The sequence below is a fragment of the Sminthopsis crassicaudata genome, chromosome 5, assembly GCF_048593235.1.
Source record: "Sminthopsis crassicaudata isolate SCR6 chromosome 5, ASM4859323v1, whole genome shotgun sequence".
Taxonomy (NCBI): Eukaryota; Metazoa; Chordata; class Mammalia; order Dasyuromorphia; family Dasyuridae; genus Sminthopsis; species Sminthopsis crassicaudata.
The window spans coordinates 99,514,429-99,586,042 of record NC_133621.1 but is presented as its reverse complement, the minus strand read 5'-3'; the positions used below and the strand labels follow the sequence as shown (position 1 = coordinate 99,586,042).

Below are 71,614 nucleotides of genomic sequence, written 5' to 3'. Positions count from 1 at the left end.
TTTAAACTAAAATACAAACTGCAATCTCTTCTCTTATTTTCCTATGTTCCTTATTCATCCATGTTCTCTTTCCGCAGGGAGACTCAGGGGGCCCTCTGGTCTGTAATGGAGAACTTCAGGGTATTATCTCTTGGGGCTTTGGCTGTGCTATAAAGAACTACCCTGGAGTATATACTAAGGTATGCAATTATGTGGATTGGATTGAGGAGATGATTATTGCCAACAGCTGAAGTCTCCAGAACCCTCTTCTTTCCATCTCCAATTGGGCTCTGACTTAGCATCGTAAAGTCAATAAAATAATTACCCTTTCATTGCCTATGTCTTTTTTTGAAGTTCCTTTACTCTCCATAAGCTTCTTCAGGTCAGATAGGTGGCAACACAATCCTGTCAGAGGACAAGAAACTTCCTTAGAGAGACCAAGTTATTTATTACAATATCTTCAAGCCCAGAGCACAGTATAAAGACCACATAACCTCATATGTAATCATCCATGTCAAAGTTACTGCTGCTTCTGGTCTCCTTTGGCCTACCTTGTGGTAAAAAATAATGTTTTCCATGAGTTGCATAGCCAAAACTTTCTGAATCCCTAAAACTATCTAATTGAGCACTGTCTACCTGTTTCTTTTTTACACTTGACTACAAGAAAGATGGCTTTTTTAAAACTCCATTTTAGATGATCTAGTCTTGTGCTGAACCCTTATTATATGTTAATTTCTTAAATTCTGAAAGATCTCCAAGGAGAAAGATTCTATTTTCTTGATAATCCTATCGATGTTTCAAACTCAACAAACCCAAAATATCCACCCCTTTTCCAATGTCTTTACAAGAGCACCACCATCCTTCCTGTCTCCCAGCTTCTTAAAATTAATATCATTATTAACATTTCCATTCTTATTCATCCCAAGTATAAAATCAGTTGTCAAGTTTTGTTCATCCTATCTCCATAAAATTTCTCATTTCTATCCTTTTGTATTCTCCTCATAGTGTCACTTCTCTAGTTCAGATGCTTATTAGCACTCATTTGGACTATTGAAATAGATTCCAAATTGTTCCTTCTACCTTAAGTGGTCCCTTATTCTCATCTATTATTGAAATTATTAACCACCTTGACTCAATGAGTTTCCTAAAGCACAAATAGGACTATGACTCTCTCCCATCAATGAACTCCAATTGCTTATCATCTCTAGGTCAAATATAAACTCTTTTGTTTGGCATTTAAAGTTCTTTACAATCTAGTTTCAAATTGTTTTTCTAGACTTATTACCCATAGCTCCCTTTCAGGTAGTCCATAATCCAGCCATACTAGTTTTCCAACTATATCTCATACATAACACTAAGTCTCCCATCTCTGCTCTTTTGCAATGACTGAAATAGACACCATCCTCTGAGTCTTGGAATTGCTAGGGCTTTTTTCCCCAAAAAAAACCATATTAAACACCATCTTCTATATGAAACTTTTCTTTCCCTTTCCAGTTGCTAACATCCTCCCTGAGTTATGTGTATATACACACATGTGTATGTAACATATATCTTCACATGTATGTATACATCTCACTATCTATACCTGCTTACATATATGCACACGTGTGTATATACTATTAGGGGTGAAAAAATGAATATATATATAATGAATATACATTATTAAAGTATATATGACAGCTCAGGGATCCTCAATTTTAAGAATTAAAAGGGGAAACTTTTAAAAGCACCTGTTAGTTCTAATATCTTCAAAGTGATTACATTCTGACTTGTTTCATGGGACTATTTTATGTCAAAATAAGAATAAAAGCTAACATTTATATTATACATACTATGTGCCAGAAATTATACTTAGCATTTTATAATGGTTGTCTCATTTGAATGATCTTTACAACAACCTTGGGAGGTACATGCTATTATTATCCCTATTTTACAGATGAGAAAACTGAGATAAATAGAGGTTAAGTGACTTTCTCAGTATCATAACACTAGTAAGTGTCTAAATAGGGTTCTACCTCAGGTCATCCTAATTCCAGGCTTAGCATTTGATTCAGCTATTGAACTACCTCATGCCTCTTTGACCTGCTTTTATCTGCCAAGTCTTGGATCCTGCCTTCTTACTCTTTCAACCAACTTTCTCTTCAGTACTGGATCTCCTGGGTTGGTAAACCCATATTGTAAAAACACCAATGAAGACAACAAAATTTTGTCCCACCTACCATTCTTTTCCCCACTCAGAAAGATCAAAATGAAAGATTTTCAGAACAATAAGCTCCAAACAAGATTTATTTAAATAAGCAATGACTATTAAATGAGAAAGGGAGTTAAAAGCACAAAGGTAAAGTTAGTGACTTGAATTATTACCATTTCTTTTGGATGATTAAACAATATAACGCAGTTATTATGATGAAGAGATCAAAAGAGACCAGAAATCATATCAGCCAGCATTTAATATCCATTGCTAGCTGTGAGACAGGGATGCCATTACTGTTTGAGAAAAATAAATTCCTTGCAAAACATGACATGGATTAAGGATGGTAATAGAAGATTACAAGAAGTAACACCTTTCCAAAAAAATGGTGGAGAGGAAAATGAGTTTGCAAAAAATGTGTCATGAGGTTCTACTAAGCCAACCCATTCTAGATACATTAATTGATCAGCATGTAAGAACAACCAATACAAATGTAATCAATGTTTGCAGGTCTTCTGAAATGACCTAGTCTCATAATTGATGACAGTTGAATCACCAGAGTATCTGAAGAGTCAAAATTGCAAATGACCCAAAGGAATCAACAATGGAAACAAGCAGGATTTAGCGTATTGTCACTGATGACTCACTTATAAAGTGTCACAAAAGAGATCATTTAGAAAATGTAAGATCAGAAAAAGAGACTAACTTGTCATGTAGCAAAACTGAGAAAAATAAATAGAAGAAGGTGAATTCCATAAACTAAGTGATCAAAGGAAGGTTACCAAGGATGGAGCCTTTAAGAAAGATTTATTGGAAAAAAAGAACATGAAGAATCATGCAGAATTGTAAATGGGTTGAACCTACAACAATGGAGTAGAATATCCACACAGACAATATCATAAATCAGTTGAAATATTGAATTGCCCCTAGAAATAATAGACATAAGATTTTTCAGTCAAACTTCAATCTCTTCTCACTTTTTTTTAGAAGATTATTTATTCATGTGTTCATTCATTCATTTAGGAAGACAATCATTGTTAAGTGACTTGCCTATGGTCACACAACTAAGTGTCAAGTGTCTAAGGCCGAATTTGAATTCAGGTCCTCCTGACTCCAAGACCAGTGCTCAATATATTGTAGCTCCCAGCTCTCCCCCCTTCACATTTTTTACCAAAGATAATTTTTTATTAAATGTCATAGAATCTGAACAGGGCACAGATTCTTTTTTGATTTAGGCACCCTGAAGATGGATTTCTATCTAATTGTATCCTCTTTATTTTTGTATTTGCATCCCTAGTACCTAACACAGTGGTTAGCACATAGTAAGTGCTTAAAAATGCTTTTTCATGCATTCATTCCTTTGTTCTCTTTTTTCTCCTATTTCTCTTTTTTCCCTTCTGGGGACTTAAAAGTCATTCTACTTTGGCAGTCCCAGGCAGGGAAATGCTACAATCTTCCTTGCTGTGAGTTTTCTAACATTTAAATAACACTTTATTCCAATTGTTTCCATGAATTCTATACATTCACAAAGATGCTCATCTCCTGTGATGATATCATGTCTGTTTTGTTAGCTTTCTCTTTACACTAGTTGTGATGGAGTACTCTAATGTATGTTTTAGACCCAACCCCATGAATATAGTCTAAAAGAAAGCATTAATTGCTCAACTCTCTATTAAGGCAGGGTAATTGCCTGCACCTATAAGCCAAATGGTCTTTCCCCTTTCCTCATTAAAAAACATGGTTTCAGAAACTTAGCTAGCAAGTATATTCTAAAAAACAGAGATAGTTCTGCCATGCCTTTTCAATAGTTTCATTTTCCTTTGTGTCTCTAACTCAAAGACCATCAGCAACCTAAAAGGCTCTGAGTCCAGTAACAAACACTGGCCATGTAATGACTGGAGTGACACTTTTTTTTCCACATACAGAGACCACTGAAAACATACACATATATACACACATATGCATAATAAGGTATCATTCATTTACAATATTTTAAGAGCTCTAATATTTCTATTTATCAAATATTGATGTGCATATTATCAGAACTGTTTACAGTCTCAAAAATCAAGGTAACAGATAAGATGTCCCAACTCTTCCTTCTTCTAGTATACGGACTCTCTCAAAGTTCTCCCAGATCAAAACTCAAAATATCTAATTGGAGAATGACTAAACAAGTTGTAGCATATGAATATAATGGAATATTATTGTTCTATAAAAATGTGAATTTCAAAAAATCCTTGAAAGATTTACATGAACGGATGTTGAGTGATGGGAACAGAACCAAGAGAACATTGTATATAGTAAAAGCAACATTTTGTGATGATCAGTTAGGATAGTTACAAAATACTTAGCTCAATACAGTTATCTAAGACAATTCCAAAAGACATTTGATGGAAAATGCCATTCATATACAGAGAAAGAATTAAGGAGTCTGAATGCAAATTGAAGAATGCTATTTTTACATTTTAAAATTTGTTTTTCTTTTATGTTTTGATCCTTCTTTCAAAATGTGACTGAGATGCAAATATGTTTAACATGATTGCACATGTATCAGATTGCTTGCTATCCTAAGGAGAGGGAAAGGGAGAGAGAAAAATTTAGAAGTCAAAATCTTATAAAAAGGAATGTTGAGGGACAGCTAGGTGGCTCAGTGGATAGAGCACCAGCCCTGAAGTCAGGAGGACCTGAGTTCAAATGTTGTCTGAGACACTTAACTCTTCTAGCTGTGTGACCCTGGGCAAGTCACTTAATCCCAATTGCCCCAGGGGAAAAAAAAGGAATGTTGAAAACTATCTTTAAATGAAATTGGAAAAACAAATACTATTAAGTGCACAAAAATCTTGAAAAAAATTCAAGGTATATATTTATTAAACACTTAGCCTAGGTTGGGTCCATAGTACCTAGCTAGAATAAGTACCCATGTCTCTAATTCAATAGGTAAAGAACAATTCTGGTAATCTGGAGTTCAATCAGTTTGTATTCTAGTCCAGACCAAGTTTATCATACTGGATACCCCAGTAAGTATGGACTCTGACTAGTCCTCAACTCCTACACCATATACCATTGCCTTCTCCTTTGCTCTGGTCTATCATGAAGAGGTTGTCTTTGTCTTAGCCACTTGCACTCTTATACCCTCCAGTCTTCATGAAGTCTCCTTTCAGATCGTGTCTCAAATTCTCTCATCTTCAGCTCTTCTTATTCAATGGCTCTTCCCCTGCTGCCAACAAACACGTCTAAGTCTTTTTGAACCTAAAAACAAACAAAACAAAAAAGTGTTCACAAGTTACCACCTTTGCTATGAGCTCATAGTGGCTGAAATGGGTCTTAAAGTGATAGATTCAAACCCTCCTATCTATATATAAAGAATTCCCTCTCAGAAAAGTGAATTGATTCACTTAAAGTCATAGAGATAGTGATAGTAACAGAATTTGAACCCTTTCTCATTTAATAGGTTTTCCACTCTCTGATAGGGTTTTTTTTTTAATTTTATGAACCAAAAACGAGAGCAAAGTCTCACAAAAGATATCCTTTTTTACAAAGACTTGTTAGAAATACATTTGTCTTGGTACCAGGTTTCCTGAGAAAATCTAGAAAATATGGCCATTTCAATGATGTCTCAAGCACTCCAAATCCAGGTTTAATCACAGTAATTGATAAGGAGAGAAACGATTCAGAAGAAACTACTGCCCTCTCGTACACATAGAAAATAGCTGAGAACAGAAATTAATCTTTTTTCATATTTGGACAAAAAGCCCTCGGTAACAATCCCATAAGTGGTGATCCAAAACCTGAAAACAACATAATAGCTATCACCACCACCACCACCACCACCAACACCATCAACACCATCACCATCTCCTCCTCCTCCTCCTCCTCTTCTTCCTCTTCTTCCTCCTCCTCCTCTTCCTCCTCCTCCTCCTCCTCTTCTTCTTCTTCTTCTTTCTTCTTCTTCTTCTTTCTTCTTCTTCTTCCTTCTTCTTCTTCTTCTTCCTTCTTCTTCTTCTTCTTCTTCCTTCTTCTTCTTCTTTTTCTTCCTTCTTCTTCCTTCTTCTTCCTTCTTCTTCTTCTTCTTCCTTCTTCTTCCTTCTTCTTCCTTCTTCTTCTTTCTTCTTCTTCTTCTTCTTCTTCTTCTTCTTCTTCTTCTTCTTCTTCTTCTTCTTCTTCTTCTTCTTCTTCTTCTTCTTCTTCTTCTTCTTCTTCTTCTTCTTCTTCTTCTTCTTCTTATCAATATAACATTTTAACAGCCTCTCTAGGCTAGAGAGGAAAAGGCAGAAAAAATATATAAAGAAAAGCCTCAATGGTTAAAATGCTGAGGGAAAAGAGTTAACCACAAATACATCCCAACTGACACATCCTTTACTCCCAGAATACATAGAAACTTTTATAAGGGCAATATTGTGAAATACAATGATATGCCAACATTCACACTTGAAAACATAACTTGGATCCATTTTCTCTCTTTAAAAATAAACCTGTTCTGCTCCACAAAAAAGAGCAGGACTAGAGGCAGGCTTACAGTCCCAAGATAACAGCAATAGTCCTTTATCCTGCTTAAATGGTCCAACAACATGCCATTTGAGCACACTGCTAGAGACTGAACTCGATTAATCTGGGTGCAAGCTATCAGCTTCCCCTTGCTTTCCTGGGATTCCTATATTATAACTTCTAAAATACTTCCTTTTAAGGTCCCTCCTCACTTTTTCTCTTCCATGAGAATGGGGTGTAGTCTAGCTTCCCAACATGTATCTGGGGCAATTGGCTCACAGCAGCAAGCACATGGACATTTTCCCACAACCCATTAACATGTATCCTGGTTACCAAATTATTTACAAACTCTCTCAAGGGAAACTGCATGGTGCAATGTAAAGAACACTGAATTTTTAGTCTTCTGGTTTCAGATGCTATCTTTGCACTTTGCTATTCTTTGGTGTGACCTTGGGCTAGGCACTTAGCTAGGGTCTAAGTTTCCTCATTTCTTAAATAAGAATAATCATTTCATCTGAATCAGATGATCTAAGAAGTCTTTTCCAGCTTGAAACTGCTGACCCTGGGATGATCTTTTCACTATTAGTTGGCTGCAATACCAGAAATTAGCTATTCTCTGGAACTAAAAACAAAAGCTTCTCACCTCCAATCTCCTACATCCAGAGCTCTTGTTCTTGCTTTGAAGGTCTAAACACTGGTGTCTTAGTGCTTTCAGGATATGGTTAGAAAGAGAGCTAATTGCTGGCCTCTAACATGTTCTTATTATTGATCATGTCTTTACAACTTCCCCATCAGGGCAGATATTTAAATTTAAGTAATTTACCCTTTAGGAATGTCTCACTCTTAGTGGCACCCCTTCATAATCCGGCCCCTTCCTACCTCTCCAGATTTCTTACACATTACTCCACTCTACATAGTCTATGATCTAGTAACACTTACTTTCTGGTCTTCCCTCAGGATAATCTTTTTTTTTTTAAAGTATCTTTTTTTTTTCCAATTCCATGCAAAGATAATTTTTAACATTCATTTTTTAAAAATTCTGAGTTCCAAATTTTTCTCCCTCCTTCCCTTTCTTCTCTTTAAAATGATAAGCTATTATGTTTTATATATATATATATATATATATATATAATATCAATGTCTATTTCTCTCTATATATGTGTATATATATATGCAACCATGTAAAATATTTGCATATTAATCATGATATTAAAGAAACCAGCCAAAAGGGGGAAAAACATGAAAAAATAAATTAAAAACAGTATACTTTGATTAGCATTTGGACTACATCAGTTCTTTTCTGGATATGGATAGCATTTTCCATCATGTGTCCTTTGGAATTAAGAAAATTTCTTGACTGGGAATTTCACTGATTGTCCTCCATGCCTAGAAAGCTCTTCCTCCTCTCTTCCCAAATTCCTTCAAGTCTTGGCTAAAAACTCACCTTCCTTTCCCAGTTATCCCTAAAGCTATTGTCTTTCTTAGGAGATTATCTCCAATTTTTTGTTTGTTTATTTGTTTTGTGTCTATCCTCAACTGGGCTCTCACTGGTATGTTTTATTTATGATCAGTTGCTTTTCTTTTAAAGGTCCTCATATAGCCATTTGCAAACTTTCTCCTTTCTAAATCCTCCTCTCCAACTAAAACCAGCATTCTCTCAACCAATGACCTTGCCTTCTACTTCTCTAAGAAAATTGTAGCCCAAATGCCCTAAGTTTTCTCATTTCCCTTTATTTATACATCATAATCTTTCTACTTCTGCACTCATCCCTTCTTCCTTTTCTTTCTTCTCAGCGGACTCAGTAGAATTTCAGTCTTCTTTGCTGATTCATTGATATGCTCTATCTCACAAAGTGTAAGTGAGCCTCAGAAGCATTACTGTCCTAGCCCCTTTCTCTCCATACACTCTCTCTGTGAGTAACATTATCTATTCTTCTGGGTTATATTCACTACTTTTATTCATCTGACTCATATTTCTATAAGACATATCCAAATATACTATTTTCTTTATACCCTAGTGCCATGTTTCCCACAATCTGTTAGACTTCACTTGTTTGTACCACCAACACTTGAAATTTAATATAACCCAAGCTATTTATTATCTTTTCTCCTCTACACATACCTAATGTCTTTTGATGACTTCACCGCCATCCTCCAAGTCACCAAGCTAAATACCTCAGATTCATCCTACCTTGTCTTTCACATCATTACCATGACTCATCAATTCTATCACAGCTCTTTCAGATGTGTTCTTTCTACTCACTCTTACTAATCACCACTCACCTAAATCCTAATATCCTTCCCTAAAAACATCCTCCTATTTGTGTGAGTATTCATAGGAGTGTCTCCTATGAAAGAATATAAACTCTTGAGGGAAAGGACTGCTTCATCTTTGTCTTTGTGTCTTTGCAGTTTCTTGCACAACTAATAAATGCTTGTGGCTGATAGATTATTATACTATCTTGTTATTCTTCCTTTTTTATTCCTCTCATTCTATAATGTAACTTTTAAGTAAATTCTAAAATAATCTTTGTAAGATATATGCTTGAAAATGTCTTTTTATTGCAAAACCTTTGATGACTAGGTAGGAATTTTTTTCCCCTGAGGCTGGGATTAAGTGACTTGCCCAAGGTCACACAGCTAGGAAGTGTTAAGAAGGTAGGAATTTTTAATCTTTTTTTTTTTTTTTAACTTTTCTTATTTTTTTTTTAATCCTGTAGGATAAAAGACATACTCTCCAGCCTTTCATTTAGGTGAGTTTACAATCTAGATATTCACTCACCATTTCTTTGATAACACAGACCAGAGTTTTTAAAAGAATATAATTCAATAATCTTTCAGGAGGGAAATGGATATTTAATGAAATAGAGGACTTTCAAGCATTCCTAATGAAGAGACCACAGCTTAATGGAAAATTTGACAGCACAAGTCTCAAGAGAAGAATAAAAACAGAACATGAAAGAGTAATTATAAGAGTCTCCATAAAGTTTTACATAAACTGTTTACATTCCTGTATAGGAACTAATTCCTAAGAATGTTATCATTAGTAGGGTAATTAAAGGGAGTTTATATAGAAAGGAGATATGAATCAATTTTGTTGGAATGATTTGAAAAAAATTAAATGTGAGAAAGAGGGATTCACTGGGAAAAGAGGGAAAGGAGAAGTAGAATGAAAAAAGTGTCTCACATAAAAGCTGCACAAAGAAGAATTTTACAGTGGATGGAAAATGGTGGGAGTGGACAATACTTGAAACTTACTGTCATTAGAATTAGTTAAAAGAGGGAAAATATATATACTATGTTGTGTATATATACATATATTATATGTGTATATATGTAAATGTAGTTATATAAAATATAACTTAATAGAGAAAAATAGAGTAAGGGGATAAGAAAAAGAGAGGAATGACAAAAGGAAAAACAGATTATAGGAAGCAGTAGTTAAAAGCAAAATAGACTTTTGAGGAGGGAAAGAATAAAAAGAAAGAGAAGAAGAAACAAGAAAATGGGATTGAAGGAAATATAGTAAGTAATTATAATTATAAATATAAATGGGATGAGCTCATCCATAAAATGGAAACAGATAGGATAATATATTAAAAGAGAAAGAGAGAGAGACAGAGACAGAAACAGTGATATGTGTGTATATAAGAAATAAAAAATAAACTCTTTTTGTAGTAGCAAAAAAAAAAAGGAAATTGAAGAAATTGAAGAGATGTCCATCAATTGGTGGTAAATGGCTAAACAAGTTGTGATACATGATTGTAATGAAGTACTATTGTTCTATGGGAAATGCCTAGGTTAATGATTTCAGAAAAACATTCTGAGACCAAATCAACTGATGGAAAGTGTGAAAAACTGAGAGATCATTGACAACAAAGTTGTAATGATCAATTGTGAAAGATTTAACTACACTGATCAATGATCAAAGACAATTCCAAAGGACTGATGATGAAAATAGTCCTATCCAATTACATATTTGATGAGAATTGATGAACTTTGAATACAAAGTAAAGTATATTTTCTCATTTTTTCTTTTTTTGCTTTTCAAAAAAAATGTAGCTAACAAGGAAATACATTTTAAATGCTTTCACATATAATTAATATCCTATCACTTACCTTATCTCAGTGAATGGGGGAGAATATAGGAGAGAAGAAGAGAAAATTTAAGAAAAGAATGTTTAAAATAAGTTTTAAATTTTTTAAAGAATCAAATTCGAGTTTACTGAGGTACAATTTGTAGATTTCTTTTTCCTTTTATGAAAAGTGGAAGATTTGATCTTGTTCATTCTTATAGTATCTTTCCCATTTCTCCATGGTTCTTCAAATATCACTCCTCATTGACAATTCCTCATGGATCATTAGAAAGATAAGAATAATGTTTGTCTGGATAGGTGGTAGCCACAGGAGTCAGGGGCTATCAAGAGAATCTCTTGCATTCTAGAGAGGATGAGTGACTATTGGAAAGAAGACTGACACAAGCTTGGGTGTTGGACACATTGCCCAGAATGGAAACCAGTTTAGGCTATTTTTTCCTTTAAAAGATTGAAACTGTATTTGAGTTATAATTAGTTTAAGAAATTCAGGCTCAGTTTTCAATGTAGCTTCTTGGTCTGCCATTTACAACAAGTCACATTGAGCTCCAGTTGGCCTTCTGATGTTTGACCTGTAGATATCCATTTAGAAGTAGGAGAGTTGCACTCAGATAAATTATAAAGTTCTCTCTGAATATTCCTCCCTTGCTATAATTGCATTTATCTCATTTAGTTAATAGTCATTTCTTCTATAAGTATTTTCATTTAGCTCTAATAGCAAACCTAAAGTATCAAAAGTTGTCCTGAGTCACATATTGCCTGAAACACTATCCAGTCAAGCCCCCCCCTCCCAATGGCATCTATTCCATGGAATCATGGTAACTTGATGAAGCAATGTCTCTAATGCCATCTAGTTTCCTGATCCCCTGATTTGAAAATTATATCTTAGAACTCTTATAGCACTTTTCTTCTTATCCATTTATATAATTTTTTTAAAATTTTATACTTTGGAACTTTGCGTGTACTATGTATGATATTTACTAGATTGAGAACTCTTGGATAGGCAAAGATAAAATCTTATTTTTGTTTATATGATTCTTTGAATATGACAAATACTTAATAAATATTTCCTAATGTGGTATTTTATAGATTCTTAGATTTCTTGATATAGATTATTTTTAAAAACAATTTGTTAGAATCATTCACTGACTTCTATTGAAGAATCCCAGATTCATGAAATAAAGCATCTTATATGACATTATTCAGTCCTAAGAAATAATTGCCAATACACCCCAACCATCAACCATCATTAAAACAACAAAAATGACACCAGCATTAGGAATCTAACTAAATCTTGAGATATTTAAAAATTGAGTAAAATTCAATACTAAATTTAATAAGGATAAGTGTTTTATACTTGTGTTAAAAATTAATTTCACAAATACAAAGTAGAGGAAATGTGACTGCTGTTGAGTTGGTTTTTAGTTATGTTTGATTCTTTGTAACTCCATTTAAGGTTTTCTTGACACAGATATTGGAATAGTTTGCCATGTCCTTTTTCAGATCATTTTACACAAGGAAACTGATTTTAAATGATTTTGCCCAGGGTCACAAAGCTAGTAAGCATTTGAGGCCAGATTTGAATTCAGGAAGAGGAGTTTTTCTGACTCTAGACGCAACACTCTGCTCATTACATCAACATGACTAGTAAGCAGTTAATCTGGGGAAAAAAAATAAAGCTCTATGGTGCTTAGTGTATAGTGAGCTGGAGGCAATAGAGTAACAGGGAAACCAAGACAGCCAAAAGTAGGATTCAGTATAGAAAGAAAGTAGTCTTGCTGACCTCTGCTCTGGTTAAACCATATCTACAGTAGTGTATTTAATTCTGAGCACTACATTTTAGGAAGGATTTTAATAACTGGGAAGGCTCCAGACTAGGCAAAGAGCTTTGAGTCTCTAACAGTGGGTAAAAGTTGCAAAGAGCTAAGTTTAGTCTTGATGAAAGGGAAAACCTTATTTAAAAGTAGAGCAAGACAAAGGGCAATCTCCTGTCTTAAGAAGTCACTCTTAAGAAGTCACAGATTCCCTACACTGGGGATCTTTAAGCCAAAACTTAATGACCATTTGTCTTCTTCATAGTAGAAGAGACTTTTTTTAGTTGTCAGCCTCTCATGTTCCTTTCAACTCTGCAATTCTCTGATTCCTCTTTACTAAAACATAAAATTATTCACTATCATGTTGGCAAGGAGACTAAACAACATAATTGGATAATATATTCGTTACTACCAAAGTATATTTATCATAAATAGACATATGGCATATAATGTAAGTCTTTTAAATATAACAGGTTATTGTAAATAGAGCAGATTGCCAATGCTAACATGTCATTATGCTCATAAAAGACTTTATTTGCCTGGAAGGAACATGTCTTCTAAATCTGTTTGGGGGAGGGAGGGGACTCAATTTGAAAAAGTTTCTCCTGGTTAATTAATGCTTTGTAAGAAGAACCTCAGACAAACACAAAGTAAACAATTAGAGATTTCAGACCTTTTTTTTTTTATCAAGTTAGAAACAAGACAAAGTTTCCCTCTTCCATTCCTTTCCATTTCATCAGTTGATACATAATTGTTGCTTAATTTGGGAAAAAATGATTCCAAAGTAACAAAAATCAATTTACCTGCATAAAAGTCATACATCATTAATCTACTTGCATGTAATGCTACAATTTATTTACCCAACTCATCAAAAGATGCTTACAGACATTTTGGCTACTTACCAGAAAATATCAGACATCAAAATGAGCTACTCCAAATCTAAACCCTCCAGCCTGTAACTGATACTTCTCGGAACTTCCAGTTTTATCTACTACTGGCACTATGCCATGTACAACATACTCTATCTTACCTGGAATATGCACTATCTCATAGTTTATGAATTGTTTTGATTTGCTGAAGTCATTTCTTCACCTGGTTTGTTGATATTGTTCTCATCTTCCAAGATCCACCTCGAATGTTACATTTGTCATGAAAATTTCCCTGATTTCTCAGCCAGAAATTATATTTCCTTCAATAAACTCTGTCTAATGGGGATGATTAAACAATACCCCTCCCCATATTCACTCCCATTTATTGGCTTATAGGCTGCTTCTTATGGGTCATGTGGCGGATACAGCTGAAATGTTCCATTGAGATGATACAGCAATCTCTAGTCCTGTGATGGCAGCAGGGGGAAGAGAATACATCAAAGAGAATTGGCTACGGAGCCAGGAATAGTCACCTATTGAATAGAATGTAAAAGAAATGCCACTTTCTAGAAGCAGAACTCAGAATATAAGGAGTGAAGTAAAGAATAAGAAGGCTAGAAAAGTGGCCAAGGGTCAGGTTGTGATGAACTTTTAATGTGAAAAAGAAGTTTATATTTCATCTTCTGATAATGGGAGACACTTCTGATTAAGCAGAAAGGTGACATAATCAGACCTACATTTTAGAGCAGGTACTTTGACAGCCATAGTTCTTGCTATAGTCCATTGAAGGGGTGGTGAGAGGCTAAACTATTGTTGTTATTATTGTTGATCCTTCATACTCATAACATCATGAGTATGTTATTTTAAATTGTGCATGAATTGGATTTATGTAAGGCAAGACTATACAAAGTCATCAGCCTCACTCTCTCTTCTGGAGTCATCAAAGTTCGGTGGTAAAAGAAAGATTAAAAAGACTGGTGATGGCCCAGGATGCAAGGATCACTGTGTACTTAGAGAGGAAGCTAGAAATTACAGGATTTGATAACTGATTTTCTATGGAGAAAGCAAGAATAAGAATTAAAGTACGACACCAAAGACATAAATGAGATCATGGGACCCTTGGCAGCAGTAGGAAAATGAAATGAAATGAAAATTAATCATTTTATCATATGCTCAGACATCATCTACTACTCTTACATCTCATCTTGGAAATGGAAATTCTTTTGGAGCTGTCACAACACTTTGCTTACACCTTCATTAGGTATTCACTGGGTCCTACTTTGTGTTATAGAAATGTGCATATGTTGTGTCATTTTCCCTTTTCAGTTCTTTAGTGATCAAGGACCAATAATGTTTGTGTCACATCATGTGAGCAATGAGTTCTTGAAGCAAAAAAGATTTCATTCCAAGCACAATAGTTCTTTCTTAGAACCTTAGATGTCTTTCTTAAATTAATTACAAAAGACTTGAGTTCTAAATGTCACATATGTGGTAAAGAATTTAATGGGCATTGTAAAGGGTAGACTATGATATATAGTAAGAAAGGGTAGAAATAGTTTTACCTACATGCTGCTAATGTATATACTGCTAATAGAGCTGGGAAGTGTCTGTATTGCATATTTGGATTTTGCTGCTTTATTCTATGCTTGAATTCCATGCATATGAAAAAATTCAATGAAGTTGTTTTTATATTATCAGTTCACACTTAAAACTGCCTGACAGTTATAAAATTAGCATTTTTTAAACTGGTGTTTACTTTTGTTGGTTTTTTTCAGCTGCAGAGAAAAAGGGTTTTCAATCCTATGTACAAGACATAGAAGACTTTCCAGAGGTCACTGAAAACATTGATCAGGACAGTTTCAATTTAGCTCTGTGGAGAGAAGGCATGCCTCATAAGATATAGAATAGTTATAATGAAAATTTTGATGATAAAAATGTCTAATATTTATATAGTATTTTAAACTTTAAAAATATTTTATACTGTAATGGGGATGGATAAGTGCTCAAATCATTTCCTGATATTCTCTGAATGGTTATGATTTGAGTGACACTGTTGAAGCTTAGGGTTAGGTGTTTCAAAATGGCAATACTATGTGATGATGAAAAAATTTTCTAGTAGGCTATAGAGTGAGAACTTTTGGTTCAGGAATTGTTAATCCCAAATTGAGGAGACATAGAAAAAGGATAACATGACCTTTTGTTGCCCCTTCCCTTCGTGGCTGTAAACAAGGCAAAAAACCTGCTTTGGGCTGCCTCCCCACAATCAGGTCAATGAAGGGAGACTACTTCTACTGTAAAATAGGGTCATCAATAATATCTGCCTCCCAGAGTTGTCGTGAAGATCAAATGAAATAATTTTTGTGAAGTGCTTGCTTAGGACTGCTTGGCACATAGTGGGCCCTTAATAAATGCTTATTCTCTTATTTTATTCCTTATAACAATGGACATTGATATAGCACATTATGGTTTAAAGCACTTCATTCCACTAATTCTGTGGCCTAGATAGTCTCTACCTTTTTACCTTACTATGCCCATTTTTTTAATAGTTGAAGAAGTTGAAATGATCCTCGATTATACAACAAATGAATATCATGCATGGAAATCAAATTCAAAGATCAGATTATTTGTAAATAGGTATCAGTAAATATTTGCTGAATTGAGAAACTCAAGGAAGAAGCTATAGGACCTGAAAATGAATTTCAGATTATCAAGATAGCCAAATAAGAGCCAGATTAACAATCTTTATCTCCATTTCTTATTCACTAAAGATAAATTATCGAAGCTTGAAGGTCTCTAATGTACATTCTAGTGAGTCACAGAATCATAGAAACTCAAAGTGGAAAGAAAGATCCTTAGAGATCTAGTACAACCACTTTGTTTTGAATTTCATAGCTTTATTTATCGTGAACTCTTTAAAATGAATCAAGGAAACAAATAGTTTGTTGCAAAGATGGCATCTGACAATGGGTTTTGAATTTCTGGATCACAATTTAAAATAATGGAATCAGGGACATGTTGACAAGAAATGGAGTACACCTAATAAGTGCTATTAAAATAAGCTACATTTTAAGTGGTCAAAGGTTATAAACAATTCTTGAATGAAGAATTTCAAACTATTAACAAATATATGAATGTATTCATTGTTTTTATTGGAATGCTTTTTCTCCCTTCTCTTCTAAAAATATTGTTATTAAAGTTGATTTGGTGGCTAAGTAGAGACAAGGAATCTATTTAGAAATCATTTTAAAAAGATATGAATTTTTTAAAAGGGTTGGCCTGAATAGCTTAAAATGTAATAAGTGTTCAAAACTGAAAAGAACAGAAAAAAAAAGAACTGTCTACTTTCTGAAGTCTAAAGCTTCTAGCTTCTACATTACATGGTATATAGTATAGAATACACTATAGGAAAATTATCAGTAAAGAAGTCCAAAAACTAAAGAACAAATAGAAGAAATAACTTTATTCTTTTGCCTCTGATATACAAATGAATATCAAATAGGTATTGAGCAATGTGAATCAGAATTTGTAATTTGACATTATTGGGATTACTGAGATTTGATGGGTTGAGATGTAGGATTGAAATGGTAAAATAGGAGTGGATGTGGGATAATAGAGAAGAGCATGTTGTGGGATAAAATTTTATGGGAGAATATAACAACTATAAGGTGTTCATTGATAGCAGTCAGTGAAAATCAACACAAACAGAAATAGAAGACATTCTATGTAGGAGGGATCAACTAGATGGTAGAAAATAGATACTATACTCTTCTCTCCCCTCCATTAAAATGTAAGTTCCTTGAGACAGAGCCTCTCTTAAATTTCTGTGTGTGTTTCTAGTCCTTATAAAGATGTTTTGACATATTAAACAGTTAGTAAATATTTCATTCACTTATGCATAAGGAATCTTAGAAATCGAATCCAAGGTTTTCAGTTTATTAATTCTGGAAATCTTAAATTTTTCAGAGATAAAAATCACAGCATTGTGACTTAGTGGATAAAGAACTGATACTTGCCATCAGAAGGAAATAGCAAACCACTCCAGTATCTCTACTAAGAAAACCCCAAATGAGGTCAAGAATAGTTGGATACAATAGAGAAATGACTGATCAACACTTGTAGTCAGGAAGATTTGAGTTCCAGTACTGACTTTAATACATACTCTGGAGATTCTGGGCAAATTTATTAACCTTTCAGTGCTTTGTGCTTTGAGACTGAAACTCTTTGACTCTCTCTCTCTCTCTCTCTCTCTCTCTCTCTCTCTCTCTCTCTCTCTCTCTCTCTCTCTGTGTGTGTGTGTGTGTGTGTGTGTGTGTGTGTGTGTGTGTGTGTGTGTGTGTTGGAGGCAGTGTTGAGGGCCCAGGGTCACATTACCAGTATCTGAAGCCAAATTTGAATTTGTATTCTCCTGACTTCTGGGTCAGTGCTCTATTCACTGTGCCACTAGCTGTCCTTCTAAGATTATGTGTTGCAGAGAAAGTGCCTACCTGTATTAGTTGAGGAAATGTCTTCACTTGAGTGCTTCCTCTACCAATTAAATCACAGATTTAGGTGAAATAGGAGATGCTTTGTCTCAATTGCTATCTACCCTTAATCACTAAATAAATGTAACCTCTGTCAAACTGAAGCCTGTTGAAGATCTTACTTAAAAAGACCAAGGTCCCCCATTTCATCCAGGCTCATCTCTAGGCATCCTGTGCTATATCTTGCCACTGAACCCAGATGGACCCAGAGGAGAAAGTGATGCAGGAGACCTTGCCCAGCCCTCCCTCACTGAAATCCAGTTCACTTGCATGTCATGGTATCCCCTCCCTGATGTCACAGACTTTTTGAGAAGGACAAACAAACAACAGATCACAGATCCATAGAGGTTCACATCGTCACAGAATTGTAAAAATTACAAAGTGTTTTATATACATTTTCCTGACCTTTATAACTACTAGAAATCTTTTCTCTGTATGTGTGTGTGTGTGTCTCTCTCTGTTTCTGTGTGTCTCCTTTCCTCTCTCTTCTCTCTCTCTCTCTCTCTCTCTCTCTCTCTCTCTCTCTCTCTCTCTCTCTCTCTCTCTCTCTCTCTCTTTTTCTCCTCTTTCTCCCATCTTCTCTCTCTCCCTGTCATTAAAGTAGAGAAATTAATAATTCCTTCACCTGCTTTTATGTTAATTTTATCCTTCAAAAGGTTGAAACGAACAGTGAAGGACATTAATACTCATCAATGAGGAAATTCATATGGGAGAGATCATCTTAGAATCCATCTTAGAATTTGTGACAGAAAAGTAGAAGAAATACAAGCAGAGTGTTGCATGGATTACAGATTTCAAGAGAGAAGATTTCAAATTGATCAAGGAAAGGATAGGTCAGTTCCCATAGACTAAAATTTTATAAGGGAGGCCATCCAAGAAAGGATAAAAAACATTCAAAAATGAATTGTTGAAGGCAGAAAAAGGAAATTAAAATGGAGCAAGATGAGTTGTTTAAGGAAATCTATAGGAATGCAAAGGGAATTAATTGAGCAATTTATGTGTGTGTGTGTATTTTTTAAAACATGAAAAGAAAATAGAAGGAGGACAAAAAATGGAAGATGAAAATAAAAGCGAAAGTAAGGTATGCTTTTGGAAGACTATTGTCAAAAGCACTAAGCTTAAAATGTGCTGAGATTGTCAATGAATAATAAAGCCAACATAAGTGTTTTTTGTAAACCTTGTTGAGTAAAGGAGGAAGTACAAAAAAGCAACACAATTACTGCTCTAAGTGTGTGATTCAGTATTGACAGATGAAGGAAAAGAAAGCAGAATAATCAAAATTTTATTTCATTCTTTTTTTTTCGCCAAGCATAATGCTTTTTGACTCAAAGGGACAAAAGAAAAATAGTTGTGGTAGAGTTGAAATCCAAGATAAATGGAGAGACAGGAAGAGAGCACCTAACTTGCTTTAATGAGTTCAAATCATTAGGCTCAGGTGAAGTGTCCCATGCTACTAAAACAACTGGTAAATGTTACTGCCCAGACACTAAAAGTTTTCTTTGAAATATCATGGAGAAAGACTGGCAATGAGCAAATGGTGTCACAATTTTCAAAAAAGCAAAGAGAGAATCTGCCAACTCTAGGTAATACTGAGCTTGAGTTCAATTCCTGACAAAATTCTAGAACACATTAATAAAGGGATGGCTAGTAAACATCTCTGGAAAAGAAAGTGGTGATCATGAAGAGCTACACATTCTCTCTGAAGATTCTGGGCATCTATTAACCTTTCAGTTCTTTGTGCTTTATGGAACTCTTTGAGTTTCTCTCTGTGTGTCTCTGTCTCTGCGTGTGTATGTGTATGTGTGTGTGTGAATGTATTGGAGGCAGAGTTGAGGACTTGTCCAGGGCCACACAACCTGTGTCTGAGACCAAATTTGAATTCAGATTTAAAATTTGAAATCTGAAGAACAGATCGGGCCAAAATAACTCTGCTTTCTTTTTTGGATATTAGTTATTAGACTGATAGGTCAGAAGAATCTTATAAATATGTTTTGCTTAACTTTTAGGTAAACATTTGATGAAAATTTTCATGCAATTCTCATGAATAGATATGACTAGATGATAAATAGACTGGTTCAGAATCAGTTAAACAGCTAAATCCAATAATTAATTTAAAAATGGCATTATGTGGAATGGGAAGGAGTATTCTCAAGGATCTACTTAGTCCTGTTCTATTTGACATTGTAATCAATGATTTGGATTAAGATAAAAATGGCATACTTAATAAGTTTTAATATGAGATAATACCAGGAAGAAAAGTTAAAGTGTTAGATTACAGTGAGGCTTCACAATGGTCTTGGTGACCAAGAATGTTGTGAGCAATCTAATTAGGTGGATTATGATCATAGACTTAGAGCTGGAAGAGACCTCTTCTTTTTATCTGGAACCTGCAGCCAGAATTCTGGGTTAACACGGACAAGATCTGACCTTGGAGGCTACTCCCATTCTGAGTCACTATTTTTTTCTCTCTCATCTTGGCCTACTAAGAGTTCTCCAAGAAATCTCAGAATACAACTAACAGTAACAAGATTGCCCCAGTTCTGTAGAAATGTTCAAGTTAACACAGAAAGTGGGCAATTCATTTTATCTCACAGAAGATACAGAAAATGTTAAAACGTCCTAAACAGATGCAAAAAGCATAAAAGACCCCAAACAGCCTATCAGTTAGCAATATAATCTCTCCATTTCAATGAATCTCATTCATTTTTAACAGGTTTCTAAAACCCTTAAGACTTGGAACTACACCCTTGGTTGAAGTTCCCTAGAAGGAATATATAGTAGGAGATCTATCTTATCCAAATAACTTACTAAGATAGTGAAGGAAAAAGCCAAGTACCCTGTTTCATCCCTTCTTTTCCCACTTCCCATGGCTTTAGTTCCTTAATATTTGGCCCCTTATTGTTGACATATCTGTACAATACCTTTTCTCTCTCCAAGAGGGTTCAGTACTAAAAAAATTCTTCTCTCAACAAAGAATTACCAGACACTCAAACTTTCAGTTGCTCCTGAAGCTAGTGTTGCCCTGGAAACCTTTTTCTTTCAATAGATGACCAAACTTTTAGATTCCTTGAACTTGGGATGATCTGTGAAACAATCCAAAAGCTAGTATGGCAAAAGAATATCTCCCCCAGGACTCCTCTTGATTTCCAGAACTAGGAAACTGGGTTTCAGAAAGGCAAACAGAACAAAACATTGTTTGGGAACCCCCGGGTGTAGGCACATAGACAAGCACCTTGTGCCTCTCCAGAAAGTCTCAACCTTCCATCACTGTCCTAGCTACTGCTATCTTTTGAATGGAACAAAGTCTACTGTGGGGTCTCTATTCTGGAACTTGTGTTCATAAAATAGAAAAGAAAAATAAGGTGGCTAAGAACTCAGGAATCCTTCTCTAAGGCTTCATAGATGGGAAATATCAACTTATCATTACTGCCAAAAGGCAATCATAAATAGGGCTTGTAAGGGTGAGACAACACCAACTGCTATATATTCAGGATCTCTCCAGATAAAAAGTAATAAAAAGAAAAAGTCTGAAAGAACTCCATCATCTTCCTTTCATACATCAGCCCAAAAAGGTGGCTGCTCCCAAAGGAGTATATCTTCCCAAGAATACAAACCAATCAGTAGGCAGCCCCAGCTAGCAAAACCCATCCTTCCAGAGGTGCCAAAGGGTGGCTCCAAACCAAATTAGTCATCTTGGGGGCATCCCCAATCTATGAAATTTAATCATATATCTTAAGTCTTCTCAAAAAGGTGTTGATGGGCATGTCCATGCCTGCCATAAGGAGAAGCTTTCAAAAGTTTAAAACAAAGGTTTGCCACCCTATAAGCTCAACAAGTTGATCTGGGAACTCCCTTGATAACTCCCCTACACACAAATGAAGAAACTGAGGGCTACAAAGGTGGAGTTGCCTAAGTTCAAGCAGAGCTTGGCACTCAGAGTTGCAGTTCAAACTCAGGTCTTTTGATGGCATGTAACATTATAAACTAAGTTTAAAAAAAATCAGCTTTACCCACACACATTTAAAAGAGGTGAGGAAATGGGGCTAGAAAGCAGTTCATCAAAGACTTGGGAGTCTTCATGTGAAAGTTCAATATGAAACATGGGTGTGATAAGGCAACAATAGAGCTGATGCTGGCTGATATCCATTTAAGAGAAGCATCAAATGCAACACTAAAGGAAATAATGACTCTGCTCTTCTCTGCCCTAGGCAGACAACATATCAAGTATCTTCAGTCCTGAGTTCCATGGTTTAGAGAAAACACTAATAATCTAGAGAGTTTCCAGAAGGGAATAATCAACCTGAGGCCATCCTGCTGATTTTTCAGGATCAGTTGAAGGAACTGAGGAATACCAGACATGATAGTTACCTCTAAGGAGCTATTACACAAAAGAGCTATTAGCCAATCCTGCTAGATCCCTAGTGTAAAATAAAGCTTCTTAACAATTAGAGCATTCTAAAATGGAATGGACCATCTTCGGTGGTAGTGGATTCTCCTTGAAAAGGATGGGGATTATCTTTCCAGAGTGCTTGGAGTATATGACCTTCTGAGGGCATCTGAACTTTGTGGATTGCTGGCTTTGGAGTCAGAAAAACCTGGGTTTAAATCCTGCCTCAGATACATATTGGTTGTGTGACCCTGGACTAGTCACTTGAGCTTTTCTACCCTCATTTTCTTTGAGGAGTGTTGATATTTTGATGAGTTTTGAATATCCAGTAATGGCCAGGATTGCAACATTACAGATTTAGAGGCAGAAGAAGTAAATTTTGAAATCATGTATTCCAACCCCTTAATTTATAGGTGAGGAACCGTCAAGTAACCTAGGTTAAACAAATTATAAGTAACAGAGACGGGGTTTGAATTTAGATTCTCTACAAATCCAGCACTCATTCCATTGAGCCACATTGCCTCTCAATTATTACACAATAATGGTTCTCCTCATTTATTAGTAATTGAGAAGAACCATATAACCAGCAATGTTTTGTGGGCAAAAAAAAAAAAAAAAAAGTTCTATAAAAGTTCATTCAAGAGATGATGATGGAAGCAACTAGGTGGTACAGTGGATAGAGCACAGTCCCGAAATCAGGAGGACCTGAGTTCAAATGTGGCCTCAGACACTTAATACTTTCTAGCTTCCTAGTGTGACCTTGGGCAAGTCACTTAACCCCAGCCTCAGGAAAAAATTAAAAAAAATTTTTTTAAAGGACGATGACATTTGTTGTGCTTGTCACATAGTGAGGTTAAAGAATAACAGATTGATGCTCTACATATTGCATTGATACCCTTGTAAAGACCTAGAAGACCACTGCTTCCCATAAAAAAAAAATTATGGAAAGAACATGAATGGGATTCACAGTTGATGATGGAAGCCTTGTGATTTCCACTCTGCAAAGTGACTCTTACATCAAGTCCATTGAAGAACTGAAATTTAATTGTTGAATGAATGAATGAATGAATGAAAAGAAGTAGATGAAAAGAGTTCCACGTTTTTTGTTTTTTTTTTAAGGGAGAAACTAGAGAAAATCCAATGAGGTGATGGACTGTTCCTTGGAGCATCCAGCAGGTGGAAGCAAGATGTCAGGGGAAGGTCCATTACCGGCAGGAGAATGAAGTTGATATAATTATAAAAGAGAAAATCTACATCTCTGGCCCTCAGAGGACAGCTTCCCACGCACTAGTCTCTCCCATTCTCTTCATAACCTCTTCTTGATACTAGCTAGAGGTACTTTGCATCACCCTTATCTTTGCTGTGGGATGAAAACAGTTCCAAGAACTTGCTTAAGCCTCATCAGAGTCTGGGACTCAGGCCTTAGAACAGAAAGCCCTTCCCAGGTTTTCTTGCCCCATTTCAAGTATGGAGGGCGACAAAAGTACGTGCTCCACTCCGAAGCCAGGGGAAAAGAGAAAATAGACAGATTCGGCTCACGCAGCTCCCAGCCTCGTCCTTGGACCCTCTCCTTGCCCTCCATCCGCCTCAACGTTCTTTCAAAGCTGTCCTCAACTTTTTCAATTCTATTTGGCCCCAACTCATACCCAAGTCTTCTTGACCTCATATTCCAGCCCCCCACTCTGCAGGTTCATTCAGGATCTGGGTTAACTAAACGTAAAGAGAACTCCTAAATGGTAAGAAAGGGAAGAAGGGTTTGGAAACACCCTTTGTGGGACCTGACTTAGCCTGGACACGCACTTGTCACTTTTGCCCTAGTACGTCCGTCCACAAACCAGGGTGTCAGTCAGGATAAAGGGAAAGAGAGGGTCCACATTAGGATCCCCGCCCCTATCCCTCCAGGCCCTTCCAACAGACTGCTCCACCCATGCATTCCCGCAGGTCTGGAACGGGAGCCGGCAGGATTGTTGGGGCAGGAGCTGCCAACGTCCCTCCCACCTTCGCGCTTGGCATAATCCCCGAAGCCACTCCACGCCCCCTGCGTGCCACCCTCCTTGGAGTTCACGGCGCGGTGGAGGTTTGGGGCGGGGGGTGCGGAGCCGCGTTCTACACATCCTAGACTACGTCCCAGGTAGTGAGGAAGGGTCTACACGTAGCTCAGCCCCCCAGCCGGCGGTGGGGGAGAGGCAGCCGAGACTGGGAAGACCTGCTGCTACAGCCCTAGAGAGAGTGGAAAGCGGAGGAACAGGCGGAGAAGAAGCTGGTGAGAGGGCGGCACGGTGGGAGGGGTCGAAGAAGGGGCGGGGGCCGGACGACGCTCGGGAGGAGCGGGCGGCGGCTGCGGCGGCCGGACCTGGACCGGGGGGCTCGGACCGAGCTCAGCGGAAGGTGAGAAGGAGCTGTCCCGTCCCGAGCCTTCCGCTTCCCTCCTACCCTGGACCCACGCCTTGGAAAGCAGACTGCGCCGCCCCTCCCTCTGTGCCCGAGTAGAGCCCCGAACTCCTCGCGGCAGGCACGCCCGCCGTCACTGAGCTGATTGCGGGGGCTCGCGGGGGCCGAGGACTTGGGGAGAGGGAGCTCCGGCCCCAGAGCCCAGGGGGAGGGCTTGGGCCACGCCGAGGGAAGCCCCGCGCCCTGCTCTCCCGGGAGAGCTGCAGCTATCGGGAGGCTTGGGAACTCCGGCTGTCTCCCCCTGGGCGGAAAGGTGAGCCCTCGAAATGGGGAAGAGGGGACATTTAGGGGAAGGGACTGGAGGGTCGCAAAAGGCTGAGACTGACGACGGGCTGACTGCTCAGAAGGACATTGCCTGATTGTGGGCTGTCCAGCGTGGCCTCTGCAGGGTCCGAGGAAGTCCCCGGAACGGGAGGGAAAGGTCCGAAGTGAGAGCTGCCTTGAGTTTTGTCACCCAGGGACTTCCCTATGTGCCTCTTCTGGGGCTAGCCGAAGGGGCCAGGACCTGCCAAGTCTGACCCCTCCCCTTCCAACTTGCCAAGAGTGCAGAGCCTTCTTCCTGCATCTGCGCATCCCTGTCTAATTTGTGAGAACTCAGAAAGGGTGAGACTGATAACTTGTAACCAGATCCTCTTCCATCCTCCCATTCCTCTGATCCAGGACATCTACTGGAAGTGGAACTAAATGTGCAGGGGTGTGTGTGCGTGTAGGTATGTGTGTATGGGGGGGGGGGGTGACAAAGTAATAGTTATGTCTATTTTGCCCCTACCTCTTGCAATGTGTCTGTCCCGCCCTCAATCTGAGTCCTAGAGGTTGAATGGGGGAGACAGGACACTTCGTTTTTGCATCCCCGACACAACCTGAAAACTTAAGCTTCAGTCTTCTGCCATGTCCACACCCCAGCTCCACTCCCCTCTCTTCCTGGCTTGGCTCATCTCACTCCACTTTGGCAGCCCAACACCCTGGCACCTTGTGCCCGCCTTCCCCTGGGGGAGGTGGCAGGAGCCCAGCAGTGCAGTTCGTGTTGTAATGGCCGCGGCATTAGAGTGAGAAAGTCAGGGCTAAATCTGTTCCCACCCAATCGGTTCCACCCTTCAGAGGAAATTTGACTCAGTAGGAACTGAAGGAGTGGAGGGCTGCTTCTGAGACTGGGGGAGTACTGAGATGTGGGAGGAAGATTGAGATGGGGTGATATTGACGCCTTTGAGAGGATCATTTATATGCGTGGTGTTCTATTGTGGCCAAGTCAAGGTGGAGGGGTAGCCTCCCTCAGTACTTAAAGAAAATTTTGGCAGTGGAACTCCAATTCAGTGCTGAGGGAGAAACATGGCAAGTACCTATTATGTGTGAGGATTTTTTAATTTTAATTTTAATTTATTTATTTATTTTATGTGTGAGGATTAAAGGGAGATGGTGAGGGAGAAGAAAGCTAGACAAAAAATAAGGTCCTTCTTCTCCTGCCTAGAGCCTGATGTCATCAAGACAATCAGTAGGTAAACTGAGGAACAATGAGGTACACTAGAGCAGGAATGGGAGGAGGCAATAAAGCTGAAGGCTCCCTCTACTCATTCAATTCTCTCTCAGCTTGTTCTCCCTACTCAGGCTCCTCTGAGAACACAGGTTGACACAGATTGAAGAGTGGAAAAGGGTGTGGGAGATTGGCCCCTTGTGAAACTGCTATTCTGAGACATAAATTCAGATAATATAGTCAGAAATACATCCTAACATAACTATGTAGGGACCCCCTGTCATCTACCAACAGAACCACAGACTTTTCCACACATACATACACACACACCTCTGCCATTGCTCTCTATTGCATACACCCAATCTCATGCACAATCCCCTACAAGACATGTTTTTATACAACTTTGAATTTTCTCACAGTCATACACTATCCTAGACATTCATAGATTAGCTTACACCAGCTTTCGTTGACACACATTTACTGCCCCCAAACACTTACCCAAAACACTTTCCTATGCTGTCACACCCACATCCACACCCATTTAGTCAGTTAATGGTGATCTCAGCTGGAAGGGACTATATAGACACCTCACATCTCAAAAGTTGCTCCTATTTACTCCCTTATTCTGGGAGTAGGAGGTGCATATGTCTACAGATGCTGCTTGCTCTGGTGATGTTGTGTTAGAGACAGTCACTGCAGGAGAGGCTCAGAGCCTCAGTAAACAACATAGAACTGGGCTGTGCCCACCCAGTCTCTGCTCCTCACCCCCCCAACACACAAAAGAAAAATAAATCCATATTTCTTCATCCCCCACTCGATCGCCCAGTTAGGTTGTGTGTCTTACACACAGGTCATTTTGAATCTTCCTCATGGGTCAAAATGAGCTAAAATGAGCTGTTGAGGAGGAGCATGGAGTGAAGGAATTACAGGGAGGTTTGCCAAGGTGGAGATTAAAAGCTACAAGCTTACAGAGCTGCACTGATCAGGGATTATATAAGAATTTCCTGAGATTTTGACAGCTGCAAAGCAAGACTCAGGAATGGCTTTGTGGTGCTGACCCTCCCACTCTGATGCCAGTGATAACAGGTGGGAAGCCCTGCCCAGTTGTGGACCTAATCACAGATTTACTGTCCCCGTATTGTACCATTTGTTCCTTTTCTCTACTCTGTCCCTGCCCTGGCATACATTCTGGATCCCTATATTACAATCTAAGGGTGACAATCTATGGCTTGGGAGGTATGTCTCATGGGTTTCTTTAACATCTTTGACATTGGTTATATGCCCTGGATCATACCCTGACCTCTCTCTTCTTCCATTTTTTTCTTTGTGGTTTCCTGTGTCCTCTCTACTTAGGGAGATAGTGTGAAAGAAAACAGTATTATCAAGGTAACAATCTAGACTTCTTGGGAGAGAGCATTAGCAAATCCCAGGATGAAGGCTATTTATTGTGTTGTTTATTATTTCTATGATTACTATATTCTTAGTCATGTTCTTGGTGCCTCCAGCTTCTCCATCACAGCCCTCATCCTCGTTATGCAAAATGCCCAGAAATCTCAAAGCATGGAGAAAAGAAATATTTTAGTTGAAAATTTTGGAAAAAAAAACAAATTAGATGTAGTGCCTTTTAACATATCTTCTACAAATCTAACATAAATGTAATTTTAGGAACTTTAAAAACCATATTAATTTTAATTGGGTTATTCATAAAATTATCAGGTTTGCTGTCTTAAACATAGTTAATGTGGGCAGTAACTATACATTTAATATTGGAATCTACTTTTACATATTTTAATATATGTTATGTTAGGCTACAGGATGCTGAGCTTTAAGGAATGTGTCATCTTCTACCTTTTTTAAACAATTAATTTAGCATATTCTGCAATTTTAGATAAAAATAAAAGTAACATTTTTCTTAATAAAAAACAAAATGAAACATGTGAGCTCATTAGACTTGCTTTTACCTCAAAAAAAAAAAATCTCTATCTACTCAGTCTCATTTTCTATACCCCATCACTAACAGTCTTTTGTATTTCTTCCAACTCTCCGTTTTTTGTGTTTTTTTCCCTGGCTTTCTGAAAACTGAACATTTTCCTGGATTGAGACAAGCCCCTCTACTTCACAAATGAGTACATTTCTTGAACTGGTATAAATTCTTCCAAACATAAGCCAGTTTCTTTTACGGATCACAGAGGACTCTCAAACACTAAAGAAGCACAAGGAATCAGGAGCTTTTGTCCTGTAAGGGACTTGGCACTATCTTGTAGAAGTGATTTTGCTTGGCAGAATCCCAACTTGCATTCCTTGACCAAGCACCTAAGGACATTGTCTATTTTGCTCCAATGGAAAATATCTTTCCAACATCGAGTCATAGGTGGATTGCTTGTTTTGCAGCCTAGTTAAAGGCTTTGTCATCATGTAAATTTCTGTCTTTGAATGTTTGGATCAGGAGTTGTATGTAGTTGTGCTGATTAGCTGGTACCAAAAATCTTCTCCTTTCTTAAGGAAGACTTTTACTTTTTCTGTACCAATAAGTAGGACTCCATGTCAGATATCAAAATCCATTGATGTTTGATAAAGAATTGGCAAGGAATGTCTGACAACAAAGCACTGTGAATCAGATAGAGTGCTAGCCTTAGAACCTCACTGAGTCAAATATTCTTTCATTTCTGAGTATTTAAAACTCTTATTCTTTCTAATAGAGATCCTCTATGTTTTAATAAAGGATACTCTCCAAGAACAAAAAGTTGGTGTAGTAGGAAGGAAGGAATAATAAAATTGGAACCAGAAGACATGGATTCAAATCCTGAATCACTTGCTTAATCCCTATGTGACTGTGGACAAGTAACTTAAGTCAAATTTTCAACTTCCTTGATTTGTAAAATAAAGGGGATTGGTCTAGACTAGGAATTCACTTTTTGTATATCATGAACCCCCTTTGATTGCCTGGTGAAGGCAATTCAGCCCTTTTCAGAATAATAATTTTAAAGGTATAAAATAAAATATATAGGATCTCAACAGAAACCAGTTATATTGAAATATACATTTATCAAAATATTTTTCAGGAAACAACCATAGATCCCAGGCTAAAAACTTTTGGGTAAGATCATTTGTATGGCACCTTTCGGTTCTTAATCTATAATCCTCTGACATTTCTGATTTCTCCCATTGTGCTTTACTGAAGAATTGTGTCATGAATGTCAAGATTCAAATTGGGGTTATAGATTGCCCTGGCCTCCATTCAACTTTCTGCTCTCTGGGATCCTCTAGGAATCTTTGTTTTCATGCCCCAGGGCACTATGGCTTTGTGCTCCTAAGCAGGTACCTCTGAATCTGAGATCCTGAGCCTATCTATCAGAATTGTTTCCTTAGATCACTGAATTTGTAGAGCTAGTAAAGGAGAAAGGAAGGAAGGAAACAATCATTTATTAAACACCGATTGTGTTCCAGACACTGCTAAATATTTTAACAATTATTATCTCATTTGATCTTCATGACAATCCTGGGAGGTAGGTGCTTTCATTACTGCTGTTTTACAGTTGAGGAAACTGAAGCAAAGATTAAAGGAATTGCCCAGGTCACATAGCTAGTCACATTTGAACTCAGGTCTTCCAGACTCCAAGTTCAACACTATATTCAGTGCCACCTAGCCAAACCTAGTTAGTTGATCAGTAATTATCCATCCCTTCCCTTCTTCTACTGCCACTCTCTCTAGGTACCCTTTCTTTATGTTACCTTTGCCTCTTTATTTTTCCTATTTTCACAAATAATCTATCTAGATGGAAGAATTAGAAACATATAAAAAAAACACCTAGGACTAAATAATCCTAAACTTTATAAGCTATCCTATACTAAAATTTCTCCATGTTATATACCATTTATTGGGGTGGGATAGGGAGGAGATATAGCTACATAATGACGAATAAGGAAATTATTGGACCTAAAAAGAACCCTTTGGGAAATATAAATCAGGATTCAAATGGGAATGTAAACCAGAGACCACACTGGACCCAAGACATTGTGAGCTCCTCAAGGGAATAGACTTACTTTTGCCTTTGTTTCCTCAGTGCTAGCACAGTGCATGGCATATAGTAGGCACTTAATAAATGCTTATTCACTGACTGATCAGGAGCCAAAGTCTTTTTACAGCAAATTTAAGAAGTAAAATAGAAGTAGAAGAGCAAAGACCAGAATGGAAGCATTAAGTTGAGGCTATCTGCATGGAAAACAGGAAGCATGATAACAAGAGTGTTGGCAAGATGACTCTATGATATAATCTTTCTTTTCAAAGCTCTACCTTTTTATCTCAGCAATACGTGTGGTCTACCTTACCTCCTTGGGCTGATGTGCCAGCTCATGACCACATTTGTATACTTGCCAAGCCTCCTGGCTGTCCTGCCATAGTTCTGTGGGAATAGAGACTGAGACCAGCCTTCCCCCTAATATAGAAGTTCTTCATCTAGGGGTTGATAAGCTTTAAATATGTGTATATACATACATATATATGTATATTTACATATACATATAAAACTGTATTTCAATAGAATTGATTTCTTTTCTACTCCTGTTTTTCTTTTTTACATTTAAAAACATTATTCTTAAATATGTTGCATAAATTTCAGACCGTAAAGTGGTCTATGATATAATAAAGCTTAAGAACCGTTAAAAGTTGAGTTTGCAGATGTTTTATCAGTATGAGTGCTCCCACTAAAATACCATCATGGATAGTTCCAGACAGGTTCCTACTATATATTATGTTCCCTTAAAACTATATATTTCTCCATCTCAAGTTAGCATTTCTCTGTCTTGGTAAAGAATTGGTACTAGCATGAGACCAGAAAAAGGATCAAACCAGTTTCAATGTATTGGGGAAAATACTGGGAACAGATGAAGATGTCATTGTGGTAAGCTATCATTCCTTGATTTAATAGATTTGGAGGTGTCTAATTTATATCAAACCAAAAGGCAAAGCTTGATATTTATATAGAGCCATTCAAGTTTTAGAAGGCCATCTTCCATTTATCTGCTTTTTACATCTAAATCAAATTGCATACACCTTGAAGAATATAACTATCTCTGCCAATTAATGTATAAAGCTCATTATTAAGGCCAAGTCATATTGCCATAGCATTGAGCATTCTCTAGCCATTTATTACTTTTTCATTTGTTTCTTCACAAATGATATTGGATCTTCGAAAGGGAAGGAATAGGATACAGTGAGCCATTTATTTTTTCTCTGCTTGAAACTTCCACAAAGCTGCTGCCTCTGGTCTAGCAGATCCAGTGATCTGTGAAAAGATCCAGCCAGTCAGGATTTGGAGCTTGAGGTTGATTATTACATAAACACATAATCTATATGACAGGCATTGCTCTGCCTCAGTTGTACTACACACAAGTAGATAATTCTTGTGTGAAGGAAAGAACTCTGACTTAAAGTTGTCTAGGGGCAACAGTCTCTAGACCTGTTCCTGTTGCTGGAAAGACCAAATCTTGAGCAATAGTTGGATTATGCAGCTTCAACTACTATTAAGAAAAGAACATTGGAAGTTGTATACATTGTTTCCCTAAGACCCACCAAGTTGTTGTGTTTGAGTATTAGAGGATACTTATTTTATCTAGTGGAGAAGGCAAGAATTATAGTGGTAATCCCAGCAGTTACTAGTTACCTCTGGGGCCATAGGCAAATCATCTCACCGCTAAAGGCCACAATTTCTTTTTTTTCTATATAATACAGTATGATGGAAGGAGTACTATATCTAGGGTCAGAGGACATTGGGTTTAAATCCTTTCTCTTATAACTACTACCTGTGTGATCACAGCTAATAAATATTTAATGAATGAGTAAATTATCCTGGGCAAGTGAGTAAACCTTTCTGGGTCTTAATTTTTATTTCTGTTAAACCAAAGAGTCAATCTAAGGCCTTTTGCAACTCTAGATATGTGATCCCATGACATCAGTAACATTTATGAAGTTTTCTTGAATTCATCAGAGCTCAGACCCACAACAGCTAAGGGCTTGACAATTAGATATTGAGTATCAGGAATAGATGCACCATGGTGGAAACTAGGAAGTCTGATTGTCCTGAGTATGTGTAGAGAAGGGATAGTACTACAATGCCTTTATCTGTGATGACTGGTAGGCCAGTCTCCAGGGTTAGTGAAGACTTCAGCCTAGATGAGGAGTGGACCAGATCCCAGGACCTAAACTTCGCTGGCTGCTACGAATCTTTGCCATTTATCAAACTCCTGGTGGGCAGTCCTAGAGAATGTTGGGGATCTGCCTCAACTTCAGTTACAGCCAAAGATAGGGCTTGATGAGCAGCAGCATCTTCCCCCAGACTAATTCAATATGTCATAGGATTTAGAGTTGGAAATGATTTCCGTTCTCACCAATTCCTCATTTTATAGATAGAGAAAATAAAAGAGAAGTGCCCAGAGTTACACAGGTAATAAAAAAGACCTGGAATGTGGAGGGATTGCTAATGCTTCCAGAAATTTATTTGGTAGGACTAGAATTGTTGTTCAATCGTTTTCAGTTATATTTGACATCATGACACCATTTAAGTTTTTTTGGCAAAGATATAGGAGTGGTTTGCCATCTCTTTCTCCAGCTCATTTTACAGATGAGAAAATTGAGGCAAGTTTAAGGATTAAGTGACTTGCCTAGGATGACACAACTAGTAAGTGTCGGAGGCCATATCTGAACTCAAGAAAATGAATCTCCACTGCAATCTCCATTGCTGGCATTCTAGTAGTCTATTCTTTTTTTTTTTTTTTTAACAGAAATATGTGAACTTAAAATTATGTTTCTGATAATTACATTTTGATACAATTTATTTCCTTTGTAATCTTACATATCTTATTTTATTCATTTAAAAATATTCTGAGAAGGATCCATAGATTTAACCAGACCTTCAAGTGGGTCCATGACACAAAATAGGTTAAGAGCCTTTGGTTTATATCAAGTTCTGATGATGTCCAGAAGGAGCTAGCATTATTTCATCCTTGTCATTTTTCTCTGATAGAACAAGAAAATACACTGATTGGCAATATGGGATCTAAGGATAATGTCAGATATCTCCTTAAACTTTAGAAAAAAAAACCTTATTCCCCTTCCCTCATCATCACTACAGTTTTTTCAATAAGGGACTGTTTCCCATGAGATAAAAAATGGATCAGTAGGAAACTTGTGCTGATTAGTAGCATGCAGCAGAAAGAACTTACAATAAAAGTCATATTGGTCAGAGCTACAAATAATCATCAGGTGAAGATCAAAAAGCAATTTACTGAGGATCAGGAACTCTGCAAGACCCTGTTCCTACCCAGGAAAAGAATCTAGGGTATTCACAGGCCTGCAAGAAAACCAAACAACTGACCCCATTTGCTGCTGGAGTCAGCTGCTTGCTTCCCAAAGGGCGACAGATGCCCTCTGGCTTGTGGCCACTTCCTCAGTAGTCTGCTACCAGGTTTGGTGCAACCATTTGCTAAGGATCTTAAAGGGCAATAATGGGTTATCCATTGTATAAGCAACCAGAATTGGGGGAAGGAGTCTGAAACAAGCACCAAATGTTAAATACTATTGAGTTTCCTACTTTGGTGTTGACAAACATCATTGATTAGGTTGATCATTGGATGTGACTAATGACCACTTCAAAAAGGGACAGGACCCAAACTGGAATCCAAGCAAGATCATGAACTAGAGACCAGACTGAGTCACTAACCAGAATTTCTAGAGAACCCCCAAGTCTTAAGAGATTTTGGAAGCAGAAAGCCTAGTTCCATAAAGGAAATTTAAACCAGTGAAGTCTGAATGGAAATCAAGAGGCTCACGCCTAGACATGTCAAATGATTGTCAGGTGCAATCTTTCTTCTTTTCAAATATTTTCCTCTTGTCAGGGTAACATCTGCATTCAGCTCCTCAGTCATGTTCTTCTGTATCTGTCCTTAACTCCATCTGCATGTATTCCAGATTGCACTGGTAATTCTCTTAGAAAGGACACCCCATTCTGGCAGCTATGCCCTCTGCCCACCTCAGACTCCATTGGAGGAACAGTCCATCCCTTGGAACACATCCCATTAAAATTTAGAATTGTTCACCTGGATTCTCTGATTCCATATCATTGACCCATTCTCCTAATCTCAGATTCAGTTTCATCCATTTAGGAAACTTCTTTGTGATTTATGACCCTCCACACATAGGGCTATGTAGTCCCTTAGCTAAATAGATATCTAACCTTGCCTTTTCCCTTTTTTGCTATAAGGGATTTCCCCTTCCCATCAAAAAAAAAAAAAGAGATTGGGCCTGGAAAGAAGTAGGACCATAGAACTTAGAAATGAAAGGAACCTCAAGAATTAAATAATCAAGTTTTCTTATCTTGGAGTTCACTGACCTATAAGGGTCTGTGGATAAATCTCTGGGATCCAAAATGAATAGAAAAAAATCTTTATTATCAGTAACTTCAAAGTAAAATCTTGCATTTCCTTCAGTTATGAATATAGGCAATAAAACATGTTGGAATCAGATGCTTGCTGAGAAAAGGTTCTATCCGTAGCCTTCAACATACTGCCTAAAGGGTCCACAGTACAAAAAAGGTGAAAAATACCTTCCCCATTCTACTTCCACCTCCTGCTACTGCTCTTTCCACTAGACCACACTAGAGCAGATCATTCCAATGGTTGTGAATCCTAAATAGAACAGCTTCTATCACCTCGAATTCAGAATAATTCAGCCCCGACACACATCACCGCCAACACTCACAAAGGGCACCCCTCCCTAAAGCTTCTGTGTCCCTATTTTATTCTGTGTATTCTTTTTGTCTTGTTTCTTCTTGAAGACAGCAGCTGCGACAGGAGCAGCTTTGATTTGCTTTGTAACTAAATTCATTTGCACTTCTGTAGCTCTTCTGGAGACTGTCCAACTTCATGACGTCAGTATGAAGCAAGTTTAGGCCATGGGATGTACATCCTATTGCAGTAACATTGGTATTTATCCATTTCGATCTCCCATGATGCTTTTACATTTATTTGCATAGCCAGTCAGCAAAGAAAATATGTTACCACTCCCTGTCTTCTGCTCAGCATTGCTTATTTTACAGCTGATGTATTCAGCAATGTTATCTGTTCTTTTCTCTTTCTGCATAGAGATGTGATTATAAAGTTAATAATTCTTTTTCCTACACCTGTGCCCATCCTTCTGTAAGTACCCAAAGACATGGTGCTTCATTGATTCTTTTCTTCACAAATGCCATTATCTCTTCACATTTGGATTCAACAAATGGGCAAACGGAATAGTGGTCTTAGTCAACTGCTGAACTATTACATGACCCACATTAAGTGTTCTCAAATAATAAGCTGAATTTGGGAAAGATTAATTCATTTCTTTAAACTAACCAAAAAGATTATTTAATGGTCCAATGCAAAGCTCCATGACTCCATTTGGGATTTTCTTGGGAAAGATACTGGATATGGTCTGCCATTTCCCTCTCTAGCTTATTTGACAGGTGAGAAAGCTGAGGCAAACAGAATTAAGTGACTTGCTGAGGATCACTCAGCTAGTAAGTGTCTGAGGCAGGATCTGAACTCAGAACGATGAGCATGTCTGACTTCAGACCCAGAACTTTGTGCACTATGGTGCCATCTAGCTGTCATCCTTATGGAGCTAAAATCACCTCCTTGCTAAGGCTAAGTGATTTCACCATATAAATCTCAAAAGAACAGACACTTGATTATGATTGATATAAGTTGTAAAAATATGAAAATGTATTTAAAATACAATTTAATATTTATTATTCAAATAAGTATAAATTTTTACCATTTCAATTAAGATGCATTTTTTTTGAGCTTCCTTATAGGCCCCAAGATAAGAGTCAGGTGAAGTCATCCACTGTCTCACTTTTTAAAAATAATCCCAAACCTAACTTTTTTTTCCTCATTTCTCCCTGCACTGATCCTTTCAAATAATCAGAATGGTAAACTCCACATTTCTAAATTCTACAGGAATAAATAGATGCTTCTTTCAGCATTCATTCTACTCTTGATCCTTGTAAGACCTGACAATTCCATACCTACCAATTTTCTTTTTTTTCTCCTGATTTTTGACATTTTTACTTAAAGTTTTAAATTCCAAATTCTAGCTTTCTTTTCCTCACTTCCCCCCTCCACCTGAGACTGTAAGCAATCAGATATAGGTTATACACGTACAGTTATGTAAAGCATTTCCATATTAATAACTTTGTACAAGAAAGCTTAAATAAAAGAAAAAATGAAAGAAAGTGAAAAATACCATGCTTCAGTCTATATTCAAACAATATTGGTTCTTTCTCTTGAGACATAGTATGCTTCATCATTAGTCCTTTGGAATTGCCTTGGATCATTATTGTATGGCTGAGAATAGCTAAGTCATTCATAGTTCTTCACTGCACAATATTGTTATTACTATGTATGACATTTTCTTTGTTCTGTTCATTTCACTATGCATCAGTTCATATATCTTTCCAGAATATTCTGAAATCATCCTTCTTGTCATTTCTTACAATTCTATATGAGATTGTAATCCATTACAATCATATACCATAACTGGTTTAGTTATTCCCCAATTTATGAATACCTTTTTGGTTTCACAATTTTAGCTGCCACAAAAAGAGCTGCTAAATATTTTTACAAGAAGGTCCTTTTCTCTTTTTTGAGGGGTATCTTTGGTTTATAGACCTAGCAGTTACCTACCAATATTCTGAGCAAAAATCCCCAAGAGGAAGCAAAGAAGATAATAAATTCTTCTTTCTTGAATGGTGAAGGTTTCCAGAAGCAAAAAATACTACTATTCTTCCAATGGAAGGTCATATTGTAATTGCTTATCTTCAGGGTAAGCATCTTTAAAAGCCTGATGCTGCAGGTTGTTTTGCATGCTTATCTTAGAAGCAGCTATATGGTGCAGTGGACCACATTAAAATGGGAGATAGGAAGACGAGTTCAAATTCTCCTTCACACACTTACTTGCTTTGTGATCTAGATCTCACTTTCCTCATCTTTAATGTGGAGATAATAATAGCACCTCCTTTGCAGAATTGTTATGAAAATTAAATGAGATAATAATGGATAAAGCATTTTGCAAACTGAAAGCAATATATAAGGGCTAGTTATTCTGTTGCATAGATTTGAGAAATAATTGAGAGGAAGAAATAGATAGCCATACAGGAGTACCTTTTCTTAAAATTTTCATTAAATCCAACATTTTTCACTGAAAAAGATAACCTACAAAAAAACCCTGTTTTTCCCAGAAATCTTCACTTTTTCTCCTCTACTCTCACCCCTTTGGGGATTTCACATCTCTATTCCTTTCCCATTCTATTGTAGGCTTTGGCACGACATGGTCTCCTCTCCCTCCCCCCTTCTTTCTTCTGTTCAAGTGTTCCCCTCTTCCATCATGCCCCAGAGCTTTTCATTCCTCCCTCCCTCCTGCTTCAGTGCTTCTCTGAAACATTTTAGGCTGCCAGGTCTGACAGCAAAGAAAGAAGGCCCTTTGTGTCCCTGGTAAGGAATGACTGGGGGCAGTTCCATACCCAGCTGCCCTAACTTGCTAAGGAGCTTCTAGGTTTCAAAAGGTGGTTGGGGGGTGGGGGAAGAATAGAGTGAAAGTCAACAAAGAAGCAGAATCAAAAACAAATCTTCCAGATGAGCATAGCATCAGCTGAGATCCCACCCCTATGCCCTTGGAAAGTAGGAATGGGGTCAGAAGGTTTATTCCATGTCACTGAGTAGAAAGAAATAAAGGCACAGAAATAGGGCACACTAAGCCTTGGGTCCAAACCAAAAGACTGATCGAGGAAAAAGGAGGCAAATCCAAGTTTTCTTCCAGTTTGACTGAGTTTGCCTTGGCAGTGGAAAGTGAGCTCACTCTCTACTAAGACCCTACTTGGAACCTACTTGGAACTATTTTGAGCCTTGATAAGTACAATAGTTCATTAAGTCTATGATCTACAGCAGGGAATTGTAGCTTTTTCTCCCCCTCCCCATGCTTTGTGTCTCCTCTTAGGGAGTGAGTTTGGATAAGAGACAACCCAGTTCTGAGGGTACCACAGAACCAGCTGGAAGCCGAGATGTTGGCTAGGATGATGGTGAAAACCCTGAAGATACCCCATGTCAATTAAAGGGGCCATTCAGCCTGGGGACAAAGTGGGGGATATGGTGTGGATCTGGATTCTCTTCTTTATACCTCCAACTTTAGCCCTTGAAGGTAAGAGGGATGGACAAAGGATGATAGAGAGATAATCCTTCTCCCCAAAGATAATAGGAAGAAGCCTTGGTACTTATAGCAGGAGTTAAAAACAGGGATAAGGGGACATCTTAAAGGAAAATGAGGGTATGAAGAAATTCACAAAGAAGTAAGAAAATTTGATGTATATGATGAATGGGGAAGTTGATCTATGGTTAGAACTTCTCAAGAAGCAAAGCTGGATGGGACTGTGATAGGGATGCCACGTTGGGGTAGAAGTGAGAACTAGGGACTTTGAGATTGCTTATCATTGGCAGAAGTGTTACTGGATACTACGGGAGAGACATCCGAGATTGGTTGGCTCACCTACCCACCAGGAGGGGTAAGTGCTTCCCACCCCTTCACCCAGGATTAGCTCTATCTATCTGGAATTCAGCCTAGTTACTCTTAACCACCTGGTCCCATTTCCCCAATTACCAGGACATCTCCAGATTATTCAAGGATCTTTCCCCTGAAGATCTCTTGGGGTCTGGAGAGGTACAGGGGTTTAGAACTATGCCTTCTGGGAAGAGGTTAAGGAGGAGCAAGATGGAAAAAAAGTATATCCTTCTGCATGCTACTTTGCATTATATGAAAGAATGAACTAGCTGTGTCCCTTCCTGTCCTGCTTCCAATACTGCTAAATTTGAGCATTAAAAAGATTCTGGTCTGAGTATACGCCAAGTTATTTTCCTACTTTACCAGAAACGCTGCAAGGCTAAAGAACCTCTTCTTCTCTTTCCTCCCCTCCTTCAGTGGGATGAGGTCAGTGTCCTGGATAATCAGCAGCGCCTGACCCGGACATTTGAGGCATGCCATGTAGCAGAGGGCCTAGGCCTTGGACAGGACAACTGGCTACAAACCCATTTTGTGGATCGGCAAGGGGCCCATCGGGCACATATCCGGCTCCACTTCTCTGTGAGGGCATGTACCAGCCTGGGAGTGGGTGGAGGCACCTGCCGTGAGACTTTTACCCTCTACTACCGCCAGGCTGAAGAACCTGATGACCCCAGCCATGCATCAGCCTGGCATCTGGGGCCCTGGACCAAGGTGGACACAATTGCTGCAGATGAGAGCTTCCCTGCTTCCGCTTCTTCCTCCTCTTGGGCCGGTGGGACGGGGCTTCAGCTCAATGTCAAAGAGAGAAGCTTTGGGCCACTGACTCAGCGCGGCTTCTATGTGGCCTTCCAGGACACAGGGGCCTGCCTTGCCCTCGTGGTTGTAAAGATATTTTCCTATTCCTGCCCTGCTGTGCTTCAGGCCTTTGCTTCCTTTCCTGAGACACAAGCCAGTGGGGCAGGAGGGGCTTCCCTGGTGGAAGCAGTGGGCACCTGTGTGGCACAGGCCGAGCCTGAGGATGATGGAGTGGGCAGTAATCCCCCTAGGCTTCACTGTAATGGTGAAGGCGAGTGGATGGTGGCTGTAGGAAGCTGCCACTGTCGCCCTGGGTACCAGCCTGCGAATGGTGACAGAGCCTGCCAAGGTGAGACATAATCCCCTTCTCCAGGATTCACCAAATACCTAGGATTACTGACCTACATGAGAACTTCAGGTTTACCATCATCCCCCAACAATTCCATACACTCCCAGAGACAAGACAAATTCCTCTGAATCTCCCATTTTTATCAACTCACCCTGCATTCCATTCCAGTATTACCTTCACCCACTACCTGCCATTCTGCCCTTTAAGACCTCCCACAGCCTCTTTCCAGAACTTCAAGGCTGTGAAGAGACAAAGTTGGGTACATTTGCCTTTTGAAGAATTGTGAGAATATGAAAGATAGGATCCCATTGACCAAATTCTATGAGTTTTGTCTCTGGTTTGTACCCTTTTTCCTTGTTGATGTAGGTACATGTGGATCACTTTTTCCCTCTAATGTTTGTGGTAGAAGGAAGGACTATGACTGGGAAAAAGTAATACATTTAAAATCAGAGGGGCTTGCAATCTAAGATTTTGTGACCTAGAAGTTGACATTTAGCTACTGGAGACTCCATTTCCTCATTTGTAAAATGGAATTAATGATACTTGTTTTACCTAGCTCATGAGACTGATGAGAGGTTAATGAGATAGCATACGCGAGATATTTTTGCATGGCTTAAAGAGCTCAGTAAATATAAGAAACAGTTATAATGGGAGGCTGGAAGAAGGAGCTAAGTACAATGGGTTGGAGGGGGCAGGCTGACAGAAGGGGAAAAATACAGAGAAGGAGTTAGATGTCAAGAGCAACAGAAACTCATAGGGATGGGTAATAGAATGTCTGGGATCTCTCTGTAGTTCTGCCCCTTGACTGTGGGCTTTAGGAAAGGAGAAACATTATACCAGTTTGAAGGCATGGGAATATGGTTGAGTGGGAAGGGAAGTCGGGCCACACAGAGGAGACTTTCTCTGCTAAAAAAGGAAAAAGGGTGAAAGGATGGGGGTCAGAGAAGGAGAGAGATGATGAATGTGGAGAAAATTGTAATAATGCCTTCACTGTCTTATCTGCCTCTCACAGCCTGCCCCGTAGGCTCCTTTAAGGCTGTGGCTGGAGGAGATTCCTGTTCATCCTGCCCCTCCCGAAGCCACAGTGACATTCCTGGTGCATCGACATGTCCCTGCCTCAGTGGCTTCTATCGGTCCAGCACTGACCCCCCTGAAGCTCCCTGCACTGGTGAGTCATTTAACACCAAGGGAAGAGGTAGGGAAGTAAGTGGAAGTAGGAATTGGTGATGATAAGGAAAGGGAAGGGAGAGGATGAAGAGAGGGTGAAAGAAAGAGAAAAGGGAGAAAGAGACAGAAAGAAAGCAAAAATAGAGAGACATAGAGACAGAGAGGAGGAAAAAGAAGAAGAGGAGGAGGAGGGGAAGGAGGAGGAAAGGAAGGGAGGAAGGAGTGAAGGAAGGAAGGGAGGGAGGAGTGAAGGAGGAGAGAAAGAATTGTCATTCACTGTCCACTCATTCTATCCTTCTAATTACCGATCCCTCTTCCCTCATACCTCATGATTGGGCTTCTTCACCCTCTTCCCTTTTGATACTTTTACACAAACCTACATCCACTCCTTTCTCATTGATTACATCTAATCTCATTCCTTTCCTGCATGCTGCCCATACCACTTAGATCCCTTCAACTCTGTGTCCCTCCCAGCCCTCCAAACGGTGTCCTGCTTCCACAAGCCCTCTTCTGTGTTTTCCCCCAGGGCCTCCATCAGCTCCCCGAGACCTTTGGTTTGAAGTACAAGGCTCATCTCTGATGCTTTACTGGCGACTTCCCCAAGACCTGGGTGGTCGAGGGGATGTAGGTTTCAACATCGTGTGCAGACAGTGTGGGGGCCAACAGGGTCCTGAGAGTGGGGCTTGTCACCACTGTGGAGATGAGGTGTACTTTGACCCTCGCCAGCAAGGCCTAACAGAAAGCCGAGTGCTGGTAGGAGGGCTACAGGCCCATGTGCCCTACATCCTGGAGGTGCAGTCTTTCAATGGAGTATCCAAGCTCAGCTTTGACCCTCCAAAGACCACATCCATCAATGTCAGCATCATCCATGAAGGTGAGACCCTCCTCTGATTCTCTGAGCCTCCCTTCTCCTAACTTACTATTCTCAATAACCTTCCCTTCCTAGTCCTTTTCCTACTTACTTTTCCACCTGTCATCTTCCCTTCATCCCAATTTTCCCCAAAGTAGGAGTGATTTTTTCCCCTTGTTCTTCCAGTTTGTGAGATCTCCAAACCTTTCCTTAGATTCTGGAAGATTTTAGTTATTAGTTTGTCTACCTTTAGGGAGCAGCCTTTATGCCTCTTGTGGACTTGATTTTGAGTAAGTTATTTTGGTTCTAAGTCATGGGACTTCCTCCTTCCTTGTACTCTCCAGATTTAGTGCTATCTTCAGAAAGAAATTGGAAAATTAAAGGTACTGGTTATAAGGTGGGTAAAGCAGGGATTTGGAGTCAGAAGTACCTAAATTCAGGTCTTGGCTTTGCTACTTTACTAGCTCTGTGCCCACGGCAAAACCTTTCTGACTTTTATTTTTCTTCACCTGTAAAAAAACTGGGTATAATAATGCTTGAATTATCTATCTCATGAAGATGTTGTAAGAATATTTTGTAAAGCTTAAAGTATAGTAAGAATGTAGTTTATCCTTGTTAATAAAGCAGAGTGATCTATACAAAGGAAAACAATGAAAATATATATAAGGAGCAAAATGTTTTATTCTCCTAGTCAGAACTAACGATTTGTGGGGCTGGGGATGAGGGAGATTATGTGGAGGGAAGAGGAGGAAAGAGAGGGGAGTCACTAATGGTCTTAAGACTCCTTTACCCATATCACTCACCCAATCATCTGCTAGTCTATGTAAGTTACCCCAAGTCTCCTGAAGGAATCCACTCTCCCTAGTCCCCCCAGCCATCCCCTGAGTGATACACCCTCCCCCTAGTCCCCCCGGCAGTTCCTCTGCTGCACCAAGTGAGCCGGGCATCTGACAGCATCACTGTGTCCTGGCCACAGCCTGACCAACGGCATGGGCGTATCCTGGACTATCAGCTCCGGTACTATGACCAGGTGGGTAGGAAGGGGAGGGACAGATAGAAATAGCAGAGAGAGAGAATAGTAAAAAAGGGTGGGGAAAAGAAAAGAGGGAAAGGGAGAAGTTAGGCTATTCAGGGGGACACAGTGGCTGGGAGCACAGTTAACCCTTGTGGGATGGGATGTACTTGGGCTATCACCAGGTTTATTGTGTCTAAATTGAGTTTGGTGCTCAGAGTGAGATTAATTATAAGGTCAGGCTGAGCACAGGGTTAGAGTGATTATTGTTTCCAGGCAGAAGATGAGGCCCATTTCTCCATACTGACCAGTGAGACCAACACAGCCACTGTATCACAGTTGAGCCCTGGTCATGTCTACGGTTTCCAGGTTCGGGCACGAAGCGCAGCAGGTCATGGCCCCTATGGGGGCAAAGTCTATTTCCAGACTCTCCGCCAAGGTAAGGGGAATCTGAAATCTGGGGAAGGGGGGTCTAGGGAAGGAAAGGCTTTAGAGAATTTTGGTCCTCTCCCCTTCAATGAGAAGATGATAAATCTCTGGCTAGCGAAAGTCTTTTGGAAAAACACAATTTGGACAACCCTTGGATCCTCATGGTTGTGTCTTTATGGATCCATGTATGAATGGATAGATATGTCATCCTTCCTCGGACAATGTAGACATGTGCAACTCCCCCCGGTTTGTGTGTTTTCCATAGTTGTTGGGTGTGACTTTGAGCAACTTTGGGTGTGGGCCCATGTTATTGGGTGTGTAGTGGATGCTACTGGGTCATCCTTGGGTGTATTTCTCTCAGGTGAGTTGTCCCATCTGATCCCGGAGAGGCTCCCATTGGTGGTTGGTTCTGCCCTGGGTGCTTTGGCCTTCCTCGTGCTGGCAGCCATCACCATCTTTGCCTTCATCTTCCAGAGGTGATGACTCTCCCTTGTCCCTTCACCTGATCTCCCCACCCTTTGACTTCAGCACAACCCCTGATCCAAGGCAGCCTAAGGATACTCCTCTACCCCACCCCAAAGGGTATAGTGTTATAGCTCCTCTTTTTCCTTATCTCTGCCCATATCAAGATTTAAGAAAAATATGTGGGAGGATGGGAGGAAATGTGAGAATCACCATTCACAGAACTGCCCCTTTTATAGTTGATAGTTGGTAAAGAGCCAGGGAGGGAAAGGGGGAGGTAAGGAAATATTACAATTTTCTTAGTCTATGTCCACAGGAAACGTCAACGGACAGGATACACGGAGCCTCTACAGCAATACACCAGCCCCAGTGGTATGAAATGGAGCCGGGAAAGGGACTGGTGGGATTTGGGGAAGGAGGGAAGATGAAGAACAGAGGCTCTGGGAAATGGTGATGGGAAAGCTCATAATCCTGGACAACTTAACTTCTCTCAGTCTGTCTCCTTATCTGTAATAAAGGAATTAGACTGGATGGCTTCTAAAATCTATTCCAATTCTAAATCTTTAATCAATTCTCAACATTTATTTATTAAGAACATACTTTGTGCCAGGAACTGTACTAGGCATTGGGGTTACAAGTGCAAATGTATTATGGATCTCTCCAACAACAAGAGCTTCCTGGAATGTTATGTTTTTAGGATGGGTGGATCTTAACCTTTTTAACCCCAAACCATAGGACTTGGAGTGAAGTACTACATTGATCCATCAACATATGAAGACCCTAGCCAGGCCATCAGAGAATTCACCAGGGAGGTAGATCCAGCATATGTCAAGATTGAGGAGGTCATTGGACCAGGTATCAAAAGAACTGAAGGGAATAGCAGAGTTAAGATGACTTTCTTAAGGCTCTACTTTCCCTCAGTCCACATGTACCAAGGTGTTCTGGTGGTATGATTAAACACCCCTAATAATTGCCTTCCTAGAGATGTTTCTTATCTTTTTGCCCCGTGCCAATTTGGCACAACCTGACCTTGTGCATTTGCCACTCAGGCTCCTTTGGTGAAGTATGCAGAGGCTGGTTGCAGCCTCGAGGACGGCGGGAGCAAGCCGTAGCCATTCACACTTTATGGGCCAGTGGAGTAGAAAGCCAGCGTGGTGCTTTCCTGGGCCGGGCTGCAGTGCTGGGCCAGTTCCATCATCCTAATGTCCTTCGACTTGAGGGTGTAGTTACCAAGAGTCAACCCCTCATGGTGCTAACCGAGCTTATGGAGAATGGCCCATTGGACAGCTTCCTCAGGGTCAGTAAAATCCAATGAGAAAGAAGAAGAGTCTTGGGGACTAGGATGGGGAGGTCCCTCATTGTCTTGGGAGAAGTACCTACAGCTCTTCTGCTCCTTCTTTCCTTCTCTCCTTGGTTTCTGATCTACCCGTCTCCCAAAGGCAGCTTTCTAATCCCAACCCTGATCCATGGCTGGTCTCACCAGACTTCTGGTCAGTAGCTTTTTATCTCTTCCCTCTGCCCTTTAGCTGACTTCTGCTCTCTACTCTTCAGCAACAAGAGGGCCAGTTCAGTAATCTGCAGCTCGTGGCTATGCAGCGGGGTGTGGCGGCAGCCATGCAGTACCTGTCCAGCTGTGGCTTTGTACACAGGGTTTTAACTGCCCATAGTGTACTGGTCAATGGCCACCTGGTGTGCAAAGTGGCCCACCTTAGCCATGGCCACAGCTATCTGAGTCACAGCAGCCAGGTAAGAGATCATGTGCACAGGAAACCATCATTCTGCAGGTGGGTCTGTAGACTATGAACAGAAACAAGGAGAGGTTTATCATGTGTTGTACTGGGAGCTCATGGAATTCACAAGGGTTTACATATGGCTACCAAGGGCAGAGGGGTATGGGAGCTGGCATTGAGGAAATATACTGGGAGATTCGGGGAGAGATATTAAGAAATCCTGGTAAGGCAGGACTGAATAAATGCCTAAGAAACCAGGGCACTAATTGGGGAATTCCAGAATTTCAAAGTCTCCCCTCCACTTCCCAGGGTTTACAACCTCCACTTCGCTGGGCAGCTCCTGAGGTCCTAACTCATGGAAAATTCACAACAGCCAGTGATGTCTGGAGTTTTGGGATCCTAATGTGGGAAGTGATGAGTTATGGGGAACGCCCATACTGGGACATGAGTGACCAAGAGGTAAGAACATCTACCCTGCTCCTGCGTGGGGGTTTAATCTCTGAATGTCAAAACTCCCTCCCATTCTTTCTAATCTAGTAGCCACCCCATCCCACATCTCTGCCACTCTTTAATCCATAGATTCCATATACTCATTTCTATGTAAGCCCAATGCCATTTTCCTGTCCCTTAATTCACTATCATTCGGTATTCCCCCTAGATTGTTACATGGTGATTGACTGAAGGGGAGATTTTAGCATGGAGAAGAGAATTGTGAGATAGCACAGCTATCTTTAAGGATTTAAAGAGCTGACTAGTGGGAAAAGACCTTAGGCCTAAGCTCTTGGCTCCCAAATGGAAGAACTAGAAACAAAGGGAAATTACAGAGACCAATTTAGGGTTGCTAGAAGGGATAACTTTCTAACAATTAGAGCTATCCAAAAGTGAAATGGGTTGACTGGGAAGTAGTGGGTTCCTCCCATTCTGCAGGTGTCCAGGTAGAGGCTGGATATTAATGAGCCGGTGAAGAGAATTCCTATTCAGCTTGTACTATATCATTCTGAAGAACTGCCCCACAGTCTGAAATTCTTTGATTCTCTAACTTTCTGTATTTTTTTCTCTTAGGTGCTGAACGCTATAGAGCAGGAATTCCGGCTTCCTCCACCTCCAGGCTGCCCCACTGGACTGCACCTGCTGATGCTGGATACCTGGCAACAGGATTCTGCCCAGCGGCCTCAGTTTGACCAGCTGGTGGCTGCCTTGGACAAGATGATCCGCAAGCCCGAGATGCTACAGGCTGGCGGAGTCCATAGGGGAAGGTCGGGGGAAACTAGAGAGGGCTAGGGAGAACAAAGTAGAAGACATGGGTTATCAGTGGGAGAGGCAAAAATTCTAGGTGGCACATGGTATGGAAGTTGCTCATGAACTTTGAACCTGAAGCCCTTGAACAGCCTAATCCCTTCTCCCACCAGACCATCACAGATCCTATTGAGTCCTGTGACCTTGGACTTCTCCTCATTGGAAACCCCCCAGGCCTGGTTGGCCGCCATCGGCATGGAGTGCTATCAGGACAGCTTCTCCAAAGTTGGGCTCTGTAGCTTCAATGAGGTGGCTCAGCTTGGTCTTGAGTAAGCAAAGTTGGGCAGGGAATGTAGACACTGAGAAGGGATTGGGGGAAGAAATGGTTAGCTGTCAGGGCCGTATATTTCTCATTCAAAAGATTATTTAGCTTACTTCCTCCCTCAGAATTCCCACTTTCCCAGGGAAAAGCAGAAGAAATAGGTCTTGTAATTAACAGGAACCATGTAGAGAAGATATATCCCACATCACCCCCATTCCTCCTTTCCCCAGGGATATGCCTGCTTTGGGCATCACTCTGGCTGGACACCAGAAGAAACTCCTCCATAACATCCATCTACTCCAGCAGCATCTGAGCCAGCCAGGCGCAGTGGAAGTATGATCCCTGGACAGGAAACAGCTGTGGCCGCACAGCCACAAATGGACAACAAATGGCATGAGCCTTGGTTACAGATGGAAGGACCTTCCCCTCCTCACTTCCCATCCAAGACTTATTCTTTGAACTCTTCCCTCCACAATGGTTCTTCCATTGCCATATTAAAGGGGAAAAATGGGATTTTGCCAACAAGGAGGTGTGATGAGGTCTCATGTAAGTAGGAAACAAGGAGATCATAGGAAGAAGGTTAAAGATGCTAGAAATATTTTTGGAGAAAGGTCAACGAGAAAGGCTTTTTAGAGATTAGGGTGCCGACTTTATTGGAAGGAGTGATGCCTTGGCGGGGTAGGTGTCTGTGTACCAGCCATAACACCCAAGTCTTTTTCGTGTTCCTTGTTCACTCAATTTCATGACCTTCATTTCTCATGAAACTCCTATTCTCATCTCCTACATATACCCAGCTCAGCAAGGGAAAGCCCATTCCTGACAAAGGATGAGGGGTACCTGAGAAGGGTAAGGAGAGGATGCTCAGTAGAACATCCTTAAAGTGCTTTGTTCTGGCAGTGTATTCAGCTGCTCGGTCTTGAGAGGGAAAGTTTGCCACAGTAACAGGACGTGTGAGGGACTGGGGATAGTAAAAGGAAGGAATAGACACATCCTGTTTAATTCATCAGATGCCCAGTGGGGCCTGGATAAGTTGGAATCTGGCTCTATCTGGGCCTGACCACCCTAAAGATGTTCTTTCTGGCTCAATTCCAGTCCTCCCTCAAAGGGATGAAGAACATGGCCTCCTTTCATTCCCAGTGAGCAAAAGGGAGTAGATTCTTGGGTTCCTGCGGAAGAAGTTCAGACTTGATATACCCTACCCTCCTCCTCTTCCAGGCCCCTATTGATCTCCCCCCTTAGGTTTATCCCCAAGGCCCCCCGTCGAAGCCTTTCCCAGTTGGCACTACTTCGAGTGGTACTTCGGGAAATGGAGGGGGTAGGTGTTGCTAGTCGATGATGACCACAAGGTGGGGTCAAGTCCAGTTTGTTCAGTGAGTCTTTGTCTAAATCATCAGTCCCCAAAGCATTGAAGGCATGAGCATAGCGCTGTATTCTTTGTCGATTTGGGTCTTGTCGGTCCTCCACTCTATGGAGAAGATGGAAGAGACATGAATGGTTTGCATCATACACTTATTGACCAGTAGCCTTCTCTTAAGTCTGTGAGAGTTAAACACATAGTTTATGACTATGAAAAAGAAGCAGGTTCTAGGATTCAGATTCATCAAAAGAAGGGGAAAAAAAGGAAAGTCCTATTTCTCACATAAGAATCAAGAGTTGGGTCGGGAGGGGGGGAACTGCAGCATTCACACCTTTTTGGGGGGGAATGGGGAAATGGCTTACTAAATAGACACTTTTTTTTTTAAGGAAATTCTGTTATCTAAGACCTTAAACCTCTATAAAAATTCCAGGATCTGAGTGGGGAAAAGGGACACACAAAAGTATTCTCACTCTTATGGCCACATGTTCACACACTCTAACTCACCGAAGAAACCAGCGATCCCCTAATCCATACTCTCGACCACAGATTCCAGATCGAGGCCAGAGGCATCTGGGCAACTTTCGCTCCAACATCACTGTGGTAGCAACAACCTGGGGTTGGGGAAGGGAGTGGAGGGGAAGATAACTGTCAAAAATGTGGAGAGGAATGCCAGTAAGAGAAAAGAATGAAGACCAGGAAAAGAGAGAAGACAACAGGTGAAAATAAGCCATCTTTTAAGTGCAGTAAGAAGAAATTGGGCATCTCTCATGTCCATAAGTATTCAGCATCAACTGATTCCATTTCATCCCAATCTGAAATCCAATATGAATTCTAATATCACCCAGATATTATTTTTAATACCTGCTCAACATAGTGCTACTGCAAAGCAGAATGCTTTACGTAAATTTATACATCCCCACAACAAATCTTTGAAATGAGTTAAGGCAAGTATTTGGTTTACAACTCTTATTTTTCCAAGGAAGACGTGAGGTTGAAAGTTAGTAAAGGGCTTTCTTTCCCAAGGTCACAGACACAGTCCAGGTCTTTTGATTAGGAATGTTCTGCTCTTGCCAATAAGTGCAGAGAAGAGAATGCTGATCCTGGGATACACAATACAGGAGGTTCAAAATCTAGCTCTCCTGTTTACTAACTGTATGGCTTTGGGAAAGGTATATAGACCAGTTTTCTCATCTCTAAAGACTAAAGAGTCTCTAAGGCCCTAAATCAGTTCTAAATCTATGATCCTATGATTGGAAAATTTCCGAGGTCCTTTCCGGTTCTATGTTCCCAATCTTCTGCTATAGGAAAATCCTCTGAAATGGAAAGGATAGGAAGGAGATAGAAGAGCCTTTCCTAAATAGTCACATCACTTAGAATGTGACTATGAGAATCATCTGCTTTCTTTGTCTCTTTCCTCAGGGATAGAGATGGTGTGAATCCAATGTCTTGGCAGCTGGGATTAAGTTGAGCCATCTTATAGGTTTGGAGGAGGAAATGAGGAAGTTAAGAACTGATCAAGAAGTATCCTAGGCCAAGAGAGTAAACAGATAGGAGGGGACAGACATACATCTACCACGGAGCTCACCTGAGCTCTCCACAGCTCATCTCTCTCATGAGCCACTCGCCAGTGGGTGTCACCCATCATAGCAATGAGCAGGTTGAGCATGAGCAGCGTGGCGATGATAGCAAAGGCAGCGTATGTGATGCTGTACATGAAGGGCAGGTCTACGTCATAGTTGGCAGGACCATCGATGATTGTGAGGAACAATTCAAAGGTGCTGAACAGTGCCATAGGGTAGTCAAAGAAATGGCCCAGTTCATCTGGGTCTTCTGTCTGGAAGATGACATAGAACGCTGCTCCGCCCGAGAGGAGGAGACAACTAAATTCAAGCAACCATCAGCCAACTTCCAATGTGCCCCTTGCCCATCAAATTTCCAAACTTTAGACTTCTAATTCCTCTGATAATATTCACTATCTATAAGATGACTCATCTTGAAGTCCCTCCTAGATATCCCTATCCTTTCTTTCCTTGTGACCTTCTTTCTTACTCCAATCCTTCTTACCTACTGGTACCTAATGGACCTCACCCTATGTTACACTACTTTCCTAATGCTCATGCTGTTCTCACTGTTAATCTTCTTGCATTCTATTAATTCCTATCTCATCCATCTTTCCCATTACCCAATTTTTTACTCAAAATTACCCTGATTCTACTACTGTACTACTGCCCATTTTCTTTGACACCTGGAATCTCTCTCTTTTTCCTCTCCTCTCTTCTCCTCTCCTCTCCTCTCCTCTCCTCTCCTCTTCTCTCCTCTCTCTCTGTCTCTGTCTCTCTGTGTGTGTATCTCTGTGTCTCTCTGTCTACGCCTCTCTCTCGCTCTCTCTCTTTCTCTCTCTTTCTCTTTCTCTCTCCATTTTCCAGCCCCTGTCCTAGGTAGAGATATTACCAGAAGCAAATCCCAGGATGACCACAGCCATTAGCCAGCAGAAACGCAAGAGATCACCAAAAATCATCTGTAGGGGGCAGAGAGGGGAAGGGAATGATGAGGAAATTTCTTCTTCCCTAATTGTCCCTGAGTAGTTACCCCTTTCCTCCAATATGGGTCAGCCCCCAATTTATCTATCATCTGCATGAACCTCTCATTCTTCCCCAAATTGCTCAGTCTCCTTCTCTGAGATGGCCAAATGTTACTGGGGATCAGGGAGATACAGTCCGTACTAGACTTGGAGAGAGGAACACTGACCTTCTGGATCATGATGGTGAAGGGGCCCAGCATCTGGAATCCTCGGGCGAAGTACATCACATTGCACCAGCCAAGCACCAGGGCAAAAGACATGGGCACCACCTCCCCGGACGTGTTGGTGAGCCGCATCACCATGGTTACTAGCACCATGCAGGCATAAGTGATGCTTGAGTAAGAGGAGAAAGCAAAACATGGAGCACATGTGAAGGGATGGCTGATAGGCTCTGCCAGACTTTAGCTACAATTTGTGTGTGACTTCTACCATCCACGCATACTCATACTTCCGTAATCACATATACAACATGTATCCATTCAAAATTGGGCATTTATATTGCATCAATAGAAACACACAGGTTCTCTAAGTATGGGACTCTTAGTTGAAGCTCAAAATCCATTGCTGGGAAGGTAGGATGGAAAGAGAAGAAGAAGTTGAGATTTGGGTGCTAGAGATACTCCAGTCGGGCTAGAAGGTAAGTGAGGGGTGACTTACATGATGGCATGAAATGGCCCTCCAAGAATAGTTTGTCCAAAGTACCGAGCAACCCCAACCCTGAAGATGTCTGGAATCTGAGGGGTGAATCAATAAGAGAAGAAACAGAAAATAGCAATGAGAGATGTGCAAATGATTTAGGACTCTTAATAGACCGGCTCCAAATATTCTCCCCCATTTAATCACTGGATCTGAGCTATCTCCTGCCCACATCTCACCTCAAGAAGTAGGATGGCCACAGCCCCAATGACAGAAACCAGCTCCCCCACCATTCGGATATTGTCTTCACGGGTCATGTAAGACTCCTGATGGGAAAAATGAGAGTTCAAGGTATAGAACATGGGATGCATAATTATGTGTGTATTGCACATATGTATAAACATAGAATACCAGAATTAACAGAGTCTTTGGACATAAAATCCAATTAATGTCTGCATAAGAATCCTTTCTACAACAATCCCCCCAAAATGATAGTCCATTTAACTGAAGACCTTTAGGAGTGGAGCTCTATCCACTCATTCTACTTTGGAATCTCCCTAATTGCTAGGAAATTCCCAAATAAACCTTTTTTTTTGACCATGTCCCATTGTTACTAATTCCATCCTCTGGGTTCAAGCAGAATAAATCCATGTGGATACATTATGGGACTCACCTTACCAGGCAATGTTTGACTCAACTTCTTTTTATTCTTATTTATTAAATGGCACTCTACAGAGTATGTATATATGTATCTTAGAAACTGTATATGTAATTGTTACACAAGTTTTACATTCGTTAAACAAGTTTGTCTGTGTATGTGAAAATATAAGCATATATATTCCATGAATGCCTTATCTGGGGGAAGATGGCAAGTGATGCATCAGACTGATTCTCTGCTCTCAGAAGTAATCACCTGCAGCAGCTTCTGCTGGAGAAGAGTAATATCCCGCATGCTAGTACGATTGCTGCTCCGAGGCTTTAGGGGACGGTAGGCACAGCACATGGTGAAGCAAATCATGTAGAGAACATAGACAGCACCCAGCACACAAAAGTATGGTCTCCCAAACCTTCTCCACTTGAGGCTCACCAGCTCCTTCACAGGGGTTAGGTCTAGGATCTGCCGTGCCTAGGAAGAAGGAAAATGGAGAATAGGATTGTACACTGGTACATACACATCCTCCTTCTCTCTGCTCATCCCATCTCTCCCTTCCCCTCCTCTCCTTTAAACTATCTCTCTACCTCTCTCTTCTTGGTTGTGACAATTAGTTCAAGCAATGATTGTTCATCTCCCCAGGAGTCAATCTCTGTGAGATCATAGAGAGTGGAAGTCAATGGTCCATAGGTCCACTGGACATGCTTTCTCTTCTGCAGCAGATGCTGGAATATCTAAAGGTCAGGAGATGAGAGACATTTGATCAGAGAACTCCTAATGAACAGCCTGTCAATCTCTGACATCCCTAGATTGGCCAGAACTTCCCCAACTTCAAGATGGACAGAGAAAGAACAAGGTAGAGAATGAGAAACAAAAAAGGAATGACCTAAGGAAGAAATTTAAATTTAGGCTGACAGATAAAATCTGCATTACATAAATATTTTTCTAATAAGTGGTAAAGGGTTGTTCTTATCCATGTGGGCAAAGGCTTGGGGCCCTGATTTTGAGGGCAAGCATCTCTTACCACAGTATTCCCCTCAACGCCAGCCAGCTTGAAGGGAGTGAGGCCTTGGTGGTTAGGGATGAGGTCTAGAGACTTCATGTGACCACTCCGTTCATCATAAGCTATCAATGCATTATACATCTGGCAAGCAAACGTTTTGTTGGGCTGGAATACCAGGATGTGAAGCACTGTATTTCCTGGAGAGAGAATATGATATGAGGGCAGCTTGAGACCTCCTGACCACCTGTTAATCCATTCCTCTTTGTCCTAACTGCACTGTGTCCTAGCTCTAAATCCCCCATCTCTATGCTTGTGGCAGCTCATACCCAATGAGTCCTGGGCCCGGATATCAGCTCCGAACTCAATAAGTAGCTGAACGATGTCTTCATTGCCCACACAGGCAGCAAAGGACAAAGGGTGCTCTCCTGGAGGGAAAAAGGGAGTCATCACAATAAAGACATGCGAAAGAAGTGGTCAGAAGCATCTAACTGCTTTGTTTCCCTTATAGAGCCTTGAAAAGTAAAGACCCCCTCTTCTCTCTTCCATCAGATAAAGAGTTCCCAGAAAGAGAAACCATTTCCTCCCTTTGTGTGCATGAGGTTCAGGGTTCTTTGTACAAATTATGCAGAAATTAGGGCACTGATTAACTGATAGTGGAATTGGTGGAAGGGAGTAAGGGAAATGGAATTACATAAAGAGACAAGAGGGAAATCGGTATATGGACAAGAAGAGTACAAGGCTCTTTCAAGGAATCTATGGGGTCTGCAGAGGCTGACCCAAGACTCCATGTCCCCCAAACAAATGAAATTGACTTCCCTTATAGTTGTTTTTTCCTTTCTGGTCTTTGTACCCTTCTCCTTCATCCTTGTTTGCATGCCCTCCATTACCCTCCCTGCCCACCCCCATCCCTATTTGCCTTCTTTACCACCCTGGCTCTTGCTCTCACCAAAGTAGATGAGGTTTCGGGGACTCCGGCGAAAAGCCATCCCTGTGGCTCGGGCAGAAACACTGGCACCACGGGTGAGTAGAATTCGCACCAAGTTCACATTCTGGTTTACTATCGCTATGTGGAGTGCTGTCTGGCCTGGATCCCCCCAAAAAATACCACCTCAGATATGGGAACTGCCCTCCATGTTGCCCCCCCCAAAAAAAGCATCTTTTCAAAAGCATCCCTTCTTCCCGAACCTTTGACCTGCGCCACTGAATCTCAGCAAGCAAGACTTAGGGAACTGGAAGCGGCAATGGAAAGCCAGGGAGCCCCCTCAGATCTTAATGTATTAGGAAAAGAAAATTAACTAATACCATCTCCCCACCCTCTAAGAAATCTAGGATCTCTAAGCAGAATCACCTAGTCCCCTCCCTAGCTCCTTTTCTTTCCTTCTCCCCAGCCTGTTGCTTCTTCAGATGAACACAACTAGGAAAGGGAGCACCTTCCATTGCTGGGTAAGGGTAGTGGAAGAAAGGTATTTCAAGGGGAAATCATCAGGTTTTAAGGGTTAGGGAGGCAAAATAGTGGTCAGGAAGAAGTCTGATACCCATAGCTCTGGCCCTTGGGCTGTCTCATGCCTAGGAAAGCATCCTTTCTCCTTTCTCTTCCCTTCTTCCCATTTAAACCACTTCTTCTCACCTTCATATAGTTCAGAAGTCATGGGTTCAGTCACCAGATCGGGTGCAACTTCTATCAGCAACTTGGCAGCCTCCAAATTGTCATAGAGGGCAGCAACATGTAGTGCTGTCTCCCCAAGGGCCCCTGAGATGGGAGAAGGGAATCAGGGCCATAAGCACCTCTCTGGGTCTTTCTGGTAGCACATAGGATTGGAGTTACTGAATCAGCAGGTCCAAGGTAAGGGCCATGACAGGGCAGTCAGGGTAGAAGAGTTGTCCTGTCTGGGGGAAGGGGGGACAGAATAGAGGCAGGTGGGGACAAAAGGCCTCAGTGAAGGACAGCAAGTTTCTCACCTCTCTGGTGTACATCACAGACTTCATACTTGAGAAGTTTGGTCAGTGCTCGAATATCATTTTCCTTGGCAGCTAAAAGCAGCGGAGACTCCCAGATCCTGTAGGAGAGACCATTTAGGAAGATAGGAACAAGGCTTCAGGTATAGGGAAAGGGAAGGAGAAAGGGAAGGGGAGATATGTATTCCCCAGGATCATTCAGAGAGGGAAGAAGGTAAGTTTCAACAAACCCTTATCCCCTATTTCATTGACCCCAATAAGTAAATATATTTGGCTCTTCTTACCCACTTATCTGGGTGAAAGGTAATCAGTAGACCCTATGTTTTCAATAGTCTAGAGCTACAATGGCAAAGGGATTGCTCCAAATCCATGTTCACTTACAAATCAGATTTCTCCTTTGTCTCATTAGATAGCCATAGACTATATCTCAAAACTAACATTTTTTTCTTCTAACTCTTTAGAGGCAACTAGATAGCATGATATTCAGAGCACTGGGCCTGTGATCAGAAAGACTTGAGTTCAAATTCAAGCTTGCCTAATTTTCCCAGTTGTGAAATAGGGATAATAATAGCATCTTCCTCCTAGGGTTGTTGTAAGATTAAAATTAGATATTTGTAAAGCATTTGCAAACATTAAAGTACTATATAAAAGCTAGTTGTGATGATGATGATTTGGGAATGATTGAGGTATACAATAAGGGGCGGCTAGGTGGCTAGACTGCCAGACCTGAAGTCAAGGAGACTAATCTTCCTGAATTCATATCTGGCCTTACTTACTAGCTATGTGACCCTAAGCAAGTCACTTTACCCTATTTGCCTTGGTTTCCTCATTTGTAAAATAAGTGGAGAAAAAAAGGGGAAAAAAATAGAATGCCAAGAAAATCCTAGAGTTCCAATGCAGACTTGACTGAAAAACCAAACCACCACAATCCCAAAGGTAGACAGTATCTTATGTGTGTTGTTTATAGGGTCTAGTTAACCATCTATTTAAGTTGGCTAAAACTCTTAAGGACATGACTTCCTAATTCCATTCTACTGGGCCTTCTTTGTCTTCCGCTACTCCTTCTAGTGCTCTTTTTTGGAGACCAGAGTAGAATGTAGTAGAAGTAGGAGGGGAAAAGAAGTAATAAGCTAGGGGATAGGGAAAGAAGAGAATTATAGGGTCACAAATTTGGAACTGAAAGAGATGTCAGAGGTCAAGTAATCCAGTTGTGTCAAAAATGCAGCTCAAAAAACTCCCAGTAGTGCCAGAATCAGATGAAAATGTCACTGGGAAATGTTTAACAAAATGAATAAAAATACAATAGAATATAGATAATGTAAGCATGTGGTTTTTAAGTCAATTTGTACCCAGGAATCCTTATGTACTTTAAGTAGCCAGGTTAGTGATCTTGTATCTACTTGAATCTCACGCCACACTGATTGCCATACAATGCAACTCTCTCATTTTACAGATGTGAAAACTAAGTCCCAGCAAGATTAAATTTATCTCACATCACACGAGATAGAAAAAAGGCAGAGTTGGGGATGGAGCCCAGCTCCCCCGACCCCATATTCAGTGCTCTTTCCATGTCTTCCCTATTCTGGTAGCACTTATTTCCATACCCAGCCTTGATCTCATGGTCTGCTATTTTAATCTTTCACTAATTACCACCTTAGGATACCTCATAAATCTTTATCTCCAGGTAACGTCTACCACATAATTTCTGTTTCTGCTCCAGGGCTACAGAAAGCCATTAAGAGAAAGGTATGAACTCAACCTAGTTTCAACCTTTATAAATTCATGCTGTATCAGCTCAGTCACCCACTGTTCTTTGGGAAATACTCCATTCTAACCTTATCTCCCCCCATACAATCAATCCTAACCTTTATTTCTCTTGGCCTTTCCCAATTGTTCTTGCCACTCCCCAAACTTACAGCATATAAGCTCACAGTAGCTAGGTAGTTCACAAGCTACCTAAGTGGCACAGGTCTGAAGAAACCCTGGGCAAGTGAATTAATTCTGTTTGTTTCAATTTCCTCCTTTGTAAAATGGTATAAGAGTACCTACTTCATTCAGAGAGTTGTTATGAGCTGAAAATGAGATAATATTTGTAAAGCACTAGTACATTTTAAGATTTTTTCAAAATGCCTATTTCTTTATGGGTCTTCAAGTCTCTCAGCAGCATTCCTCAAATTTCAGCACCATCATTTGCTCTTTCCATCTTTCCTCTGATCAGAGAAGGAAGAAAGGCATGGCAAATACAATAGCCTTCATAAGCTAATATACTCAGAAACCTGGCTTTCTCTCTCCTTTCCTTTCCTGCTACTAAATCATCAGCAAAATACACTTGGAAAAGCCATCTTCAGTGAAATAAATACTACTTCACTGCAGCAATGAAGTTGTATATGGGCAATAATATGACCAACATGGCCTAGCAGCAAAACACCCTAAAAGGCAGGACATGATGGTGAAGGAAGGGGCAAGGTCAGGCCACCACTTTAGCCACCATAGGACTCAGCCCTGAATCCCTGAATCCAAAAGCCTTGAGAGAGAGGTAGGGTCTCTTGGGGCCACTGAAAATGCTTCCAGTCCAGCCTCTGTGGCCAGATCTGAGAAGGTTAGTCATGAGGGAAGGAAGTTTCTGTCTTTACTAGCAACAGATCCTTATACCGCAGCTATCAGAAAGCATATGGGCATGGAAATCATGTAAGTGATAGAATCACCAAGCTTTGTTTTCAGCCCTGCCCTTGTGGCCTTCCAATAGGGCGTTCCTGTGCAAAAAGAGGCCAGCCTTCTCCATCATCCCTTAACTAGTTGCCACTACATACATAAGCAGGCTGGCCAGCCTGATTGGGGCAACTGGGAAGAATATTGCCAGGAATATTAGACCACTACGATGACAAACTATTTGGCCACCATTTCTCCTCAAATCCCATTAAAGACAACCTGGAATCTTGAGTCCAAGAGCCTTGAGAACAGCAATGCTTTCAGCCCAGTGCCTTCAGCCATCATTCTGGGAGAATGAATAAGTTTTCCAAAAGAAAATTCTTGACAAGGCAACCATTGTGTTAATATAGCCTGGCAATCACTGCTCCAAGGGCTGTAGACACTTCAACTGAACACTCAGGAAAGAACCCTTTGTCACCAAAGCCCTTGTTCCTGTCAGACAGTTCAATATCAGAAACTAGTAGGATTTTATCACTGAAAATGGCATTAGACATTAACATTTACTTTACTTTGTTGCTGGACTCTGAAAATCAGAGAACTATTCCATCTGATTTACAGCTGAAACCTTCCATGATATATTGTCTTCCCATAAGAATGTGAGTTCCATGAAAGCAAAGACTGTCTTAGTTTACTATTTGTAGCCCCATGTGATCATCACAATGCTTTCTATATACTAATCTCTCTAATACAGTAAATCAAAAGCTATCTATTAAGTATCTGTTATGTACCAGGACTTGAGCTTGGTGAAGGGGATACAAATACAAAAATCAAACAGTTCCTGCCCATGAAAATCTCATATATTATAAGAGGAGACAACATGAGTACATATAAGTATGTACAGAATACAAGGTAACTTTTTGGGAGAGATGGAGTTAATAGTTGGGAGAAATAAGAAAGATTTCATATAAAATATAGTGTGCTTGAGCTGATTCTTTTTTAAATAGTATTTTATTTTTCCAATTACATATAAAGATAGTTTTCAACATTCATCTTTTTTTTTTGAGACATTTGGGATCAAGGAACTCAGATCCTCTTGACTTTAGGGCTGGTGCTCTTGTCCATTGCACCTTTTAATTGCCCCATTCATCTTTGTAAGATTTTGAGTTCCAAATTTTTTCCCTTCTTCCTATGCTTCCTCCCTCTCCAAAACAGCAAATAATCTGATATGTTATACATGTACCACATATTAAGCGCTTAACAAATGTTTTATTCATTAATTATTAATTCAATAACTGTATTCAGGTCATCAATTATAGAAATATAAAGTAGATTCATAAACAGGTTTGCATCCATTGGAGGGTACTTTTTACTGTGCTCCTCAAATCTGGATGCTTCTGTTTAGCCCTCTCCTAGTCATCCATAGGTTGAACCTATTTTGTGCCCAAAGCTCACTTTTCCACTTTCAGAAAAGATTGTGGACTCTGCCAACTTCTAATCTGCATCTCTTGGTTCAGTTGAAACTTTCTTCTCCTAGGTAATACTAAAATCCATCCTTAATCCTGATTTCTCTTTTCTCCTGATTATTTTCCTTCTAGTTTTCTTTTAACCTATTTTTCTATCTCCTAAGCAATTTGGCTTTTTCTGTAGGAGTCAAAAATATATTGACAGATTATTCACAGACAATTATTTATATGAATAAAGACATGGAACCTTATGGTTTAGTGGCATACAAAATAGTATATAGCTACTCCAAAATGAAAAGTACTGGCTGTGATCTTGGGCTAGTCAATTAACCTCCATGTGCCTCATTTTCCCCAATTGTAAATGGAAAATATTAAACTAGTTGATCTTTAAGGTTCCTTCCAGTTCTAGATCTGTGACTTATATCCTAAATCAGAGTGTCATTGTGGTATGGGAAAAGGGGAGTAACTTTGACTGTTGAAACTGAAGTTAGTGGAACAAAAGTCTAAGAATAAATGCCTCCAAATTGATCTATAATTTTAGGACCATAATTTAAGGCCAGAAAAGGGGTTAGGATTGTCTAGAGACTGACCTTCAGATGAATATTTTTCCTTTTCTTACATGGCAACTAATGAAGATAATATACTATAAGAGAGGTAGGGTTCTGAGAAAACAGTAAGTAATAACTTTTACAATACTGTAATTTTTACAGTAACTGTGATCAATATGGAAAAATGTTTAACATGGTAATACATGCATAAGCTATATCAAATTACCTACCATTTTAGGAGGAGGAAGGAAGACGAAGAAAATGTGGAACTCAAAATCTTGCAAAAATGAATACTAAAAATTGTCAACATGCAATTGGGAAAAAATATTATTATTTTTTAAAATATTAAAGTAACATCATTAACTTAATTTACGCCAGCTACCTACAGATTCCACTGAAGGCAAGGAGAAAGAACAAAAAAGAGAGGGAAGAGAAAAAACAGGTATAAGATTTACCTTTCCCTCATGGTATCATATCTAAAATCAGGTCTTAAAAAAAATAAAATAAAATTAGATCTTAAAATGTATCACATTTTCTTCTATGCTTTCCTTGGCATCCTCTCTGGGGATGGACATCAGCAGACTCCCATCTTCAATGACACAAGTTGCTCTCATCTGACTATAGCTGCCATTCAAACTCTTCCCTGAGTTTACTCAGTCAAATACACACACACACACACACACACACACACACACACACACACACACACACACACATCTCTCCTTTACTTGTCCTCCTTCCTCCTTATGAAGAGAGCCAAGAAAGATGTTAGAGATAATTTATCCTAATCTCCTTCTTTTACAAGCTCAATTGAGAGGAGGCAACTGCCTCATTAGTAGCAGATTTTGGACTAAAAATCCAGGTATCCTATCTCCTATCCCCATGTTGTTCTATTATATATCCTGCTACTCAGACACTACAAAAGTGTATACTTGATATCCAAAGTCTTTAGTCATTTTTCTCATCTCTCTCCTGGTCCTCTCCAATTCCCTTGCCCTAAGGTTTCCCAATTCTCCCCAATTCTCAAGCATTTCCCCAGATTACTTGTGGGAAAGAAAGGGAAGAGTTGGGAAAAAGTACTTAGCTAAAGGGTACCTAGAGCTGGGGGTGAGAGGATCACTGAACTTTTAGTTTAGGAAGGAGATTAATATAGACTGGTCAATCTCACACCTCATCCTTGACACATAGTCTAGCCTCTGTTAAAACATATTTGGTGATAAGGAAGTCACTACATCTCAAGGTGGTCCATTACATTACTAGACAGCTCTAAGTTGTTAAAACTGCCTTATCCAGACATGAACTTTGTCTCCCTTTCATACATTTTCCTCTGACGTTATACAGAATAACTTCAGTCCTTTTTCTAAGTGACACTCTTTAAAATATCTGAAAATTGTGATCATGTGTTTCCTCCATTGTTAAACTGCCTTCTTTCTTTTCTCCAAGTTAAACATTCCTAAGCCCCAATTTCTTGGACTGTGTAGGAATAATGCAACTTGTGATTGCTTTCATGATGCTTGACAGAGAGGAGTATTTCATCATTTGTATATGTGTCCCTAGAATCTAGCACCTAATAGGTGTTGAATCAGCACTTGTAGACTAGTTAATCATTCCATGTGTTTTCAAGTACCATCACTTTCCTTGTCACCTTTCCCTTAATAATTTGTTTCATATATCTTTTAAAATAGTATTACAAACTGAACATAAATATTCCAGATGCAGTTTGACCTCGGCAGAATACAATGAAGTGCCCTTATTCTGGGTACTATAGTGTTTTTGAGTACCATCACTTTTATTGTCACCTTTCCCTATTAATAATTTGTTCCATATAGCTTTTAAAGTATAACACTGCAAACATAATTTCCCAGATGTAGTTTGACCTGGGAAGAATACAATGAAGTGCCCTTGTTCTGGGCACTATAGTTCTATTAACAGAGCCTACAATTGCAATCACTCTTTTTGGCAGTCACATAACATGGTTGACTCACATTGAGCTGGTTAAAAGTTGTCAGCCTTCTTGTGTAAGATCATGGTGTCAGTGGGGAGTGGGATAAGAAGGAGTGAAAGAAAGCAGGATTGTAAATGTGGTATTTAGGACCTTTAAAGGATTGGAACTAAAGGAGGTGGAACTGGGAGGGATAAAGGGGGATGACATAGGAACAATAATCTCCTTGAAGATGGCCTAACTCTCTGAAGTTATGAATGAAATGAGTTGATTGAATGAAAGGCAAGAAAAACACAGGGATAAGTATAATAATAGTATTAGAGGCTTCTAATTCGTATTCCCCACTTCACTCTTGCTCTTCCCTGAGTGGTTGCATCGTGCTTCAGAAAAACAATAGATTCTCAGGAAAGAGTATCTCCCTATCCCATTCATAGCCAAACTTCTGTTTTCCTTATAGAATAGAAAGGCAGGGGTAGTATCAAATGAGAAAATGCATCATGCTTATTTTTTAAAAACACAGGGGTAAGTTAAATTAGATGTTTTATTTAAATTTTATTTTCTACTTACATTGCTCCAGCTCTCTTTGAATGACTGAATATTACCTACCTTTCTCTATCACTGCCTGACCCATCTTTGGTTTCCTTGAGGGCAAGGAATAGTATCAAGTAAGATAAAATGTGTAAAGTGATTATAGATTTTAAAGACCTTTATAAGTGTTAGCTATTATTGTTTTTGTTATCATTATCATTGCTATTATTGTTGTTCTTATTAACAGTGAAGCTAGATGAAATTTCTCTCCTGGAAGCCAGAACCATCAAGACTTCAAACCAACTAATAGTTCTATCCATTTAGCCTCTGACTGGTAAATCTGAAAAGCACAAAAAGAAGTTAATTTAGGATGGCAACTTCAGTGATACTAAACAGCACTCAAATTCTTAAAACTATCATGTTCCAAAAAGTTCCATAGATGGAAGAAATATAAAGGCAGAAAAAATGGAACTGGCCCTTGGGACGAGCTCATCTTAAACAAGATGCAGTGTAGTACAAGAGAAGTATTGGCTTTGAAATCAGAAGCCCTGGATTCCAGTTCCAAGTTTGACACTTACAGCCTATGTGATCATAGGCAAGTCACTTAACCTGTTGTTCCTCAGTGTGCTCATCCATAAAATGAGGGTGTTGATGTCTGGTAGCCTTTTCAGATAGATATCTAAAATATCTAAGCCCTCACCCAGCTCTCTTTGGAGAATCATAACATTGGAGCCTCAATGAACTTTATCCACCTTTCCCAAAGCCCAGTTAAACTTAAATCAACAAACTCCAAATATTTATTAAATACCTATGTCCAAGATCACTATGTCTCAGTACTGGGGATACCTAACCAAATTTAATATCCCTCAGGGAACTTCTTAGAAAATAATATGGGGTGAAACACTATTATCTCTATAATAATAATAAATAAATCACCTTTTTATAATGCCTTCAATGCCTTCCTTTAAATGGCTTTGCATGATCTTTGATGTTAATAATGTAATTTTTCAGACAAGGAAACAGAGCCTAAGATAGATTGAGTAGCTTGCCTGGGTCATACATATAACAAGTAACTCAAGGCAGAACACCAATTCAGGTATTGTGGCTTTTCATAGCAGCATATATTCCACTCCACTATGACAGGTAAAACATAAAATAAATTCTTCAACCCATTTCTGGCCTTAATTAAACACCTTTGTCTCTACTCTTTCCTCCTTCCAAGAAATGAGAGTTTCATCTCCCATATAATTGAACATTCTTATTAAATGACAAGGCTTCTACTCAAACCCTTAGTCCTGTTCCCTAGCCCCACATAGCAGGGTGTATCCTGGTACATGAACATCTGTGCCCCTTTCCCTTTGCTCCACTTTGCCCTTTTCAATTCCAATTCTTAGGAAAGTATTATACTGAGTACCATTGTACCTAATAGTGTATTGTGTTTATTCTGTTGCTAGGAGACAGGGCAGACTATAGACCCCATCTAGTGGGCCCAGGTAAACAGAACTTGTACTGTTTGTATGTGTGTATATGTGGGGGAAGGGTATATAGAGTCTTTTAGCTCAAGGTATAGGCAGAGAATAATTACACTACAAGAAGGAAGAATAGGGGAGCCTCCATATAAAGATTGAGGTTATTATTAATAAATATTATTCATTATGTTACATAAATAATAAAATTAAATTTCTAATGGCATTATTAATATATTACTATATGTGTGTATATATATAATTTAGAAGTTTAATTGTTCAATGATCAACTATGGTTGACTCAGTTCTTCCCAGCAATACAAGATCCAAGATAATTCCAAAAGACTCATGACAGAAAATACCATCCACATCCAGAGAAAGAACTATGAAGTCTAAATGCCAATCGAAGCAAAGTATTTTCACTTTTTTGTTTTGTTTTGTTTTCTGTGGTTTTCCCCTTTTGTTATGTTTCTTCTTTCACAATATGCCTAATATGGAAATATATTTAGCATGATTGCAAATTTATAACCTATATCAGACTGTTTGCTGTAGAATTCAAAATCTTATAGAAATTAATATTAAAAACTACTTTTACATGTAACTGAAAAAAATACATTTACTAAAAAACTTAGCTAAGTAATTTGTCAAGTATCTCATTTGATACTTGTGTTAGCTTCCCAAGGTTGGTAGGAGCTGTTATCACCTCATTTTAAAAATAAGGAAACTGAGGCCTTGATAGATAAGTCTAAGCTCATATGATGAGTTCCTTAGATCATGTAATTGGAACTGGAAAGGAACTTTTTAGATTGTCTCATCTAACCACATTACTTAACAAATAAGAAAATTGAGGCTCAGAGAGGCTTGCCCATGATCCCCAGTGGCAGACTTCAAGGAAGAGCTTGAATTAGGACCTAATTTCAGGCTATTTCTAGCAGCCCATACAACTCTTATAGTTTTTAATTTCAGCTGACTTTAGAGGTTTTTTGGTTATTATTATTTTCTTGAGGTGGGGGCAGAGTACCATCAACTACAGCTTCCGTACAGACTGTCCCCAGAGATTAAGAAGGAAAAAATAAGAGCTGTAGGTAAACAGCTTTCCCAGGACACTAGTATCTGGGATTGCATTCTGAACCTCAGCTCATCCTCCCAAGGCATTGAGACACTATACATAAATCAAATGCAGCTTCCTCTAGGTTGGGAGAGAACACAATACACTGGAAATCACAGAGCACCACCTATGGGTTCAAATACATGCAAGCCAAAACATGGATGAGTCCTGGCTCTCCTCCATCCCCATTACTAGGCCACCAACAGAGGAGTTAAAGTAATGGATTGAAGTGAAATCAATCCACTAGGAAAAGGAAGTACCTAATCCAAGAGAAGGTAGGCCTTTCCAGTGTGGGGGTGTGGGGTGGGGTATCTTTAAATAATCTCTAATTGTACCTCTAAATCTCTGCTCTTGTGGATCATCAGATGAGACAGTAAGTCTCAGAGAGGTGAAGAAATTTGGTTGAGGTGACCCAGCTAGCTAAATTTGAATGTATACAAACATATTATTAAGTTTAGATGCCATTCCCTGGCTCTGCTCAGTAGAGGTTTCACATCTATTCTGTCTTTGTTTCACTTTGTTTCAGTCTGTTCTTAAGAGGGGACCCAGGGAGAGAGTAGAATCAAGAAAAATGGCAGAAGTCAAACTGAATTCCATTAGGACAGAGCTAGCTGATAGGGCCAGAGAACCAGTCTTGTAAAGACAGGAGGCATACAGCACAAAGAACACTGATTCAGAGGTCCAGAGTTCATATACCACTTTTGGTGACTGATTATTCTCCGTAAAAACCTTGCATAAATCCTAACTTCCTCAGTTTCCTCATCTGTAATATGATGTGATTGGATTAGATGACCTTGAAGATCCTTTCTGGCTGAATTTATCATCTTATGAACATAGGGCATAATGATAAGAAAGGGACTATTTGGGAGATTAGGAAAAAGAGGAACTTAAAAGGAATAAAATGAAAGCTGTCCTACTCTGCTAGATCTTCCCATTTTGGAAACTGTGTCTGAGACCCTAGCTCCTAGTTTCCAGCACTAGATCTTGGGATACTGTTTCATGGAACAAACTGAGATAATATATGTGAAGGATACAATAGTGTATGGGGGAAAAAAAAAACTTTAACAATCACAAAACACTATAGAAATATATTGTGGTTATCTTTACTGGAATATAAAGTTAAAAAAAAAAAGGGGGATGCTTCCTTTATTTCTATAAATGGGAAAGCCCATCCTTCAAGGCAGTATCAATGTCCCTTGGTAATTCCTCACACAAAGGAGGGAAGGTTTGGGGTGCTGAGGTGGGGAACCAACAATAGAAAATAGAAGATAGAAAAGAATAGGTAGAGAAAAGTGTTCAGGTTGAGGGAAAAGATTGTCCCAGATGGGGCAAAGCTGTGATTTCAAAAGTTCCATTTATTACAATCCTCCCCAAGCTCAAAAAAGCTCATTGAACTGAAAATGTAATTTTAGAGAGAATAGAGGCAGAGAAAATTCCAGTGATTATAACTTTTCCCCCAAAGTCTCCTGGCCAACCAGAATGGAGCTGAAGGGGGAAATCAAGGTATTAGGCTATGTGCCTCTAGCCCTGGACCTACACCCTCCTTTCATACCTACACAGGGACTCAGGAAACCAAGACTCCCTACTCTAAGCCCCTGGGCCTTTCCGCTCCCATTCTGAGGGATATGGGGGGGGTCACACTAGCTCATTGACTAGACCATGATCACCTGATCCCCAACAACAACACCCCAGTGTCAACTCAGGATCTCATCAACAAAACATGTTCTCCCCCACCCACCCTCCCAGGCCCAGGAGGAGAGATCTGGGTGGAGTGAGGTGACAGAAGAGAAGCTATCGCTAAAAAAAAAAAAGAAAAAAAGAAAAAAAAAAAAAAAAAGGAAGGTAAGCCCACCTAATCCTAATATCTGGAAAAAGGCAATTCTGCTTCATAACATGAAAAGTTTAGAGATAAAGAAGCATCCAAAGGGTGGGGGGAGGGGTGTCAAGTATTTCTATTATGAATAGAAACAGTATATGTCTTCTAAGGGGCCTGGGGAAGTCCCTATGAAGTAGGGAACCTGACAAACTCCTACTCCTACGGCCTGGTTGGGAGAGAGGTCAGGGTGTAGGAAAAAATGATGTACGTCATTTGAAAAGGCACTCCTTTAGGGGTCCAATAACCTTCCCTCCCCCACCACACACATACACACAACAAACACACGGAGAACCACTCCTCTCCTTTCCTTCCAGAGCAGGGAGTCCCAGATGTCCCCAGAGGAGGGTAGGGGGTGGAAACAATGGTGGGAAAGCCTCAGGGATCAGCATCAGGATCAAAGCTAACTCAAGGCAGACTCCTGACTGCCAGAAATTCTATCTGGGAGTATAAAGAATATAAAGAGAGCTGAGAATAATAATAGTTTACAATTAGGAAGTGATTTCATATTAATTTTTTTTCATTTGTTCTCAACAATCCCTGGAGTTAAAGTACTGAGAATATTTTTTCCCCATTTTATAAATAAGGAAATAGAGACTTGGGGACATAAAGTGAATCAGCCTTGGTCACACAACCAGTAAATAGAAAGAACTTGGATCTAGATCTTCTGAACACAAATCAGTTTAATTTCCAGTTCAACAAACTTTTTTTAAAAGCACCTCCTTTATGGAAGGATGCATACACCCAAAACAGCTAAGTTTCTGCTCTCCAGAAGCTCACCAGGATGATAGCCCTGAGTCCCTTCCACAATTTAATTCAATTCACTGAACATTTATTTTAGTTTATTTTATTTTGTTTTTATTTTTTTTGGTACCGAGCAATCGAGATAGTCCCTGGCTTCAAGGAGTTTACAATCTAACAAGGGAGGCAACATTTAAACAAATACATACAAACCAAGAAAGATACAGTATAAATAGTGAAAAGAAGGAAAACATCTTAATTAAGAGAGGTTAAAGAAGGCATCCCGTAGAATATGGCATTTTAGGTGGGATTTAAAGGCAGCCTGGGAAGTCGGTAGTTGGAGCGAAGGAAGATGATTGCAAGAATGCGGGAAAGCCCGTTACTGTGGCCCTCCAGGACATCTGGGTACCTTGGCCATCTAATATGACCCGAGGCTGTGGCAGCGGTATCCATCCCAACACCCCCTCCCTGGGACGGGAGGATCTCGTCCCCCAGAGCAAAATGTAGCTTATCAGCAGTCAGAGGAGCGGTCTCCGAGATGCAGTCCGAGCCTAGCCAATCCGCGGGCCGATTTTACTCAGATTAGATCTCCAAGCGCAGAAACAAACTTTTAGGTAAACTTTAGCGCCTCCTTCCCGTCCCCTCAAAAATAAATGCTCCTCGAAATGAATCGAATGGCATGTAGAAGTTCAGTACTAAGTGCATGGAGAAAAGATCAGTTTGGGGAGTTCCTTTCGCAAAAAGGTATCTAGAGGCTGGCGGAGAGATGCCGGGTGAGCCAAAGAAAGGTAGCATGGTGGTGGCGGGGGACCCGCGGGGTCCGAGCGACACCTACCTCTTCTGCTGCAGCAGGTTCAGCTCATCCAGGCGCCGGTCCCACGATTCCCGTCCCTGGAGATATTGGCAGATCTTGCCCCACAGGCTGGGGAGCAGCCCTAGCTCCTTGGGTAAGGGCACCCCCATGGGGTGCAGGGCTGGCTCCCCGGGGGCCTGGGCCTGGGACCCGGACCGGGGCCAGATCGGGGCAGGAATCAATCTCGGAGCCACATCGCCGCGATCGAGGGCGAGCCCGCCCCCGCCCTCTCCCTGCAGAGGTCCCGTCTCCGATCCGAGGTTCCGCCTCCCCCCGATCCACGACACCCCTCCCCCGCTCCGCCTCAGGATTTCACCCCCCTCCACCCCACCAGGAGCTCTCATCCACAGCTGGGGCCGGGCTACGAGAGGGCTTTAAGATTGTTACACTTGGCAGGAGCTGGAGCTCGGGGCTCCGGTTCGGCTTTGTCAGAAGCTCGGAGCCAGCGGGAAGCAGGGCGGACACACCCTCCCTCCTCCCAAATTACCTGAGATTTAAAGAGACAGGCTGCTGGAGGCCCGCCCGCCCGCCCGGTTCCGGTGCTTGCGCAAGTTCTCCCTTCACCTGGGTCTTTCTCCCTGCCTCCAAGCCCGCCCCTAAAAGACTGAGATTCTGGGAAGCGAGGGGAGTTCTTCCTAAGCCTCTAGGCCACCTGAATATCTGACCCAGTCAAAGCAGAAGCTCCCCGCAGTGAAGGGGACAGGTGGGGTGAGGGGTGATGTCACATGGAAGTCTCCACAGTGTGGGGACCCATGATCTGGAGGCTTCCATGGGGCGATCATTTCTCCTGAATCTCCTTTTTTTGTCTGTGGCTACCTCTCTCTGCACCTGCGGATCTTGAATTCTAGTTCACTTTTTTTTTCCTTCAATGAATGTTGCTTGCACACATACTCCCCCCCAGATGCTTTTCTAGACTGGAGGAAAAGAGGCTTCCTAGCTTCTAATCAATGGGACACTTAAGGCACTCTTAAGATTAAAGATTTAAAGGGGGTAGGGGACGTTAGAGATCAACTAGTCTGCCCTTTTTCTCCACCTCATTTTACTGACGAGGAAGCTCAAGTCGAGAGAAGGAGAAAAAAATTGTTTGTCTAAAGTTACGCAGGTGGAAAATAGCACGGGTAAGGTTCAAACTCATGTTTTCTAACACCAAATCCAGCATTTTCTCTCTCCTAGACCTCAAAGAATCCTTTCTTGAGCCCAAAAGGGGTGCAGGATTATCTGATCTAATGCCTTCATTTTATAGATGAGAAAGCTGAGGCTCAGAGAGAGTAAGAAATGTGTTCAACCTCTCCTAGATAATAAGTATTAGAGGGGTGAATTAAAACAAGGTGCTCTGATTCCTGTCAGTATTTATGTCACTGTGCTACATGGCTTCTCAACACTTTTCTGTCTATAAAATTGTTTCTTTAATATATACATATACATATATGTATATGTATATATTAAAGAAACAATTTTAATTTAATTTTATATATGCATATATATATATATAAATATATATATATATATATATATACACATACATACATACACACACACACATGTGCTATAGTGAATAAAACATCCAGACTGGAGTCAGAGGACTTAGGGCCAAATTCTGCCTCTGATTCTTATTCTCTATGTGACACTTAACCTCACTCATCTATAAATATGGCATCTTTAGACTGGATATCTTGGAAGGTCCTTTTCAGTTTTAAATCTATGATTCTTTGAGAGCTAAGAGATAGATTTGGAATGACAAAAGCTGTGTTTGAATCTTGATTCTGCTATTTATTATCTCTGAGATGTTAATCAGACAAGTAAGCTGGTTTCCTCATTTGTAAGTGAAAGAATAGGTAGAGTTTTTGTTGTTGTTCAGTTATTGCTTTTTTTCCTTTTCTTCTTCTTTTGCTGAGACTATTGGGATTAAGTGACTTGCCCAAGGTCACACAGCTAGGAAGTTCAAGTGGCTGAGGCAAGATTTGAACTCAGGACCTTCTGATGTCAGGGCTGGTGCACTATCCTTTGTACTAACTAGCTGCACCTGTTTAATTAATAATGTTTTTTTTCAATCATGTATGACTCTTCACGATTCCATTTAGGATTTTTTTAGTAAAGATACCAGAATAATTTGTCATTTCTTTCTCCAGCTCATTTTCACAGAAGAGGAAACTGAAATAAACAAAGTTAAGGGACTTGCTTAGGGTCACAGAGCTAGTAAGTGACTGAGTTGGATTAGAAGAACTCCTAACAAACATCCTTTTCAGCTCTAAATCAATGATATTATAGGTCATCTGATTTTTTTTTTTTTTTTACATGTAAGGACACTGAGTTCCAGAGACATAAAGGTATTTGCTCAAGTTCACACTTGAGTTATCGAGGATTGAGCATGTATGTATATATACAAAAATGTTATTAAGGAGAACTATTCTCTGCTTCTTCTGTCATACTCCATCTTTGTCTTTATTTGTTCCATATGTCCTTAATGAATAAAAGGCATTTATTAAATTGTTGAACTGGATTGAAATGTCCTTCCCGGTCACTTTGGCTATCAGAGATAGGGTGGGAGAACAGATTGTTTTGGTTAAGCAGAAGGAGAGGGTAAAAGTGATTTCATAGCAGGGGCCTGAGTTGCCATGTTTGTTGTAGATCAGAGGGGACAGTCTTCAGCACTAATGGGACCAACCCAGGACTAAAAGCTACTTATGTTCCTGCCAATGGGCTCAAGGCCAGGGCCAGACAGCCTGAACAAACAATGTACCTGATTAGGAGAGGAGGGGCCATCTGTCCCAGCCCTACCCCTTAAGGTCAGGGGGTTCAGGAAGAGAGGGTGGAACTTAAGCCCAGACCTTGAACTCAAGACCTTTGTGCCCATTACTCTGGTGCTTGGTCTACCATTTGGCCCACATCACACTTCTTGTGTTCCTGCAGTTCCAAGTAGAGAGTCCCAAATAAAAACTCAGACAAGGGTGGGGGTAAAAGGCAATGAGATGTTTGAGTTAGGGATCAAAACACAGTCACTGTCCTCGATTCTTGTTCTAAGTTTATTCCCTCTCCATACATTGCTGCCTTCTGTTTGAGGA

The 71,614-nt window shown here is 40.1% G+C and overlaps 3 protein-coding genes across 8 annotated transcripts in view; 2 read left to right on the top strand and 1 right to left on the bottom strand.

Annotated features, from left to right (window-relative positions):
• The window catches only part of LOC141545235 (anionic trypsin-like), a 3,223-nt gene extending 2,957 nt beyond the window's left edge, over positions 1 to 266 (top strand). Inside the window, exon 3 of the mRNA XM_074272273.1 lies at positions 78 to 266. Within this exon, the coding sequence (XP_074128374.1) occupies positions 78 to 230 (153 nt within the window). The 3' untranslated portion in view covers positions 231 to 266. The remainder of the gene's footprint in view (positions 1 to 77) is intronic.
• A 24,109-nt stretch (positions 267 to 24,375) lies between these two features.
• EPHB6 (EPH receptor B6) lies at positions 24,376 to 47,721 on the top strand. 6 transcript variants are annotated; one of them, XM_074267701.1, is made up of 18 exons: positions 24,376 to 24,602; positions 25,451 to 25,500; positions 38,287 to 38,487; positions 38,784 to 38,848; positions 39,262 to 39,988; positions 41,001 to 41,156; positions 41,682 to 42,029; positions 42,911 to 43,035; positions 43,294 to 43,456; positions 43,808 to 43,922; positions 44,225 to 44,280; positions 44,644 to 44,763; positions 44,958 to 45,205; positions 45,460 to 45,654; positions 45,948 to 46,097; positions 46,701 to 46,894; positions 47,048 to 47,203; positions 47,427 to 47,721. In XM_074267701.1, the coding sequence occupies exons 3-18, from the start codon at positions 38,391 to 38,393 to the stop codon at positions 47,533 to 47,535; spliced, it is 3,024 nt and encodes a 1,007-aa protein (XP_074123802.1). In that variant the 5' UTR covers positions 24,376 to 24,602; positions 25,451 to 25,500; positions 38,287 to 38,390; the 3' UTR covers positions 47,536 to 47,721. The 6 variants fall into 6 exon arrangements, with proteins under 6 accessions (XP_074123802.1, XP_074123801.1, XP_074123804.1 ...); XM_074267699.1 differs by lacking the exon at positions 24,376 to 24,602 and adding an exon at positions 24,629 to 25,043; XM_074267700.1 differs by lacking the exon at positions 25,451 to 25,500.
• A 101-nt stretch (positions 47,722 to 47,822) lies between these two features.
• Positions 47,823 to 69,015, bottom strand: LOC141542956 (transient receptor potential cation channel subfamily V member 6-like). Its single transcript, XM_074267704.1, has 15 exons — positions 68,535 to 69,015; positions 55,385 to 55,482; positions 55,053 to 55,175; positions 54,372 to 54,509; positions 53,752 to 53,850; positions 53,447 to 53,622; positions 53,010 to 53,156; positions 52,684 to 52,896; positions 52,010 to 52,096; positions 51,792 to 51,868; positions 51,302 to 51,467; positions 51,005 to 51,071; positions 50,139 to 50,407; positions 49,058 to 49,164; positions 47,823 to 48,661 (listed from the first exon to the last, which is right to left on the bottom strand). Exons 1-15 carry the CDS (start codon positions 68,894 to 68,896, stop codon positions 48,376 to 48,378), a joined length of 2,415 nt encoding a protein of 804 aa, XP_074123805.1. The 5' UTR covers positions 68,897 to 69,015; the 3' UTR covers positions 47,823 to 48,375.
• Positions 69,016 to 71,614: the final 2,599 nt, after the last annotated feature.

Coding starts and splice junctions, on each gene's coding strand:
- LOC141542956 (XM_074267704.1), bottom strand. CDS start 68,896: ATGAGAGCTCCTGGTGGGGTGGAGGGGGGTGAAATCCTGAGGCGGAGC. Junction 51,869..52,009: donor TGGCCATCCTACTTCTTGAG/GTGAGATGTGGG, acceptor TTCACCCCTCAG/ATTCCAGACATCTTCAGGGT. Junction 50,408..51,004: donor CATCCTGGGATTTGCTTCTG/GTAATATCTCTA, acceptor CGGGCGGAGCAG/CGTTCTATGTCATCTTCCAG.
- EPHB6 (XM_074267700.1), top strand. CDS start 38,391: ATGTCAATTAAAGGGGCCATTCAGCCTGGGGACAAAGTGGGGGATATG. Junction 39,989..41,000: donor TGGTGACAGAGCCTGCCAAG/GTGAGACATAAT, acceptor TGCCTCTCACAG/CCTGCCCCGTAGGCTCCTTT. Junction 44,764..44,957: donor TGAGGAGGTCATTGGACCAG/GTATCAAAAGAA, acceptor TTTGCCACTCAG/GCTCCTTTGGTGAAGTATGC.